Here is a 62268-nt window from a genome sequence, read left to right on the forward strand (position 1 = left end):
ACCGCTAGCGCAATGGAATTCGGTTGCTTATTTTATACCTTATTGTCTCCCAAACAGAAACGAATTAAGATAAAATAAAACGGTTTTCACGAGCCAACTTGGTACTGCAGTCAGATAGAACTTTCAAAGTTTTAGATTGTTCTGATCAGTAAAATAGAATTAACAAGCGCACATCGTAAGCATTTTCGAGTCATGACCGCTAGCGCAATAGAATTCGGTCGCTTATTTTATACCTTATTGTCTCCCAAACACAAACGAATCAAGATAAAATGAAACGGTTTTCACGAGCCCACTTGGTACTGCAGTCAGATAGAACTTGCAAAGTTTTAGCTTGTTCTGATCAGTAAAACAGAATTAACAAGCGCACATCGTAAGTATTTTCGAGTCATGACCGCTCGCGCAATGGAATTCGGTCGCTTATTTTATACCTTATTGTCTCCCAAACACAAACGAATCAAGATAAAATGAAACGGTTTTCACGAGCCTACTTGGTACTGCAGTCAGATAGAACTTGCAAAGTTTCAGCTTGTTCTGATCAGTAAAACAGAATTAACAAGCGCACATCGTAAGTATTTTCGAGTCATGACCGCTAGCGCATTAGAATTTGGTCGCTTATTTTATACTTTACTGTCTCCCAAACACAAACGAATTAAGATAAAATGAAACGGTTTTCACGAGCCCACTTGGTACTGCAGTCAGATAGAACTTGCAAAGTTTCAGCTTGTTCTGATCAGTAAAACAGAATTAACAAGCGCACATCGTAAGTATTTTCGAGTCATGACCGCTAGCGCATTAGAATTTGGTCGCTTATTTTATACTTTACTGTCTCCCAAACACAAACGAATTAAGATAAAATGAAACGGTTTTCACGAGCCCACTTGGTACTGCAGTCAGATAGAACTTGCAAAGATTCAGCTTGTTCTGATCAGTAAAACAGAATTAACAAGCGCACATCGTAAGTATTTTCGAGTCATGACCGCTAGCGCATTAGAATTTGGTCGCTTATTTTATACCTTATTGTCTCCCAAACACAAACGAATCAAGATAAAATGAAACGGTTTTCACGAGCCCACTTGGTACTGCAGTCAGATAGAACTTGCAAAGTTTCAGCTTGTTCTGATCAGTAAAACAGAAATAACAAGCGTACATCGTAAGTGTTTTTAAAGTTTGACCGCTCGCGCAATAAAATTTGGTCGCTTATTTTATACTCTACTGTCTCCCAAACACAAATGAAATAAGATAAAGTTAAACAGATTTCACGGACCAAATTAGGACTACAGTCTTTTACGTGTTTTATTTTAAGTTTTCCAGTTTGAATGATGATTTTGCTTTGAAATAGTAAAACTGAGTTTGAACTGATTGCAGTAGTATTACAATTTGCTGTTCCATCTTTTTGCGTTGTTAATTTCATATCTGACACAAAGTGTTTTGATCGCAGCACTGCGTGATATTATTAAAATTAAAAATGGTCATTGTGTTGTTATTGATGCAACAAGGTATCGTGACGTCACAAAGCCTTTTATGTCACACAGGCGTTGGAAATTAGGCGGATTTTATATTTTTTGTTCCGATAGGGCCAGAGTCAGTTATCAAATACCAAAACTGCTACATATTGTATCAAATCATGTTTATGGCCCAAGGATCGGCACACAACTTTTAAAGCACTTCTTCTGTGTTGAATTCTGTTCTTCCTCAGACTATGCCAACTAGTGCAAACTGTCGTAACATTCCAATTTACCAATTAAAAACGCACCGTTAACACAACATGAAACTAACGAATTTGTTACAAGAAGTTATGCCTTCACTCGAGCGTTGAAAACTTGAAATATTATTGTACCTTGTGGATTATTACTGCAGCGTACAAAAACTCGAAACAAATTTGTTACTTGAAATGAACTTGTTACTTGAAACGAATTTGTTACTTGAAACGAATTTGTTACAAGTAGTTATGCCTTCACTCGGGGCTGAAATCTTGAAATATTGTTGCACCTTGTGGATTATTACTGCAGCGTACAAAAACTCGAAACAAATTTGTTACTGGAAACAAATTTGTTACTTGAAACGAATTTGTTACAAGAAGTTATGCCTTCACTCGAGCGTTGAAAACTTGAAATATTATTGCACCTTGTGGATTATTACTGCAGCGTACAAAAACTGGAAACAAATTTGTTACTGGAAACGAAAGTGTTACAAGAAGTTATGCCTTCACTCGGGCGTTGAAAACTTGAAATATTGTTGCACCTTGTGGATTATTACTGCAGCGTACAAAAACTTGAAACGAATTTGTTACTTGAAACGAATTTGTTACTGGAAACGAATTTGTTACAAGTAGTTATGCCTTCACTCGGGCGTTGAAAGCTTGAAATATTGTTGCACCTTGTGGATTATTACTGCAGCATACAAAAACTGGAAACAAATTTGGTACTTGAAACGAATTTGTTACTTGAAACGAATTTGTTACTTGAAACGAATTTGTTACAAGAAGTTATGCCTTCACTCGGGCGTTGAAAACTTGAAATATTGTTGCACCTTGTGGTTTGTTACTGCACCGTACAAAAACTGGAAACAAATTTGGTACTTGAAACGAATTTGTTACCGGAAACGAATTTGTTACTGGAAACGAATTTGTTACAAGAAGTTATGCCTTCACTCGGGCGTTGAAAACTTGAAATATTGTTGCACCTTGTGGATTATTACTGCAGCATACAAAAACTGAAAACAAATTTGTTACTTGAAACGAATTTGTTACCGGAAACAAATTTGTTACTGGAAACGAATTTGTTACATGAAACGAATTTGTTACTGGAAACGAATTTGTTACAAGAAGTTATGCCTTCACCCAAACGTTAAAAACTTGAAATATTGTTGCACCTTGTGGATTTTTACTGCAGCGTACAAAAACTGGAAACAAATTTGTTACTTGAAACGAATTTGTTACTGGAAACGAATTTGTTACAAGAAGTTATGCCTTCACTCGGGCGTTGAAAACTTGAAATATTGTTGCACCTTGTGGATTATTACTGCAGCGTACAAAAACTGGAAACGAATTTGTTACTTGAAACGAATTTGTTACTGGAAACGAATTTGTTACAAGTAGTTATGCCTTCACTCGGGCGTTGAAAGCTTGAAATATTGTTGCACCTTGTGGATTATTACTGCAGCATACAAAAACTGGAAACAAATTTGGTACTTGAAACGAATTTGTTACTTGAAACGAATTTGTTACTTGAAACGAATTTGTTACAAGAAGTTATGCCTTCACTCGGGCGTTGAAAACTTGAAATATTGTTGCACCTTGTGGTTTGTTACTGCACCGTACAAAAACTGGAAACAAATTTGGTACTTGAAACGAATTTGTTACCGGAAACGAATTTGTTACTGGAAACGAATTTGTTACAAGAAGTTATGCCTTCACTCGGGCGTTGAAAACTTGAAATATTGTTGCACCTTGTGGATTATTACTGCAGCATACAAAAACTGAAAACAAATTTGTTACTTGAAACGAATTTGTTACCGGAAACAAATTTGTTACTGGAAACGAATTTGTTACATGAAACGAATTTGTTACTGGAAACGAATTTGTTACAAGAAGTTATGCCTTCACCCAAACGTTAAAAACTTGAAATATTGTTGCACCTTGTGGATTTTTACTGCAGCGTACAAAAACTGGAAACAAATTTGTTACTTGAAACGAATTTGTTACTGGAAACGAATTTGTTACAAGAAGTAATGCCTTCACTCGGGCGTTGAAAACTTGAAATATTGTTGCACCTTGTGGATTATTACTGCAGCATACAAAAACTCGAAACAAATTTGGTACTTGAAACGAATTTGTTACTTGAAACGAATTTGTTACTTGAAACGAATTTGTTACTTGAAACGAATTTGTTACAAGAAGTTATGCCTTCACTCGGGCGTTGAAAACTTGAAATATTGTTGCACCTTGTGGTTTGTTACTGCACCGTACAAAAACTCGAAACAAATTTGGTACTTGAAACGAATTTGTTACCGGAAACGAATTTGTTACTGGAAACGAATTTGTTACAAGAAGTTATGCCTTCACTCGGGCGTTGAAAACTTGAAATATTGTTGCACCTTGTGGATTATTACTGCAGCATACAAAAACTGGAAACAAGTTTGTTACTTGAAACGAATTTGTTACCGGAAACAAATTTGTTAGTTGAAACGAATTTGTTACCGGAAACGAATTTGTTACTGGAAACGAATTTGTTACAAGAAGTTATGCCTTCACTCGGGCGTTGAAAACTTGAAATATTGTTGCACCTTGTGGATTATTACTGCAGCATACAAAAACTGGAAACAAATTTGTTACTTGAAACGAATTTGTTACCGGAAACAAATTTGTTACTGGAAACGAATTTGTTACTTGAAACGAATTTGTTACAAGAAGTTATGCCTTCACTCGGGCGTTGAAAACTTGAAATATTGTTGCACCTTGTGGATTATTACTGCAGCATACAAAAACTGGAAACAAATTTGTTACTTGAAACGAATTTGTTACCGGAAACAAATTTGTTACTTGAAACGAATTTGTTACTTGAAACGAATTTGTTATTGGAAACGAATTTGTTACAAGAAGTTATGCCTTCACCCAAACGTTAAAAACTTGAAATATTGTTGCACCTTGTGGATTTTTACTGCAGCATACAAAAACTGGAAACAAATTTGTTACTTGAAACGAATTTGTTACCGGAAACAAATTTGTTAGTTGAAACGAATTTGTTACCGGAAACGAATTTGTTACTGGAAACGAATTTGTTACAAGAAGTTATGCCTTCACTCGGGCGTTGAAAACTTGAAATATTGTTGCACCTTGTGGATTATTACTGCAGCATACAAAAACTGGAAACAAATTTGTTACTTGAAACGAATTTGTTACCGGAAACGAATTTGTTACTGGAAACGAATTTGTTACTTGAAACGAATTTGTTACTGGAAACGAATTTGTTACAAGAAGTTATGTCTTCACCCAAACGTTAAAAACTTGAAATATTGTTGCACCTTGTGGATTTTTACTGCAGCGTACAAAAACTGGAAACAAATTTGTTACTTGAAACGAATTTGTTACTGGAAACGAATTTGTTACAAGAAGTTATGCCTTCACTCGGGCGTTGAAAACTTGAAATATTGTTGCACCTTGTGGATTATTACTGCAGCATACAAAAACTGGAAACAAATTTGTTACTTGAAACGAATTTGTTACCGGAAACAAATTTGTTACTGGAAACGAATTTGTTACTTGAAACGAATTTGTTACTGGAAACGAATTTGTTACAAGAAGTTATGCCTTCACCCAAACGTTAAAAACTTGAAATATTGTTGCACCTTGTGGATTTTTACTGCAGCGTACAAAAACTGGAAACAAATTTGTTACTTGAAACGAATTTGTTACTGGAAACGAATTTGTTACAAGAAGTTATGCCTTCACTCGGGCGTTGAAAACTTGAAATATTGTTGCACCTTGTGGATTATTACTGCAGCATACAAAAACTGGAAACAAATTTGTTACTTGAAACGAATTTGTTACCGGAAACAAATTTGTTACTGGAAACGAATTTGTTACTTGAAACGAATTTGTTACAAGAAGTTATGCCTTCACTCGGGCGTTGAAAACTTGAAATATTGTTGCACCTTGTGGATTTTTACTGCAGCATACAAAAACTGGAAACAAATTTGTTACTTGAAACGAATTTGTTACCGGAAACAAATTTGTTACTTGAAACGAATTTGTTACTTGAAACGAATTTGTTATTGGAAACGAATTTGTTACAAGAAGTTATGCCTTCACCCAAACGTTAAAAACTTGAAATATTGTTGCACCTTGTGGATTTTTACTGCAGCATACAAAAACTGGAAACAAATTTGTTACTTGAAACGAATTTGTTAACGGAAACGAATTTGTTACTGGAAACGAATTTGTTACTTGAAACGAATTTGTTACTGGAAACGAATCTGTTACAAGAAGTTATGTCTTCACCCAAACGTTAAAAACTTGAAATATTGTTGCACCTTGTGGATTTTTACTGCAGCGTACAAAAACTGGAAACAAATTTGTTACTTGAAACGAATTTGTTACTGGAAACGAATTTGTTACAAGAAGTTATGCCTTCACTCGGGCGTTGAAAACTTGAAATATTGTTGCACCTTGTGGATTATTACTGCAGCATACAAAAACTGGAAACAAATTTGTTACTTGAAACGAATTTGTTACCGGAAACAAATTTGTTACTGGAAACGAATTTGTTACTTGAAACGAATTTGTTACAAGAAGTTATGCCTTCACTCGGGCGTTGAAAACTTGAAATATTGTTGCACCTTGTGGATTATTACTGCAGCATACAAAAACTGGAAACAAATTTGTTACTTGAAACGAATTTGTTACCGGAAACAAATTTGTTACTTGAAACGAATTTGTTACTGGAAACGAATTTGTTACAAGAAGTTATGCCTTCATCCCAACGTTGAAAACTTGAAATATTGTTGCACCTTGTGGATTATTACTGCAGCATACAAAAACTCGAAACAAATTTGTTACTTGAAACGAATTTGTTACCGGAAACAAATTTGTTACTTGAAACGAATTTGTTACAAGAAGTTATGCCTTCACCCAAACGTTATAAACTTGAAATATTGTTGCACCTTGTGGATTTTTACTGCAGCGTACAAAAACTCGAAACAAATTTGTTACTTGAAACGAATTTGTTACCGGAAACAAATTTGTTACTTGAAACGAATTTGTTACAAGAAGTTATGCCTTCACTCGGGCGTTGAAAACTTGAAATATTGTTGCACCTTGTGGCATATTACTGCAGCGTTCAAAAACTTGAAACAAATTTGTTACTTGAAACACATTTGTTACTGGAAACAAATTTGTTACTGGAAATTGGTTGGTGAAACTACGCTTAACATTGTGGGAATTTCGCTATGCATTTATTCACATAAAATTGATGCAGTGTGAATTTGTACTTAGAAACCCCAAGTGTATAATTTACGACATTTAAAATTTCGAAACAAATTTCGAAACATTTTTTATTTGCAATCCTCTACTGACATCTAGTAGTCAAAAGATATGTCCAAAATTTGTTTCGAAATTCGTAACGAGGTTATGGTCAAGAATATAAAAATTCGTTTCCGACCATATATAAGGTTACAGTACACTTAGTTACTATTGGCCACGCAAACAGTCGATTAACCACAAACACTGAAGGAACATAAAAACAAAGGCCTAATAGTTCGATCGCAATGCTTAAATGCAAAGAACTGATTGGTTTTTAACTAATAAGTGGTTGTAACATGTAAGAAAGAACGGTGGGCAGTTACTTCAGTGCAATAGTGGAAAAAAAGACGTCAACGTTTTTACACAAACAGCGCACAAAAGTGTATCTCAAATGTCCTTTCGTGTTAAAATTTGTATGTAACAAAACACAAGGGAATTTCATTGGTGAAAGTTATCGAAACTCTTTGCTAACAAAGAGAACATCAATTTGTTTGTTCTTTATTGTGTGTCAACATCTCTCTATTTGTGTAAAATTCAAACTTGTCTATTCAAACTTCCTTTTTCGGTGAAGCTTTTTTCACAAACATCACATCGATATGCTTTTCATTAGTGTGTGTCAACATGTGTCTATTTAAACTTCCTTTTCAGTGAAGATTTTTCACAAACATTACATCGACATGATTTTGGGTTGGTGTGTAGTAAGCCTCGATGTGTGTTTTTAAACTTACATATCTCTTAAATCTTTTTCACATCAATGACATCCATGGAGTTTCTCTTCACTGTGTTTTACCATGTTACGAAATCTTTTTTCACAAATATCACACCGACAAGGTTTTTCGTTGGTGTGTATCATAATGTGTCTTTTCAAACTTTCTCTTTCGGTGAAGCTGTGTTCACAAACATCACATCGATAAGGTTTTTCATCCGTGTGTGCCAACATGTGTGTTTTTAGATATCCACTTTGACAAAATATTTTTTTGCAGACAGGACAGCAATAAGGTTTTTCATTGGTGTGTGTCATCAAGTGTGTTTTTAAGTGTCCTCCTTGACAAAATCTTTTCCCACAAACATTACACCGATGGGGTTTTTCTTTAGTGTGTGTCATTATGTGTGATTTCAATTGTCCTTTGAATGCAAATATATTTCCACAAACATTACAGCAATGAGGTTTCTCATTGGTGTGTGTCATCATGTGTGCATTTAAACCTCCTTTTAATGCAAATCTTTTTCCACAATTAGGGCAGGAATGTGCTTTTGCTTTAGTGTGTGTTAACATGTGGTTTTTCAAGCCTCCACTTCGGCTAAATCTTGTTTACAAACATCACATTGGTGAGGCTTCTCATTGGTGTGTTTTTCAACTGGTTTTGCAATATGGCAGTCATCAGTGCAACTATTCCCTTTTGCAGCGTGTCCGTATAGGGGTTATTATTGGACAGAAACTGGGCTGAACAACTGAACGGACATTTTCCAGCGTTTGCAAGGTTAATTATTGAACATTTTCCACCGGCATTGGGAAAATAGATGAATCGTTTCTCATTTATGAATCATTTTAACACTAAAGGTAATGGAGCACAAGCAAATTAATTTTCGCGTAGATATGATCAGTTTCGTTTTCTTACAAGTCGAAAGCCTTATTTGAGCCGGAAGCGGTTAACGTTATACCACTGGAATATACTTCATACTTTCGATAAAACATTGCGTTGTATGATGAGGCTTAAACTTAACATACATATCTGGCGATTGGTTCTTGAACTTTTACAAAACCACAAGATTTTAACAGATGTGTAATAAGTTAAAACTTATTTAAGCTAAGGTGAACTAAATCTAATCAAATCTAACTAACATACTAACTACATCTCGCTACTGTAACTTAACTGGATAACTAAGACCATAAGTTGCGCGTACATCAAGCAATTTACACAGTAATCGGTTGTGCAGATGCGGCATCAGCCTTTATTGCTCTTTCGTATTATGTGTGGTTTTGCAAGTGCAGGAAATTTCCACTCATTAAGTTCACATGGGAAACACTGTCTTGCACAGTGGAACAAAGTGACACATATGCACATGCAAATTAATGATTTCACAATGCCTCTTGAAGACGTTTATATCTACTACTTTGCATTTTTACTCTCTTTCAAATTAGCAGCTTTACGTACCACACATGGTCAGTCTCATGCTTAAAACTAAGAGACCACACAACAGGTGTTTTTTTTTTCACCAACATTTAACGATCAAACAGAAACTACAGTAATAAAAAAACATGGAACCCGTAAAACAACGTTTGTTCGCAACACGCCAAATGACGATTTACATTATATTCTTTAGTTTCGTGATGAGCTTTAGCTAATATCCTGTTGCAACAAATTGAACTTATCACTTTGCAAGTAACATCTTGGTGTTGTTCGGGACGTGGTAAACTGCAAACTAATTTAGCAAAACCACATGAAACTTACCCTACATGTCGCTTTGGCAAACTCACATACGCTCGAAAACCAAAACTACTATATGTCAAGCAAAATGAAATGGAATTCCCATTTTCGATTTAGCGATGTGTTGCGTTGTATTATTGACTGGTTTAGAACAACTAAAATGAATTAAATTGTGACATGGTTCAACATTTGTTATTCTTTTTTGGACATTTTTCAACTTTTTAACAATTTGAATGATATATTTCAAATGCCCCAAATGTGGAGAAAAAAATATTTCTAAAATTCTAAATGCATTAAACATTTCTACAAACAGACACAAGCATGTTTTAAAATGTCTATTTGTGCCAACAATTTTTTTTAACAAAACACACAAAGGGAATTTAATATTGGTGCAAGTCAACATACAGAGTTCAAAATCCTAAATCAGGGTGCTTGTTCTGGGGGATGCATCATAAAGTGTCTGTTTCAAATTTATACAGTTTTGTTAAACCTGTAGTGTATTACATCAATGGGGTTTGTCTTTATTTTTTTTTTTATTTTTTTTTTTTTACGGGGTTCGAACCCAGGACTCTCCCGGGGACGAATCCCGATCAGGTTTTTTTATGTCTGTATATGGGTCAGGGGCGCCAGACCGTTCGGCCAAGTTCCTGCCCAGGGGTTTGTCTTTATTGTGTTGTGTCGTGATGTGACTTTTTAAACTCCCCCTTGCGGTGAAGCGTTTTTCACAAATATCACATCGATAAGGTTTTTGATTGGTGTGTGTCAACATGTGTGTTTTCAAATTTCCATTTCTGCTAAATCTTTTTTCACAAACATCACATCGATGAGGTTTTTCTTTGGTGTGTGTCAACATGTGTCTTTTCAAATGAGCACCTTGGGTAAAACATTTTTCACAAACAGCACAACGATAAGGTTTCTGGTTGGTGTGTGTCAACATGTGCGTTTTTAAGTTTCCACGTTGGCCAAATCTTTTTTCGCAAACATTACACTGATAAGGTTTTTCTTTGGTGTGTGTCAACATGTGTGTTTTTAAAGTCCCAACTTGGCGAAATCTTTTTTCACAAAAATCACATCCATGTGGTTTCTCTTTTGTGTGTGTCAATGTGTGCAGTTTTAAATCTCCTCTTTGACTAAATCTTTTTTCACAAACATCACATCGATGTCGTTTCTCTTTGGTGTGAGTTACCATGTGTCTTTTTAAAGTCCCAAATTGACGAAATCTTTTTTCACAAACATCACATCGATGTGGTTTTTCTTTGGTGTGTGTTACCATGTGTCTTTTTAAAGTCGCAACTAGACGAAATCTTTTTTCACAAACATTACATCGATGAGCTTTATCATTGGTGTGTATCAACATGTGTGTTCTCAAACTTCTACTTTCGCTGAAGCGTTTTGCGCAAACAGTGCAGCGATGAGGTTTCTCCTTGGTGTGTGTCATCTTATGGCGTTTTACACTTCCACGCCGACTAAACCTCTTTTCACAAACATCACATCGATGTGGTTTCTCTTTGGTGTGTGTCAACATGTGTGTTTTCAAATTTCCACTTTCACCGAATCTTTTTTCACAAACTTCACATCGATAAGGTTTCTCATTGGTTTGTTTCAGCATGTGGGTTTTTAAATGTTCACTTATTGCAAATATTTTTGCACAAACATCACATCACAAGTTTATGTTTAGTGTGAGTAGCCTGGCAAAATAAAACAACAAGAATACTACCTGAAAAAAAAAGGGTTACAACCTTCAGTTCTGCAATACTTTGTATTCAACTCATGGGCTTTACTATCAAATACTCGAGTACGGTTTAAGCTAATCGGCATGAACTGAATAGACAGCTGTGCAACAATTTCCTTTACCAGCCTATCCGATTACAAGCGTCATTTATATTGGTTACAAACTGGGTCAAACAACTGATCGGACATATTCCAGTGGTACTGGTAAAATCGCCAAATCGTTATCCAGTGTTAAATCAATTTAACCTACAGAGGTTACCGAGCAAAAGTAACTATTTTCGCTTAAATATGTCAGAATATATGTTTTCGGTTCAAAAGTTCTTATCTGTGCGTGAAGCGGTCGATGTCACGTCTGCAATACATTTGTTCTATTTAGGACAAGTCATAGCACTTATGGAAATAGTTCTTACACTTTTTCAAAGCCTTACGCAACAGTTAAACTGATTTAACATTTGGCTTGGTAGTAAAACTAGTCTAAAGTAATCCTGCTAGTCCAAACAAACGTATGGAAGCATTAGACCAATAATTATAATATGTGAGTGTTTCCAAGTATCAACACTTAAGTCCAAACCTTTGTGGAAATTTAAACTAGGTTTAAACTGAGATTACGTAATGCTCTTAAAGACATTTTTACTTTTCCAATTATAACTCAACATAACAAACCACTGGTAAAATGATTGAAACGGTGTGTTCTAAAAATAACAGACAAATTCGTTCGTTGAAATCTAACTAACATAACACACTAGCTTTCCTCGCTACTGTTAACCTTAACTGGACTACTAAGACTACTTGGTGCGGGTAAACGAAGTGATTTAGACATTAACGGGTTGTGCAGCTGCGACTTACGGCTTTACACCGTTCTCGTATTACAGGAAGCAATTCGACGCATGACCAGATTAGGTAGTTCTTAACATGTGTGTCTTGAAATATTCTTTGATACAGAATTCTATATTAAAACATCACATCCAAAGTCTGTATAAGTTGTCCAGCGCATTGTTACGCGACAAACTCTCGTGGGGCAATTTTGTATCCACAATAATAGGCCGTTGCAGGTACTAGTTTTTCATCCGTAAGTGCAACGACATAAGGTGATTTTGACTGAACGTTTGACTTGCAATTTAAAAGTACCAACTTTTATGCCCAAATTATTGTGGAAAATCTATCTTTGAGCAATGTTGATTTTGCGTCAGTTGCTTCATTAGACAGTTGTTTGAAAAGGTTTTTGTTTCTCCACTCTAATGCAAGATTACAGGCCACAGGAAAAGTATCTAAGCAGCATAGCAGACCAACGAAACTACTTAACCAATACACTAGCTTTACCTCGTCACTGTAACTTAACTGGGCTGGGCTGCTAGTACCATTTATTATGCGTACATAAAACAACTCGGATAGTAATCGGTTGTGCAGCTGCGACCTCCGCCTTTAGTACGTTTTGGTATTATGTGTGGTTTAGGAAATTGCCACTCAATAAGTTCACATAGAAAACTCTGTCGTGCAGAATGGAACAAAGTGGCGTGTGTACGTTATTAATAATGTCTCAATGCCTCTTTACGACGTATATCTGCTACTTTTCAGTTGTGCTAATACTTGCGTGTTTTTTCAAAAATACTGTTTATTTTTTACTTTGTTACTAGCAGTACGACAATTGGTCAGCTTTCGTCTTAGAAATTAAAAGTTCACACAACAGGTGGAATATCTATTTTTCACTATAACGATCTAACAGAAGCCACAGCGATAAAAAAGGAACATGAACCCGTAAAATAACGTTTGTTTACACAACACGCCAAATAACGATTTACATTGTTTTATTTCGTGAAGAGCATTATTTCACTCCAAGTAATAAGTCAAAGTCTTGTCAGTGCACGGTTTCATATATCCTTTTGGTTGTCCGGGACGTGAAAAACTTCAACGTTTTTTAGCGAAGCCACATGAAATTATCCCTGCATGTCGCTTTGGCAAGGTTTCGAAAGAAGTAATCTCGAAAACCCCCACTATATTTCAAGCAGTAAGAAATGCAATTCTTTCCATTTTCGATGTAGCAATGTGTTGCGTTGTATTATTGACTGAGTTTAACTAGTAAAACAAACTCACTGGTTGAGTATGATCTGGTTTAACATTTGCTATTCTTTTAGGGCATTGTTATAGGGGCATTTCACTGGTGTTTTCAAATGTCTATTGGTGCTATTTGTTAACACACGAGGGGAAATTCACTTTGGTGCAAGTCAACATACATAATTCAAAATCTTACACCAGTTTGTTTTTTCTCGAGTGTGCATCATAACGAGTTTATTTCAAATTTTAACTTCTGTTAAACCTGTAGATGTATTACATCGATGGAGTTTGTCTTTATTGTGTGTCGTGATGTGACTTTTTAAACTACTACTTGCGGTGTAGCATTTTTCACAAACATCACATCGATAAAGTTTCTGATTGATGTGATGTCCACTTTCTTGAAATAATCTTTCACAAACATCACATCGATAGAGTTTTTCTTTGGTGTGTGTCAACATGTGCTTTTTCAAAGTTCCACTTTCCCCGAAGCGTTTTTCGCAAGCAATACAGCAAAGGGGTTTTCATTGGTTTGTTTCAACATGTGTGTTTTTAAATGTCCACTTTCTCGAAATATTTTTTCACAAACATCACATCGATGAAGTTTTTCTTTGGTGTGTGTCAACATGTGCTTTTTCAAAGTTCCACTTTCCCCGAAGCGTTTTTCGCAAGCAATACAGCAAAGGGGTTTCTCATTGGTTTGTTTCAACATGTGTGTTTTTAAATGTCCACTTATTGCAAATATTTTTACACAAACATCACATTCATAAGGTTTATGTTTAGCCTGAGTCTTCTGGCACAATGAAACAACACGAATACTACGTGACAAAAATGTTTACAACCTTCAGTTCTGCAATACTTCGCATATTTAAGGTTGGTTTACACGGACAATGTTCGCGCGTGCGAAAAGAGACGCGTACGAAGCGAAGTGCGTATACACTATGTTAAGTCAAGCGTGACTGTAGTAACTTTGGCGTGTCACATTATATTTTCACATATGATCTTGTATGGTATTTTTGGGGTGTTAACGTGTATGAATGAATGAAAACAAAAACATGAATGCACAAGTTTCAATAAACAGATGGTATGTGCGACGTAAAAAAGTTTTGAGTTGTTGCTACTTGTTGGCCAAGCGACGGCAGAGGCGGTTTTGGGTGCATCCCATTTTGCAACGCCGCCACCAGAAAGGTAACTTACCACAATAAAAAGGTGCATAGCAAATGTGTGTTTATAACTGTTTTTACTGTTTAAAAGGGGAGTTTCATACACTGGTACAGGAACTTCGGAATGAGAGACCGGAAGAATTTCAGAAATATTTTAGAATGTCTCCGTCTTTATTTGATAAACTTTTGGCAATGATTGAAACAAGTATAACCAAGCAAACCACTAATATGAGGAGGCCTATTTCAGCAGCAGAACGACTGGGTATTACGTTAAGGTAATTTGGCACCTATACTAGTAGGCCTATACTTCTCCAATTGGCATTGATTTTAATATTAAAATTTTTTTTTAGATTTTTGGCTACAGGGATTCTTACCAGAGCATTGGCTATTCATTTCGTGTTCATAAATCGACCATCTCTCAAATCGTGCCGCATACCTGCCAAATGTTGTGGAATACGTTGCAGCCAATCTATATGCCGACTCCCGACATGAAAATGTGGAAAAAAGTGGCAAACAGTTTTGAACGAATCTGGCAGTTTCCACATTGTGTTGGAAGTATAGACGGAAAACACGTCCATTTACAAGCCCCAGCTAACAGTGGATCGTTGTACTTTAATTATAAAAAATGTCATAGTATTGTTTTGCTGGCTGTGGCAGATGCCGATTACAACTTTATTGTCGTTGATGTTGGTGCGTACGGCCGTCAGAGCGACGGCAGTGTTTTGCGCTATTCTACTTTTGGACGTAAGCTGATCGACGAGGAATTGGATCTTCCCCGTGAAGAATTGTTGCCTGGACTAAAAAATGCAATGCCTTTTGTATTTGTCGCCGATGAGGCGTTTCCTTTGCGGTACAACGTTATGCGTCCTTTTCCTGGCCCCGGCCTCAGTTGTGATAAGAGAGTTTTTAACTACAGACTTTCGCGGGCAAGGCGAATCGTTGAAAATGCGTTCGGTATTCTAGCGTCGCGTTTTCGTGTTTTTCGTCGGCCATTATCGATCATTCCCCGTCGGACAGACAGCGTTGTCAAGGCCTGCACTGTTTTACACAATTTTTTGAGGCAGGAAACCTCTAATGATTCCACAGTACTCGAGAACAGTGACCATGATACCCAACCACAGTCAGCATGGCGACCATTGAATCGTACTGGACGTAGACATTCAAACAGAGCTGAAGAAGTTAGGCATAACCTAATGCAATATTTTAATAGTGATTTTGGTTCACTGCCATGGCAAAACGAAATGATTTAAAGACAAATATTTGCTTTTGATGCTGCTTAATTTTCCCCAAGCTCTAAACTTGTGTATTGTGTATTATTAACATATAAACATACACCATTTGTTTGAACATAAGTTGAGTTTATGAGTTTTTTATTCACTTAGAGCAGACAGCAGTTTTAAGACTTCAATTTTAAAGTTATTTTTTTGATTTTTGGGAAGTAACTTTAGTTGTGGCACACAGCTCAACATAAAAAGTTGATCTTCATCATTGTTGACATCTACAAAAGTATAAGACCATATTTTACAATTGCACAACATTTAAAAATGCAAAAATATGTATTTGATGGTTCTGACTGCATATTCATATAGTGCCACAAAAAAAACCGAATAGTTAGAGATTTAAAACATGATCAATTATAACAGTATGTTGAAAGAGTACATTTAAGGTGAAAACCAAAACACTTTACTTACTTGGAGGCGGTTCTTTCAGACATTCAAGCAGCTTTGCTTCAAACTCATTGGGTGGTTTGTTTTTCTTTTTTGGTGCAGGTGCATACTCAACAAAATCTGCAACATATGTTTGTTAACACAAATTCAATAATCATCTGGTATATGCTTTTTACAGTGCTTTCATTTCAAACCTGTTTCACTAGTTGTTGACATTGTTGTCTTCAATTATAAAATTTTCTGCCTCAACCTCTATGGTGTTTGTCAGATCAACTATGTTTGATGAAGTGCTGAAAATTGCAACAAAATATTTGTTACAAGTTACTTACTATTAAAACCAGGTCCTTAATCTTTTCCAAGCTGCAGGCCAAATCCAAGAACAGCAAAGCCTCAGTGGGTTATACTAATTTTTCAGTTAAAATTTAGGTATAACTTTCCAACTTCATTTATTTAGCTATAGATCAATCTTATCAAAAGTTATAACAATTTACAATGAAAACATAGATTGATTGACAGCACAACAATACAAGACTGTAAACAGTTTCTTGAGACAAATACTAAAATTTTTGGCCCAACTAAATACCTTCTTGGCTGAACATATGGAGATATAAAACTTAACACAGAATAAAGTGGCCAAGTTGAACCAGATGAAGCTGCCGAACCACTTTTATAAGCCTCTTCTACTTTCTTTTTTTCTCGTAAATATTTATCCCTGATTGATTTCCACCGTAAAATGCATTTCTTTACCCTGTCTGAACCTAAAACACATTTTTACTCAACTTGTTGCTACACTGCTGGATTTCTGTAAAGGTAGCTGATTCACTATTCATCCAGCTGTATGTGTCTCTTATTTTAAACAACCATGCAAAAATAAACTGCCATCAGAAAGTTTAGTTATTTCAAACTGGTTAAACTTGGTTGTATAATTACCAACCTTCCAGGTGAAAAAATTGTGCTATCCTGTTCCACGATGCTTCACGTTTTTTTCTGTCTTTATATGAGTGGATTGCCACGTTGTATGAATTTTCGTGCTTTTCAACTTGCAGGATGAAATTCTCATCCGAAATCTGGTCCATCTTGCCTGTTTTAGTTTCCCGACAACACAACGACAGTCTGGCGCAACAAGCGTGACTCGAGAATTTATCGCTTCTTGAGCGTTGCAAGCGAACGGCGCGACAAGCGCAGCAAGCGTGACGCGCGTTACGCAAGTTACAATAAAACAAACAAAACGTTCGCGCTCGAAGAAGCTCGTGTAAACCAGGCTTTATTCCAGTGGCACTGGTAAAATAGCCTAATCCTTTATCCAGCATTCAATCAAATTAAGGTACAAAGTAAACGTTACGGAGCAAAAGTAATTATTTTTGCTTAAATATGTTAGAAAATAGTTTAATAGTTTTTCAGTTCAGGAGTTCTTATCTGTGCGTGAAGCGGTCGATGTCAGATCTGCAATACATTTGTTCTATTTAAGACAAGACATTGGAATTAAGAGAAATTGGTCTTATACTTTTTCAGAGCATTATGGTTACATCAGACGTACGATAAATCAACTAATAAAACTAATAAACACGGAACAAAACAGTGAAATGAATTTTTCATTAAGCTTGGAGCAAAAGTAGACTGAAGTCATCCTTCTCTTTAAAACCAACGTATCGATTCATCAAGTCAATGAACATTATATATCACTGTTTGCAAGTATTAACACTTAAATGTAAACCATTGTGGAAACGAACCAGATTTGATAATAATTCCACGTCGCTTGTTTGTGTCAAACTGCAATAACCTAACGCCCTGAAAGACACTTTTACTTTTGAGAATCTAATTTAGCATAACAGACCACTGGTAAAATGATTAAAGAGGTGTGTTCTTAACGCGAAAGACAAACGAATTCGTCGTTTCGAATTTAACCCTTTAACTGCGGCGGGCCCATAAATGGGCCCGAAGACATGATCAGTTGTAAATCGCGATAGAAATCTCACTGGCTTTTCCCTTCTTCTGCAAACCTTAACTAGACTACTAAGACTACTTGGTGCGCGTAAACAAAGTAATGTGGTCATTCACGGGCCGTTCAGATGCTACTTGCGGCTTTTCCACGTTCTCGTATTACAGGAAGCAATTCGACGCATGACAAGATTATCTAGGTTCCATGCAGTTAGAAACTAAGAGAACTCGCAACTGGTGGGATTTTAGTTTGTAAACAATTATTTAACAAATCATCTCAAGAAAAATGGAAACATTCCACATAGCTTAATCCCATTACAGTACAACAAATGAAGATTTACTTGCGTTATTTCGTTTAGTGCCATCGTAATAAACAATCGATTCAAGTTGCTGTTAAACAAAGTATAATTTTAGAGTTAAAAAATATTTCAACACTCTATTGTTTACTACAGAAGCAACATAAAGCGATTCATTAAGTGTGTTTTGTAAGCTTTGATTACGACTCATGTTAACCAAGTCTATAACCTCGTTCAAAACGTCAGAATAGCGTCAGTTTATGCATAAATACAATACAAAAAAATTTACTGTTACGCTCATATTTTTGTTTTACCTTACAAGATTTGATAAAAGCATAAAACCCTTTCCTGATTGTAAACATAACTTGGACTATCGCACGCTGCAAACGTTGATTTTGATTGTTTTAGCCTTTGATCATTGATCTCCACTAACAAGAATGGAGTAAAATCACTGAACAATGGTGCATTGCAGCAAGAGTCGCCAAACTCACGTAGAATCAACCGGTCATTCGGCTATTGTCTAAACCAGTGTGGTCCAACTTTATTTTGTTGCGGGCTATTTAAAATCGTTAACTTACTACGCGGGCCAAGGTTTAAGTTTTTGCAGAGAAAAACTTTTTCTGGATTAAACTCTAGGGTAACTATACACCTTTTTATCTATAGATAAGTTTATTTTATACTTTATAGTTATTTACTTAGTAGAGGCAGTCAAAAACATGCAGTTTCCACTCTAGCGCAAAAATGCCCCTGAACGGTTTGGGGAAGCAGAACTCTTTATTACATAACAATGCCTTGTCATGCGTCACAATAGGAGATTTTACAGTACTTAGTGTGTGTTAATCCTCGCATATTTAAAACGTTGAATTATTGAAGACAAAACTTTTAGTTGTCATTAAAATGCTGGGACTTTCGTGGGCCAACAAAATTATCTCGCGGGCCACAATCGGCCCGCGGGCCTGCAGTTGGACCACGCTGGTCTAAACCAGGGGTGAGCAACCTCATATTTTCAGCTTTTACTAGAAAAAGTACAAGCGGATATAAAATATGTCAGTAGCCTATCGGGGTTAAGGCAAATTCATACAGACTGGAGAAGCTGCAGTGCTGTCAGGTTTTTTCACAAAAAAACAAGTCTAAAGCAATTAGCACAAATCGAAATACGAAAATGAGGACAAAAAAACTAGCCTAAAAACAAACAATGTTACATTGTACTGACTAATGAGCTACTAGGTTGCAACGCTTCATAACTATACGACAGTTTTGTAAGTGTGTTTCACCTCCCTAGGCGCTCGCGTGAGTACCTCCCTAGGGTTTTCGTCTTCGACATGGTTGATTAGTAAAGCTGGTCAAAAAGCTTGGGGTGGCACTAAATACCGCATGTGACCGCATGTGACCGCATGTGATTCCTCTTAAAATACACCATGTTATGTGAAATATAAGAATTCCAGCCCTATCGAGGGTAAAACAGACCAGATTCTAGATTGATTTTAATTTCAAACCTTCACCCAACCCTAATAGCTCTAACCGTCAGCGCTTTCAAAAGTCCGCAAAATTATTTTTTGGTAAAAGCGTATATAAGTCCTTCACAGATTCCTGCCGTGTGATAACATGCGGTCACATGCGGTATACCATGCGGTCACATGCGGTCACATGCGGTCACATGCGGTCACATGCGGTATTTAGTACCACCGAAAAGCTTGTGCACCGATATTGCCAGATACTAAATGCGTTTAAAGTGCGATGTAACTACCACAACTCAGTTGATCAAAACTGCGTGATTATAATTACCAACTTAACGCCCTAATCGTTGTCGGAAACCACTGCATGTTTTTATTTATTTTATGCGTCGCTTACTTAAGCAGTAACATTGTGCACATAAGGTTTTGCTTTTTACTTTTCGTATCACACCTAACATAACAGACCACTGCTGTAAAGTCAAAACACAGTAGACAGTTCGTCTCTTTACCTTGCTGGTCGACGAAGACCATTTAGTCGGTAATTGGTTGTGCAGCTGCGACCTTTGCCTTTAGTACGTTTTCGTATGACGTGTGGTTTTCCAAGCGCAGGAAATTGCCACTCTCAAGTTCACAGAGGAAACCTTGCAGTGCACAGTGGAACAAATTGATGCGTGCACGCCGGGTTTTTTTAAGGTTTGGTTTGGGTGACGTGATGATCTGTCCTGTAAGGTAATTTAGCAAAACTACATAAACTTTACCCTATATGTTGCTTTGGCAAACGTTCGAATGAAGCAATCTCAAAAACCACCGAAACGATTTAACGATGCATTATATTACTGACAAAGTAAATATTTTTTTCTTGGCGGGGGGCAAATCAACTTTAAAATGCCCTAACAATGAAAAAAAATGCTTTCAAGAATCTAAAAGCATTGAACATTTTTACCAACAGCACACATTTTATCAAACAAAACACTTGAACGGAATTCTACATGCCAACACCTGTATTACATCAAAGGAATTTGTCGTTGCTGTGTTGTGTCGTGATGTGTCTTTGTAAATTCCTATTTGCGGTGTAGCTTTTTTCACAAATATTACATCGATAAGGTTTCTGATTGGTGTGTGTCAACATGTGTGTTTTTAAGTGATCATTTTGATTGAATCGTTTTTCACAAACGTCACATCGATAAGGTTTTTCTTTGGTGTGTGTCAACATGTGTCTTTTCAAATGACCACCTTGGTTAAAGCATTTTTCACAAATATCACATCGACATGGTTTCCGATTGGTGTGTGTCAACATGTGGCTTTTCAAATACCCACGCAGACTAAATGTTTTTTCACAAACATCACATCCATAAGGTTTTTCTTTGGTGTGTGTCAACATGTGTGTTTTCAAATTTCCACTTGTGCTAAATCTTTTTTCACAAACATTACATCGATGTGGTTTCTCTTTGGTGTGTGTCACCATGTGTGTTTTTAAAGCCCCAACATGGCGAAACATTTTTTCACAAACACTACATCGATAAGGTTTTTCATTGGAGTGTATCAACATGTGTGTTTTTAAACTTCCACTTATGCTAAATCCTTTTTCACAAACATCACATCGAAAAGGTTGTTCTTTGGTGTGCGTTAGCATGTGTCTTTTCAAATTTGCACTTTGGTTAAAGCGTTGTTCGCAAACAATGCAGCGATGAGGTTTCTCTTTGGTGTGCGTCAACATGTGTCTTTTTAAATTTCCACGCCGACTAAATCTCTTTTCACAAACAACACATTGATGTGGTTTCTCTTTGGTGTGAGTCATCATGTGTCTTTTCAAAGCCACAACTTGGCGAAATCGTTTCTCACAAACATCACATCGATGAGGTTTCTCATTGGTGTGTGCCAACATGTATGTTCTTAAATGTTGACTTATTGCACGTATTTGCACACAAACATCGCATTTACAAGGTTTAAGTTAACCGTAAGTCGCATGACACAACAAGAATACTACCTGAAAAAAATATGAAAGTTACAACCTTCAGTTCTGTAATACTTTGCAATTAACTTATGTGAACAACTATATGCAATCCTAATTCAAAGCTAACCGAAATCATATGGAATCAGTAGACAGCTGTGCAACAATTTCCTTCACCAGCGTATCCGATTACAAACATCATTTATATTGGTTGCAAACTCAAACAACTGACCGGATATATTCCACTGGCACTGGGTAAATAGACAAATTGTTTATCCAGTATTGAATTATTTTAACCCACAAAGGTTACTGAGCAAAAGTTATTATTTTCGCAAAAATATATCAAAAAGTATTATTTCTGTTCATAACAAACGTATAGATGCATTAAGCCGATAAATAATATGTAACAGTGTTTCCAATTATCAACACTTAAGTGAACCAGATATTAAAACATTTCCCTGTAGCTTTGTTTGTTTCAAACTGTAGTTACGTAACTCTCTTAAAAATATTTTTACTTTTCCGATTATTTACACTCTAGCTTTTCCTCTCTACTGCAAGCCTTAACTGGGGTTGCGCGAACACGAAGTCGTTTTAGACATTAACGGGCCAAACACTTGTATTCCGGAATAACTTTAGGATATTCGGAAGTCACACGAACGGCGACACGAGAAAAGCGTTACATACGAAACTCTGATCCTTGTCAATTAACTTTCTGCGTAGGCTTCTGTGGGGTTAAGTTTATTTGACTAAGCTCACTACTCTTACTATCCTTGAACAATAAGCACATATATCAGGGGTTGCCAACATTTACCACTCTTTTGTTTGTGTATTTAACGCGTATTGTCAGACAACTAGTAACAATCAGGGTATTGTTACGTGCGCACACACACTGCAAAACCAAACAGTAACATGTACGTTAACCTGCGCACCGCCACCGTTTACCTCTTTACGGACGTACGGCAACCCTACATAAGTGGCCTAATTTTATTACAGCTACAGAAGTTGGATGGCCATGTCCCCTCATTACAAAAGCTTTTTCTCCCATTAAAACTTATGAATTGCAAATTTATATTCATTTTGGGGTTGAAAATGATTGCAGCTTATTATATATATTTTTTGCACTATGCTAAAGAACTCTTTTGAAATACAACAACTACCACATTTGTTTACCCTGCGGTTTTAGATGCGTACCTGACTTTACCTAATGAAAAGCTCGATGTCATATTTAGCTCAACACAACGGTCTATGACGATAAATTTAATGCTACATATTCAAAAAAGGTTATATAAATGTGAATTAAATGATATTTTATAACAACATGCAATATTTACAATGTGATAAAATATTTGCCTAAATTTGAGAGTCAAAGGCCCACCATCATTTGTTTTCACAAGTGACCTTTAGGCAATTTTACATCCCTCACAATAAACGCACATACAGACTACGCGACTCCAAGCTACTAAAATTCCTCTTGTCACCATGACTAATCAGAGAAGCAATTTAACCCTATTTTGTAATTTAAGCTGGATCAAATGCAAGGATATGCGTAAAACCTTAAAACAAGCGACTACAAATGCGACAAAAACTTTCACGCCGAATATTCGTAAAACAAAAACCCATATGTTAGTATTCACTTACGTTTAGCTTGCTTCATTTACATTTTTTTTAGAATTTATTTAGGTTATGCAAACAACCACAACAGACCATAAGTATACTATTTAATCTGTGCATTATAAACATACTAAAATCGTTCAGAACAGAAATTATTCAACCTGCCCACTAGCTTTACTCGCTACTGAAAACTACTTAACTGGGAAATCAGTTGTGCAGCTACGACCTAGTTCTTTTGCACGTTCCCGTATTCCAGGAAGCAATTCGTCTCACTCGACTGAAATCAAAGCAAGCGATCAGCGACGAGTTGATTCCTGCATGTAGTAGTTATGGTGAAAAATGCCTTTTCTGCTGAAGCTATTTCTACCGCATGCTTTGAAATGCAATTTAAATATCATGTATGCGTCTTAACGTTGCGCAGCTATTTCCGGCTTGGTGATTGTTTTAGTGCTATTGTGTCGCTATGTTCACCAAGCGAAATAAACTCATCTCATCTCATGCGTTCAGTCACTGTGGTGCAAGCGACCCTTCTTGTGTGGCGAACGTTTTATTGTAAAAATAGTAGAACGAAGCGGTTACGAACAGGCAAACGAAAATGCACAAAGTGTCTGCTACCAACTATTCTGCAGCACAAGCCAACAAATAAGTTACATGTTATTACAGTTTTAGCAAAATGACCACAAAACACTTTAATATATGAACTGGTGTGTAAAGTTATTTGAATTAGTAACCATTGTTTTCACATTGTAGCCAATGAATCAACTATTGTGAAACAATAATTTTTAACATAACAGCATGCAGTTTATAATCGAAGACGGGTTACATGCGTCTTTACAATCAAGCAAGACGATTACCATGTTTTAAGAAACCTGGCCTGGTCAGCAATTCTAAAAATTTTCATCACAGGAAATAAAATCGAGCATGCTGTTATAAAACACTTTAGCCTCAAGCAGTAAATTTTGTTTGAAAAGCATCAACAATTTACTTAACATGTAGGGGATTCTAGTTATCGTACATTTTTGCGTTTAAATTATAGTAACCACTCAACAGGCGATTGAGAACTGCTATTTGAATGTTAATACGTTTCAATACATTCATTTGAATTTTGAGCAATTTTCCATGAAAACAATATCACTTAACGGACATCACATCGTTGTGTGTTATTATGTGCGTTTTCAAATAACTACCCCGGGCAAATCCTCTTTCGCAAATATGACATTGATGGGGTTTTTCATTCATTTGTGTCACCCATGTGTCTTTTCGATTGGCCATCTTATATAAATATTTTTTCAGAAACATCACATCGATAAGGCTTTTCATTTGTATGTGTCAACATGTGTGTTTTCAAATTTCCACATTGGGTGAATCTTTTTTCACAAACATCACATCGATAGGGTGGCAAAACGTTGGGTGAACATCAAATTTTAATCGGGCCAACTAGTCGGGTTACCGTTGGGTAAACGTCTAAATGCTCGTTGGTTTCTCGTTGACTTCTGGACGGCGAAACTGTCAGGCCAACCAATGCCCTACGTAATCCCCAACCGTATTACTTATCGGGACAATTTTTACCCATTGTTGGCCCAATGCTTTCACCAACGTCCTATCTACAATGGTTCAACGTTTGTTCTGCACGCGCTTTTCTGCTTACAAACAGCACCACACACTTCGCACAATAACAGTTTCTGTATTAAAACGAAGTAACGAATGTAGGAAGATGGAAATTGTTATTTTGAGAGTAACTGGGCTTCCCATTTCTTTCTTTCCCTCTCTTTGCGGCCTCCATCCAGTCTGCAGTGACTGCGTTGATATCGGCATCCGTTGCACTGGCGGTGATGTGATTTCGACGCACCGCTCCTGAAAAGATATTTACGTTAGTATGCAACCTCCAGGTGGTTTACCTCCCGAAAAAATAGAATTTTTCACTGAATTTTGTTCTATAAATGTATTATTGTGACAATAGAATATGTGGCATTAAAGTTTAAAGATATTCGAAATGGTTTACTACACTCTTCTAGCAGCAGGCCTTGCAAAGTATGAGCCAGGGCATTTTGTAGTCACTACAAATATTACCAGCTAAAGCATATTTACCCTTTCTGTAATGTAATAATTTTTGTGGACCCCTTGTACAATCACCCTGTGCTCGAAACTAAATCCTAACTTTTGGAAGTTTTCCAATTTTAGGTTGGGAACCATTGATATGTGAGGTAAGTGTCAAACTTACTTTGAATTATTTCATTGAGTCCAAGAAGGGTAAATGCATGTTTTTTTTTCCTTTGCCTTTCATGTTTGTTTCCTGTGCCTTTCACGTCCTATCCTTTTTAAAACAATTTGTCCGGTATACAACAGAAATTGGCGAAACTCAGCAGCTTTCCATCTGTCACATTCATTTAAACCCCTAGGTTTTCGAGCAAACTCAGATGGTATAAAACTTCACAAACCAAGCAATGAAGCTGAGATGGCCATTACCTGTGAACAACTAATGCGAGTTGTTAAAGGTCCATGACACCAAAGGCCAATTAGGCGTCTTGTCACACCCTAGCATATCAAATGTTTAACTTGGAATGTTTAACCCGCCATTAAGCTTATATAGGAAGCCTTGTCACGCATGATGAAATACAGTGGTGACACGTTGCTATGAACGATAGTGATGTCACAACACCTGTTGACGTAGATGTGTCATCTATAATTTTTGCAACTATCTTTACATCTCATGTTAATACTTGGTCGTACCTGTATCTATTAACACTTTGTATGATGTTTCACTACTTTGATTGCTATATTTACGTGAAAGGGGAAAATATCCAAAGTTTACCAACACTTTAAACTGCTCGGTTCAATAACTTGATAACACAGTACTCCATTTAGCAGCAACCAATCTCCAACTCTCCCATTCATAAAATCAAGTTGTGGTTTGGAATTAAAGCTTTCTTTGGCAGCGCCACACGGCTGTTATGTACCTCAGTTCAGCCAATCAGGTTCTCGGGTTTGATCACGTGACTTGGTTAACACATTCTATCTTATTTCAGAGTTAGAGAATGGTCGAAAATATAATACACTAAAGTTCCAGTTGATGAGATTGTTTGATCTGTGCACAAAACTTCAAGCGAGGATCTGGTGCAATTATTTAATACAAAGAGCATCGTAGGATTTTACCACTAACATCTTAGGACTCGATAGTCTAATAAAATTTCGCTTAGTCGTTTCAAACCTTTGATTGCACTTTGATGTGTCATAGCACACAAGCAAACGACAACAATGATATTTTGTGCGATGCGTCGTTTCAATTGCAAGCGATTTATTCTAGTTGATGTTTTCATTACATTTTCGGCGTATGACGTACAGCATGCGTGCTTGCTGCGTAAACTTTAATACCAGCGGAAGAATGCTTTGCGCTCATGAAAAGTTGTACTTTCCAATGCGCGCTATCCAACGCGTTGTTATTTTGCCTCTGGAAGGATGGTGCTTAAACAAGGGGCCTTGCGCTAATAATAAACTTGTTGCTTGTGGTGTATTAACTGATGCTTACCTAACCACGGATGTTGAAACCTTTAAACTGCACAAAGTGGAGATCCGAAGTAAAATAAAGTGTTACTAACTTTCTCGCTTTTTTTTCGCTACCTATTTTTTTCTCGGAAAAATAGGTTTATTAGGTTGTAACCATTAATTAACAAACCGTTCAGGTGAACAGCTCGACCAATTAGGTTTCTATATTTAAATACTTGACTTGGTTAACACACTCGGTGTATCTCATTGCTAGAGTTTGGTTTAAAAAATATGTACGACAAAATTCAAATTTACACGATTGTACAGTAGTTATGTTCAGAATCAGCCAAACCTCAATTTTAATGGGATTTGAAAGTATAATTCTGATTCACTCTTATTGTTTGAAGATTAAATTTGTTTTAGTCGAACCAGGCGATTAATGTATACCACACCTCGACCAATGAAATCGCCACGTTTGACCACGTGACTTTATTTATTAAACGCGCTATGTATGATTGAATACAAAATGTAAAGTTTCATCAAATGTTCAGCTTGCAATGTTTTGTGCAAGAAATGACTTTGAGCGCCGTGATGCTTATAATGTGGCTGGTTTTTGCCTTGCTTGCATCTCTAACGTGTCACTGGTGTCGTTTTGCAAGCGCGGGAAATAGCTGGTCATTGAGCTTATATGGGAAGCCACGTCACGCATGATGGAAAGTCATGACTCGTTGCTAGAAATGATAGTGATGTCACAATGCCTGTTGACGTAAATCTGCCATCTATAATGTTTGCAACTAGCTATACAACTAATGTTGATACATAACCGTCACTGTATCTTTTAACACTTTGTATGATGTTTCACTACTTTCATTACCATTACCAACGAAAGAATGCCTTGAGCTCATGACAAATTGTATTTTCCAATCCTTGCTTAAAGGTGTTATTTTGCCTGCCGAAAAATGATGCTTAAATAAAGATCGTGCGCTCATAACAAACTACCCAGCGGAACCCTTGCGTATTTTTCCATGCTCACTTGAAAAAGTTTTCTAATGCCTGCGGGAGGACGAGTCTTGCGCTTTTACCAAATTTCCCAGAGAGTGGTATTCTGTGCATTTTCCATGCTTACGTAAGTCCGGTGTTCTAATACCAGGACATTTTGCAATCATCGTGTTTAACAAAACGTTGCCTGGCGTGTTCCTTTTTTCAAAACTTTAAAGGAAACGGTGCCCAAAAAACTTCTCAACGTATGCATGCTTTTTGTTTGATCAAAACAATTCATAGCGCTTGTTACATACACGGCTTTGCACAGATAGAGCGGGGTTATATACAGCATCGTTTAACAGTGCTGAATTAACCATTAGGCAAAGTAGGCACGTGCCTACAGGCCGGTCAAAAATCCAGGCCACACGATCTTTGTGACAATGATTTGGCAACATTGATAATTCTAATTTTTTAGTTGGCGACCCTGATTTTCGGGCCACATATAAAATGTGCCTACAGGCCAGTAGACCCTTAATTCGGCACTGTCGTTCAACCACAGCGCTTTCTACACAGAATTGTAAGTCGGGCCGGGTTCGGGCTTAGGTTTCTTTAAAACAGCGGGTTGGCTTCGGGCCGGACTTTACACCCCGTGTCAGTATTTTTTTGAAATAAATTTAACTACCTAAGAAGCCAGTTGCTGGACCTGACATAATGTCATACAGCCCTAAAACGCCTTGTTGCAGACCAAATGTCTATTATTGTCTAGTTTTTTTTGTGTGTATGTCGTTCCTAAGGCTTGAATACATAGGTATGTCAATCAAACTTTCGGGCCTAAATGGGCTTTTAAAAATGGTTCGGGTTCAAACCGGATTTCGGGCTTCAATTTCAGGCTCGTTTAAAACTCTGTTTCTACATGCACGACATTGTCAAGCTTGAAGCAGGTTTTCTAACAAGATTCGTGCAATTAGCAATATTGATTGTTACATTTATGACTTTGCAAGGCTGAAGCGGATTTCCTAACGCGCTTCGTGCAGTTATTCACAGCAATTGTTACATGCACGACTTTGCGAGCTTAACGTAAGTTTATACACAAGCTTTTTATATATCCGAAACTGACAGTAATACATGTTAGTGGAAACAACCATTTAGTTGGGTTTATTTAAGTTTGCAGTGTAAAGTAGCTCGGGAGATTTTTAATCTAAGTTGATTTGTATCAGATTTTTAAATAGATTTTATTTTGTGTTGTTTCGCTTTAATTCATCGCAACATCAAGTGGATAAACTCAGCCATAATCTAACGTTTTAGCCTAGAGCAGTGGTTCTCAAACTTTTTCATTTTTTTTTTTAAAACGGTCCCATTATTTCGAGGGCTCGCGGTCTGTAAGCCAGAATGTGTATTTTAGAAAAACAAAAATTAATTGCAGGATTTTAGCTAGTTATGCAAAGTTGCACATAACTATAATCAAAAGACAGCATGTGACATCACACACAAGACGAAAAAAATTGCAATTGTGCGCAAACAATTGCATTTTTGTTAGTTGTCATGCAATAAAGGCTATTGTTTATCCGTGGAGACAGTCGATTCTGAATTCTACTTTGATTTAAACTCATTCAGTGGCACAAACTGACGCCAAAAAAGATTATAAGAAGTACTTAGACCTTTCCGCGGTCCCTCAAAATTGCCTCGCGGACTCCAAAAGACCACGGACCCCAGTTTGAGAACCGCTGGTCTAGAGGTTGGCAATTAGTTTTAGTAAGGGGCCACATAAGAAAACAGACTTGTGTTGGATGGAAGAAGCAGAGTTGTAAGTCGGGCCGAAATTTTCGGGTTTGGGCCTGGTCCGGGCTAAGTTTTTTCAACAAACGGGCTTGATTCGAGCCTGACTTTGTTTGTTAAAGATAGGCGATTCAAATAAGTTTACCATACAAAACAAAAAGTTACGCCACGGTTGTTGTGTTCTGACCACGTGGTGCGTGCCACGGTTTTCGTATTTTGACTTGGGGGTGTACTACGGCTGATGTGTTCTGACTTTTGGGCGTACCCCAGGTAATGTGTTCTGAGATAGTTAGAATTACAGACTTTTGCCAAGTGTTTGGTCAAAATCAGGGGTCGACAATCCCTGGCACCCGTGCCAAGGTTGGCACGCTAAGTCGTTTTTCATGGCACGCCGAACAATTTGCGTGTTTATATTGAAGTACCAATTTAACCTGTTGCACTGCTTGTTTATAGTTTGTATTATGCCATTGTATTAAAATTCAGTCTTACATGAACAAAACACTCTGCTTTCTCTTTATTATTGATATCTGCTGGCACGAACCACTATCATTTAGAACAGTCGTTCCCAAACTTTTTCATATTTTTTTCAAAACGGTCCTTTTGCCATTATTTCGAGGGCTCGCGGTCCTTAAGTCTAAATGTATATTTCATAAAAATGGAAGTTGATTGCAGGATTTTAACTAGTTATGCAAAATTGCGCATAACAATCCTCCAAAGACACAATGTGACATCACAAACAGGACAAAAACATTACGATTGTGCGCGAACAATTGCATTATTGATAGTTGTCATTCAATAAAGGCCATTGTTTAGCAATGGAGACAGTCGATTCTCAATTTTACTATGATTTAAACTTATTTAGTGGCACAAACTGACGCCAAATAAGATTATAGAATTACTTCAACCTTTTTGCGGTCCCCCCAAAATTACCTCACGGACCCCAGTTTGGGAACCGCTAATTTAGAAAAACGTTGGCACGCGAGGGCATTGACGCATGGAAACAACAAGTAAATTGGCACGCGTCGCCTAAAAGGTTGCCGACCCCTGGTCTAAACGGTGAAGGATTTGGTTGGAAATGAACAGACAGGGTTGCACAATATTTGCGCTACGACGGTCACATCGCAGATCCCTATTTCACCAACGGCCGCCAATTACCTGCTTGTTTTTGTTTTAAAATCACTGATGTAAAAAAATTGGTTTGTATTATATATATACCATTTAATGTAGGCCAAAATGCCCCTAACTTAATGCATACATAACAAATTAACAAAGTTTTTCACTTAACTTGGTTTCACAAAACGAGTATCATTGACCTGTAGTACCCTTTCACGGTGCAGACGTTGAACGACTGTTTAATGACCTTTTGACATTGTTTTCAATAACACGCAGTCCTTGATTAACAATAACGTTTCTCCCAATCTATATTTAACTTGCGTAATGTGGCGACTATAACAATTGGTTGTTGTACAAGTTAAAGATTTTCTGTATCAATTCTTGTCTGAGCGATCCACGAACGAAATAAAATCCACTGAACACTGGTCCAGACCACCGAAAGAAAGCGAGTATCACAAAGGCTCACAACTTCAACCATGTATATTGCTGGGGAACGCATAACGCATCGGACGTTCGGCTATTGTTCAGACAATTGAGAGTACACTGGGCAACTGCAGAACAATAGAGATTTGTTCCGGCACGCAACTTCAAGATGCGATGAACCGTTGCTATGTAAACTTTAAATGGGTCGCTTGGTTCGAACTATTTAAAATCAAAAGATAGCTACAACTTTGCACAACTGTTTTTCAAACAGTATTACTTCGTTACAATAAAAACAAATCATTGAAAGCAGCAATAACCCTACTTTGCCGCGATATATACCTAGAAAAAAAAACATCAGCTTCTACGACACAGAGAATGTAAAATACAAGTATAAAGCGTCCACCTACATGTTCTTAGCTTACACACTGAACGATGCATCGATTTGTATTGAATTTCACGAACTGCAACACATTGATTCTAAAGCTTCAAGCTAAACTTCAATAACACAAAAATACGCTTGACACTACCAACCACATTAAGCACTAACATGCTGGCGTCCAAAGAAACTGCCAGTAACTGAACAACCTCGATTCAAGTAGCAACGGACACAATAGATGTCTGTTTGGCCACGTTACTTGAATACAAAAGACACGAGATTGGACAAAGAAGCCAGAGATAACGAATGGTAGTAGTTACGCGACCACTTTAAAGTAGGTCGTTTCAAGCAAACATATGCCTCCTAGGTAGTAAAAAATGTCGCATAAAACTATGTGTTTTAATTTAATGGGTCTGTTGATACGAGCGGGTAAATTTTAAAATTGATTCACAATTATTATTCCAAGCTGATAACAAGCGTGACATATTTGAAGGCCATCACTGAGGTTTTTTAGGTCAGAATGGAAATTCGAGAATAGTTGTACTTCGTAAGGCCACTGTAGCAAGATTTATTGTGTAGGTAACGAGAATCGCAATGCCTGGTAGTAACGTGCTCAGAAGGTATTGTCCAACTTAGCAACTTTCCAGCGACTGCGCTTATGCAGAACCAACGCGTTCAGAGTAAACACAAACAACTTTGTACACAATGAGTTACCAAGAGAACAAATGTCCGCTACTGCAATTAGTAAAGAAGCGTTAGTGCACAATCGTTATTTAGGGCGTTGGACGAGACACGAAAAGGGTCATTCGAAGTCAAACGGTTTGTTGCTGGTAAACAACGGCCAAACAATTTACCAATGGAAATTCCATTAAATTAGCAGAAATCATTAAAACACAATATTAATACAGTACAATACAAACTAACTTACGAAAATCGTTTTACACATACAATGCATTAGTTTGTTGTCTATTCTTTAGCCTGTGTCATCATGTGTGGTTTTTTCACTATCCACTTTGGTTTAAAAAATGTGCCGCGTGTTGCGTTTTTTGTTGTAAAAAGGTTTATTGCGTATGCATAGTTTAAGTTTCAAAAGTGCGCGATTTTGGCATAATAAATTAGCTCCAGTGACGTGTTGTTCTATACAATAGTGCAGGGGTGCACAATCTGCGGCCGTACGGCCACACAGACGAGTTTTTGCGGCCGTTAACATGTTTGTTAGATATAAATGTCCTGGCGGCCGTGACGTGAATAAAACTCTCCTGCTCAGGGCGTCAAACCGTTTGTCATATGGGTTCAGGTTCGGTTCGGGTTCACTTTGTTTTGTATTTAAGGGGTTGGGTTCGGTTCAGGTAAATTATCCGGTCCGAACCGGTTTGTGGGTTTTAAACCGGTTCAAATTTTCATTTGTTTCATTTAATTCTTCTACCTTGCCTTCAAACTTCAAACGAATTTTGAACATGCTCTGTTTACGTTCTTTAAGTGTTATCTCGCGTATTCATCAGTGCGCTGTTGTTGTTGTTTTAAATCATAAAATTTAAAACAGACTGCGATTTTTGCTGGTTCGGGTCCACCGGTAAACAAAATACGAGGTTCAATTTCGGTTCGGATTTTTAGAAAATCGTAATTACCTGTTTGGTTTCGGTTCGGGTTTAATGAAATTAACCGCTTAAACCGGTTCGCGGGTTTAGTTTCGGTTCGACGCCCCATTCTGATTTTCAAACTGTTCTAAACAGTTTTTATGGCACTAAAAAGAGTATTATCAGCCTAGTACTCATATGCGGCAGACTTTCTGTACGCCCCTTGTGTGCGAACAACACGAACAAAACAGGAACCAAAAGCATCACAATATACATTATGACATGATAAACACTTAAGACTGATCTTTATACTGTGCAATCAATAAGCTAAAAATTAATCTGGGCTTTTGGGGAGCCATCAAATGGTATAACATAACGTGCTCAAGTTTGTAATTTTTTAGTGGATATGTAACAAGTAATTTTGAAACCCTGTATTAAACTAAATAAACTTAATCTTCACTCACTGTTCCTCTGTGTGAAAGTGATTTATCTGCCTTCAGAAAACTGCTGATTTTCATTCGAATCGGACTCTCGTAACTTACAAAAATATTCTTCACTAGCTGTTTCTCATAAATCTTCTCGCTTTAGAATTTTCATGTCACCAAATTAAGGAACAGAATAAAAATACTTTTTAGTAAAAAATCCTTTTTGGATGGAAAATGTATACCTAGAATTTAAAATAAGACCAAAGCTGAATTTTTGTCATTTGTACAAGCTGTTTGGCCATAGAGGGGGGATATTTAAATATTCACAGAATTTGTGCATTGAAGGTTCACTTGCTTATGATACAAGTATTATTTACAATTTATAAGTAAGACAGTTTCGCAAATGCGTATTTCGAGTTATGAGTTAATGAAAGAACAGGATTATTTGATTTTATTTGATAACTTTCAGATTTGTTTTAGTTGAACAATCAAAAGTTTTTTTTGAGTTACACAACACACTAGTGTTGGTAATAATGTAGATTCGCCTATTGAATGTGTCACCCTTAAAACTTTTCAGTGACAAAAATAATGAAATAAAGTTCTTTCTTATATGAAGACTAAAAGATTCCACACAGAGCGATTCACTGACATCAGTTTAATGCAGTACAACAAAAATGTCGAACAGAACGTAGAACGCAGAATAATCGAATGGATGCTCGACCTATCTTAATACATAGATCGACATAGATCCAAACATAATGTCAATCATCTCGAATATTGTTAGCATACATTTAATGATAGGGCAATAACGTATTAAGAAGCTATTTTCAATTGGGCTTCCAGCATAATTACTGTCCAACTTTTTAACCAAACATTTTAAATTCCAAAAATTTAGCATAAAAATAATAAAACTCATTATTAACACGTTGCAACAAAAACTGACAATATTCAAAAAACAAACAATGGAACAAAAAAGCTGTTACAAAATAGTTGACATAGTTGCTGGATTCTAATTACCCGTTGTTGTCCTATTAGTGGCTGCTTTACATATCCGTTTGTGAAAGCAACGGTCAAATACAGTCCTTCCCTGAATTGTGGTTTGAAATTTGCAAATCACTGTTTTCAAAACATGCAAAAGTCTATTTAAGCAAACAGTTTTTCATACACCTTACACATGTGTGACTTTCCGTATTCGGACATCTGTTTATTTCGGACATCTCCGTATTCGGACATAATGTATTAGGACATCTGTTTTACTCCTGCAGTTTTAGACTTAAATGCATCTAAGATTTAAGTTCTTTAAACATTAGGCATGTGTTGAATCAAATTACAATTTCTTTTCAACTAAATTTAACTTTAGTCTGAGTCAACTTGTGTTTTTCAAACTTGCACAAAACAAAATCTTTTTACAAACATTACATCAAGGTTTTTTATTGGTTGAATCAACATGTTTTTTTCTAAACAATCTTGTCAGCTATATCTTCAAACATTGAAGGGGTTTCTCTAAGTGTGTGTCAACTTGTGTCTATTCAAAGTTCCAACTATGCGAAATCTTTTCTCACAAACATCACATTGGTGAGGTTTTTCGTTTGTGTGAATCAGCATATGCCTTTTCAAATCTCCACTTTGGGCAATTTTTTTTCACAAACATCACATCGATAGGATTTTTCTTTTGTGTGAATGAACATATGTCTTCGCAAATGTCCACTTGTGCGAAATCTGTTTTCAAAAACATCACATTGATGAGGTTTTTCTCTGGGGTGAGTCAACATGTGTGATTTTATTGCTCCGCCTGAGGCAAAACTTTTTTCACAAATATTACATCGATGGTTTTTTCATTTGTGTGTGTCAAGTTGTGTTGTTTTAAATTGCCACCTAAGCTAAATCTTTTTTCACAAACATCACATTGGTAAGGTTTTTCGTTGGTGTGTGTCAACATGTGCCTTTTCAAATCTCCACTTCCGGTAAAACTTTTTTCACAAACATTACATCGATATGTGTAAGAATTTCTCTGCGCTCTTGTAAGTTATGTATGGAACCTCATGTTATACGCTTCATTGCGCATTGCACAACAAACGTTTGATTGTTGCGTCACTCCTGCGCATGCGCGAACTGTAGCGTGGTTGATAGCATTTCCAAGTTTGTGTGTCAGGGTTTGTCTGTTTCTGCCCGTGTCGAAGGTTAGCGATTCGAATTCATGCTGTAATGCTGTCGTAGTTGTGTAAGCTAACTTGTCTATATATTATTGCAGCTGTGAAATATAGTGGCGAACTGTAAAGATTAATTGGATTATATTTAACTGAAATTCGATTGGCGATCTTGTGATTCTGTGCATTGCTGTCGTGGTAAGCTTTCTTGCATATGTTTCTAACTTAAAGTGTTCGAATTTAATCTAACTTTGAATGTAAATATTACAGTTGTGACATCCGATCGCCTGTAAACTGCACAGTCGTGTTGACTGCAAGTACATATTGCTGGTGAGTGAATCGTATGTGCTGTGACGTCATAATGCCTTATTCATGTGTGATATGTTATTTCAGCTTTGCCACTCACTGAGTTACCTCTGTGGGCCATTTCTCACAGTTAAAAAACTGCATTGCTACGTGACTGAGATTGATTGTATTTGCCGATTAAAGCATTTCATTTGATGGTGTCTGTCGGTGTTCTGGTTACGTACGTTGCAGTAATTACGGAGATTGCAGAGGTGACCTGTTACGCTGTCCGAAGAAGCTGGCCACTTTTCTAAGGGGACTGCGTTACAATATGGTTTTTCTTTTGTGTAAATCATCAAGTGCTTTTTTAAATCTCCACTTCGGGCAAACAATTTTTCGCAAACATCACATCGATAAGGTTTGACATTGGTGTGTCAACACGTGGATTTTTAAGTGTCCAGCCCGTCTGAACCTTTTCTCACAAACATCACATTGGTAAGGTTTTTCGTTGGTGTGTATTAACATGTGCCTTTTCAAATCTCCACTTCCGGTAAAACTTTTTTCACAAACATCACATCGATGAGGTTTCTCCTTGGTGTGTGTCAACATGTGTCTTTTCAAATTTCCACTCTCGGCAAAACTTTTTTCACAAACATTACATCGATGAGGTTTCTCCTTGGTGTGTGTCAACATGTGGCATTTCAAATGTCCATGTCGGCGAAACCGTTTCTCACAAACAACACATTGATGGGGTTTCTCATTTGTGCGAATCAACATGTGTTTTTTGAAATCTCCACCTTGGGCAAAACGTTTTTCACAAACACCACATTGAAGGGGTTTCTCCTTACTGTGTATCAACATGTGTGTTATTAACCCTCCACTTACGCGAAATCTTTTTTCACAAACAACACATTGATGAGGTTTCTCATTGGTATGAATCAACTTGTGTTTTTTTAAATCTCCCTTTTGAGCAAAACTTTTTTCGCAAACATCACATCGATGAGGTTTCTCATTGGTGTGTATCAACATGTGTCTTTTCAAATTTCCATTTTGAGCAAATATTTTTTTGCAAACATCACATCGATGAGGTTTCTTTTTAATTTCAGTCAACATGTTACTATCCTATGTTCTGCAAACAAGAATACTATAGTGTAATGATTTAATGTTTAGCCTGCATTGCTCTCCAAACAAGGTGCATTCGTTACAACTGAGTGCACTGATGCGTGTAACTTGACCATTGGTGAAGTGACGACAGTGCATTGTTTTTGTCAATACAGCGCTGACTGGCTGTTTAAGTCTTGTCAAATTGTTTGCAAATGCGACTGGTCAAATACTTAAGTTGCGTTAGTTAAGTCTTTAGCTTTAACCAGAACTCAAGTTGCCGATTCAAAGCATCAGTTTCCACATAAATGCAATACAGACAAATGTACCGCTTATCGCAATGAAGTATCTAACCTGCTACACTGTACAGCAATTAAATCAATAATTATTACATGCAAACAATGTTCTTTCCAAATATATTTTTGTTGTCACATTAGTTTTTTTTCAATTAGCAGATATGCTTTCGCCTTTTTGTTTACAACTTAAACTATAGGACGCTGCAGAAGTTTTTTGAGCAAGCTACGAAGCTGCTTCACTGACACCGGTGCATATAACACACAACCACATTTAAATCTGAATTTATCTAAACAGATAGATTTACAGAGATAACCAGATTTTTTCCCTGTATAACGGTTGTTGAAACTTGCACAAGATGTTGTAAGCAGCGAAAACAGTTATTTCATGTGTTTCCAATATCTGCAAAGCCAAATTCTGGACTTAATTTAAGCCAACTAGCCTCAACTGGCTTCACAATGATGCAGTCTGCTGCACAACAAGCGTCATTTATCTTGGTGCAGTTAAAACAAAATCAATAACTTACCAACTTTACTGCGCTACTAAAAATCTATCAACTACACTACCATAAACAGTTGTTGCGCTTATATGATATATTTTAGACAAAATTATTAGCCTAAATTAAATTTTGTGTGTTTTGATAAGACTCTTTCAAAATAAAAACACATTAAATGATGCATGGTGTTTCTGCTTAAATCGCAAAATATCCTGTTTGTCGTTGTTAAAAGTATCATCAAATACTGTACTGCGCAGATAAAACTTTGTATCTCGCCTAAACCTAAGTCAATCGGTCTCTAGCACACTGCTTTAAATGGCTTCGGCCCAGACTGATTGCACTGATGCCTGTAAGTTGACTATTGGTAAAGTGACGACAGTGCGTAGTAGTCGTCATGGTTAGTTAGACACGAGCCATTTGAGAAAAAATGCTTACATACAGCGCTGGCTGACAGAGCAAACGTTTCTGCTTGTGTTTAGCATTACCCCCGAGGCCTTTTATAATAGCCCGCCCATACATAAGCTTTTACTTGAACTGATGTTAACGCAATTATTAAGCTAATATAGAGGTGAGAGGAGCGTAGGTTTCTACATCAATGTATTACAAACTAATTTACATTGTTCTACCAATTACACAGTGCGCTCGTAATATTGTTTTTCCCTACTAAAAATGTGATAATGCTGTAGGGATAAAACCTTCGCCTTCGTGTTCTTCATAACCTCTACTCTCGGATGCAGCAGACATTTAGTATTGATTTGTTTTGTTCATTGATTCTAAGCTGGGCGATCAACTAACAACAACGGAATAAAATTGACTGACCACTGGTGCATAGCAGCAAGAGAAAGGGCGAAATCGACGAAGGCTCGCTACTTTCAAACGCATGACAAACCAACCGTTCATTCGGCTGTTGTCCAAACAATCGGGCGTTAACTAGGTACGCGACTTTAAGATGCGATATGCCGTTGCAAAATTTAAATGTTCTAAAATCTAAGTTTTCCATCTGATATGTTGCTAATTAAAATCTATTAGCTGCAATTAAACACCTCTTCATGCCACATTGTAGAGCAAATAAACCATTTCAATATCACAGTCAGGCTTCCAATAACACTGTTTACGCGTAAATTAGTTGTTGTTACGTCACATAATCTGTTAAAATAGACTCGCCTGCTGTGTTTCCGACTTGCACGAATAGATGATGTAGCTGCTGCATTGTAGCAGATGATTGTTTGATTCTCAGCAATAGATCAAAATGCATGATTTATAAAACTTGCTAGTCATCGCGTCCACTAAAAAATACATTACCTTTAAAAATCGCTTGCAAACTCTAAACGCATAAATTACAGAATATTGAAATGCTATTGTCCGTGCGAACATCCAGTGTATGGAAAGTCGTGCTTTTAGAAGCGAAAGATACAAAAAATAGATATATGACCCAGTTACTTGAATGCAAAGTACCATAGGCGGATTAAAAGTTCGGGTGTTACTACCAAATAAAAAAGGTGGTCGATTCTCTCGCACATGCTGTATACTCAGCAGGGAAAAATAACACACATAAATATTTAGGTTTGAATTTGTCAGCCAGATTTACAGGAATAACCAACAGCCAGATTTACAGGAATAACCAGATTTCTTCGCAAGTTATAATCGTTATTAAAACTTGCACAAGATGCTGTAACCAGCGAAAACAATTAGTAAATGCGTTTCAAATAAAACCAAGTTCTCGAATGAAGTTATGAGCTAACTAGCGTCAACTTGTTGACTGATTACAAGCGTCACTTGTTGCAGTTCAGTTGCCCGCCCAGTTGTCAAGTTTCTTGAACAAACGAAACCAATAACTCACAAACTTTACTGCTCTACAGAAAACCCCTCAACTTCGCTACCATGATCAGTTGTTGCGCATACATGAACTATTTTAGAAAATAATTAGTTGTACAGCTGTGCCCTCTAATTTTGACTCTTACAAAATCAGAAAACCAGTTAAATGCTGCATACTGTTTCCGCATGCTTCTGCATTAAACGTAAACTATCCTGAACAAATTGTTGCTGCCAGGCATATTGTATCAACAAAATTATAGCTCTTCCAGCAGTCTTTGTTAAAGTATGCCAACGTTTCGATGTCCCATACGAGACACCTTCGTCGGGGTAATGACATAAATTGCAAACACAAGTTATTATGAAGCGAAAAGGGCAGCGAAACACACACAAAAAAGGACGGTGATAAAAAACGCAGTGCGCATGAATGGTCGAGTGATAACACTTAGCCCAATGGTGCCAAAGCGACAGATAAGTAATCGGTATTAGAACGTCCGTTTTAACGTTTATCGTGTTGGTGTAAGTATGTATGTTCCACGACCCCATGAAACCTCGCTTGTCAACGTCGGTATATTCGCTAACACCTTGGCAAAACTTAACAATTTTTCTTCCTTCAAAAACCAATGTGATTCAAATTCATGCTCTTTTTTAAGAATATGCAGTATATTTTGGATGTTATGTTTTCAAGTTCTTAGGTATCTTTAATACCCACCACATATTGGTATTTTACTTGCGACTCATAGGTTGAAAATAATGGAAGCTTTATATTTATGATTGTATAATTTTAAAATCACGGAGACAATCATAATATTAAAATGAATGCCAGATGGGAAATTATTAGGCAGCCATGTTGCAAAAACGATAGCACAGTTATTGCATTTTAACAACTTGCTGATCAATTACTTGTGATGCAATACACAAATTCGTGTGAGTGTATTTTGTTTTTGTTTGTTTTTTATTTAAAAATTGTTAATAAAGTATGCACGGCTTTTTAATTTTTTACATTTTTTGGTTCATGTTCACTATGGACAAGTAACGTTTTGTCAGATGCTTTTCACTTTTGTTCCACACTATGTAACTATGTAACTGATAGAATCTTTTTCGAAAAAAGGAAACTAAATACTTATATTTTATACTATTAATCAAAGCATTTCTGGTTTTTGCACAGCTTACACTTGTGTAGTGATACTTTGTGTGGGTTTGTCTGATTAAGTCTTTGGAAACTTAAACATAAGGACAACTTGTTTGTATCATTGTTTTAACTTTCCAATTTTCCTATACCCTTTTTTAAATCACATAGATTGGCTTTTTTTGTACCATGTATTAAAATGCTCTTCACTCATTCGTACATGAAGTAATGTTACAAATCTGATAAAATTTTGCCTGTTTTTGTAAACGTAATTTTGCATGTACTAAATTATCTTTTTACAAAATCAAGCTAGGGCAAATTAGAAAAGAATATACTGCAATATAAAAATTTGCTAGGAAACCTTTTTTACAAAAAATCATACTGATTAAGTTAGTCTTTCATCACATGTCTGTTGAAATCCCCTAAGTACGACTGATTTCTTGACAACACATTAATGGTATATTTTTCATCTGTTTTAGCAAGTGAACTTCTACCGTTGGCAAGGTTCTTTTCACAAACACCACACGGGTGGGTCTTTTGTCCTAGAGGTACAAAAGCGTTACTACCTTTTGTTCAACAGTTGCAATAACTCGATACCACTTTTTCAGCCCCTGGTTTTTCATGTAATTTCGGTTAAAATTCGTTTGCGTGTTTTTCCTACTCGAGGTAAGAAAATCAGATAAAATCATTTGTACATTTTGTGGTAAAAATATTATGGCAAAAAGTACTTTTAATTGTTAGTTCAACTTTCCTTAGCTGAGATATACATTATATACAATCCACACACAATATGTACAGCTTGGAACAAATATTATGACAAAGTTTCGGAACAACTAGGCTAGTCCAAGGTATATTTTATTTGGAAATAATTTGTTCAGCTTTGTAAATTGCCGTTTGTTTAAATTAAGTTATAACAACAATCCTCCATTTAATTTCCAGAATAAGTGTTAGGATTTATCACATGTATACCGATACAAACATTTTCTTTGTGGTACACAAAATAGTGAAACGAATATACTCCTAATTTCGCCTCTAAAAGAAAGAATACAGTTACAGCAAAAATCTGCCTTAAATTAGCGAACAAAAATTGTTTCTAAAGTTATGATATGTTTTAGCTTTTTGATTTTGAGCAATGTCCTAAAAAAGCAAACAAAATTCTTATGACTTCGCTTTCTGATTGGCATGTGTCAACATGTGTGCTTTCAATTGGTCACCTCGGACAAAACTTTTTCCACAAACATCACATCGATTGGGCTTTTCTTTAGTGTGAGTGAACATGTGTCTTTGAAAATCAGCACTTTTGGCAAATCTTTTTTCACAAACATCACATCGATATGGTTTCTTATCGGTGTGTGTCATCACGTGCGATTTCAAATTTTCACCACGGAGAAACTTTTTGTCACAAATGTAACACTGATGTTTCTTTTCATCGGTGTGAATCAGCATGTGTGCTTTCAAGTCTCCACTTTGAGCAAAACATTTTTCACAAACATCACACCGATGAGGTTTTTGTTTTGTATGAGATAACATGTGTCTTTTCAAACTTCCACTGTGGCCAAATCTCTTTTCACAAATATCACAATGATAAGGTTTTTCATTGGTGTGTGTCAACAAGTGTTTTTTCAAGTTTCCACCAAGGGAAAAACGTTTTTCACAAATTTGACATTGATGTTGTTTTTCGTTGGTGTGCTTCAACATGTGTCTTTTTAAATTGCTACCAAGGATGAATCTTTTTTCACAAACATCACATCGATGAGGTTTTTCTTTGGTGTGTTAAAATGTGCGTTTTTAAACTACCACTTCGGTGAAATCTTTTTTCACAAACATCACATCGATGTGGTTTTTCATCAGTGTGTGTCGTCATTATGTGTGTTTTCAAATGTCCACCACGGGCAAATCTTTTTTCACAAAGATGACATTGATGGGGTTTCTCATTGATGTGCGCCAACATATGTTGTTTCAAATCTGCTCCAGACCAAAACTTTTTTTCACAAACATCACATCGATGGGACTTTTCACCAGAGTGGGTCAAAATGGGTTTTTTAAACAATCCACGTCGGGTAAATCGTTTTGCACAAACATCACATTGATGCAACTTTTCTTTAGTATGGGTCAACATGTGTGACTTCAAATCTCCACTGCGACGAAATCTTTTTTCACAGATATCACATTGATGGGGTTTCTCTTTGGTGTGTGTCAACATATGTATTTTTAAATGTTCACCGCGACGAAACCTTTTTTTACAAACAACACATTGGTGTGGTTTCTCATTGGTATGTGTCAACATGTGTGCTTTTAAACCACCGCTTAAGGCAAATCGTTTTTCACAAACAGGACATCGATGGGGTTTTTCATTTGTGTGAATCAACATGTGAGTTTTCAAGTGATGACTCACTCGAAATTGTTTTTCACAAATATGACATCGATGGGGTTTCTCATTGGTGTGTATCAACATGTGTTGTTTCAAATAATCGTTTCGGCCAAATCTTTTTTTACAAACATCACACGAATAAGGTTTCTCTTTGGTGTGAGTCAACATGTGTTGTTTCAAAGTTCCAACTTCCCGAAATGTTTTCTCGCAAACGTCACATCCATGAGGCTTTTGATTTGTGTGAATCAGCATGTGTTTTTTTTATTTGCACAGATACTAAACCTCAAATACGTTTTAATTTGTAAGCGAGTACTAAGAGCTGAAACCGAATGGAATATCAGTTTTGTTGATCTGTTTAAAAAAAAATATATACTTTAAAAGTTGTGGTAAATTACACAAACGAATTGTAAGTTTATAACTGCAACAACGTATACATTTAGAATAAATTCCAAACTAGTAAAGTGGATTTTCTACATATTGCCAACTGACTCATTTCCATGTCCTATTTTACTATTTGCTCTATAGCAGGGCTTCCCAAACTTTTTTGATCGCGACCCCTTTTAATCTCTTTAAATTTTTCGCGACCCTTCAAGGATAATATGATAAACAGTGCGAAAAAACGTTTGTTGTATTTATTGAAACGCCTAATTGGAGCGAAAACTAAAAACAACCTACCGGTACTCGGAGTCGACTACTTTACACGTTTACGTGCTTTAGCCTTAGTTTCTGAAAGATTGTTTTGCAAATGGGCACTTGTCACATATTCTTCGTGTGGTTTGAACGTTTGCTGTGCGTCGAGAACATACGCACGTTCGCAAAGGACGATTTACCGGGTCGGCAAGTTTCACAACGATTTAGGTTTTAAGTAATTTGTTCGGGCGGAAAATAAAGTAATAGCAATTCAAGTTTCAAATCGTGTATTGTTGACGCATAAAATGAGCTCACCTTGGACCAAGTTTAGGCCGTTGCAGTGCTTTGCAAACGGATATTAAACACTGCTTAGAACTCGTAAATTTATTGCCTATTTTTTAGTAGAGAAAGTTATTGCGCCAAAGAATGCTTAAACGTTTGTAACTCTATATATCATGTTTATGCTGCATTAAAATGTCTGTGTATTTCAAAACAATTGCAATTGTTGCGTTTCAACCGACGTCCGTTCGATCAATGGCGTCACTACAAGCGCGTTTGCGCTTGGCTGAAAACGTTTTAAATCCGACGTAACTTGAACAAAGATGCGATTTTGACGTTATACAAAGATAAAGGCCGGGGGTGTGCGGCACCATCACACCCCGTACTCTGCGCCAGTGTATTGAGTACTTTTTGCACAAATTGGTACAGCTCTATGCGACCCCTCAAGTTTGTGCGAACCCCAGTTTGGGAAGCCCTGCTCTATAGTATAGAATACAGTCTATACAACATCTCATCTACTAGCATGGATGGTTTTACGGCCACAGAGGTGTTTATGTAATTAATTCATAGTATTAATATGATGGGAATATATCCAAAATTGACAAAAAAGGGGTAGTAGTTCCGTCAAAACTCTTTATCGTACTGTCTCAACATGTACATGTAGTCTTGTAGAGAAACCTTTTGAAGTGCGGAGGTATTGCAGATAATAGCCCATTGATTTGACGCGGTTAAGGTCGTTTATCGTTTCGTTTACTACATATAATGTCTACGTTTATTTTTTAATGTTTGATCAGAAAGTGGACCATCACGAAAAACCCTCTCGCCCAGTGCAGTTTTACGATAGAGAAAAAAACGCCAACAAAACAACCTTTTTTCAGAGAAAAAACGTCAACAAAACAACTCCTGTAAACAAACATTGTAGGTAACGTCCGCCGCCCAATATGTGTAACGTCTGTCGTTATGATACAGACAACAAAAAAACGTCAAATCTCTGTTTCAGCGAGAACAAAGTCTGGTGGCAAACGGCTTGATGCACGAAGCAGCGTCAATTTGTGGCCTATTTTAGCGGCATACATCTTAACCTTAAGCAGTGGGGTAAACTGAAGGGTTCTCGCTACCACACGAAAATGAGATTGCTTGTTTCAGTTTCAGAAGTTTTTTTAAACTTTTTAAATAAGCTTTCACATATTCAAGTATGCGTTTAACCCAACACGCCGTTCGCGACTGTATCATTGAACTAAAACAACAGCTGAATAGGGTTTAGCCGGGACGATACCGATCTTTAGTCCCGAAGTCCTAGCCATAGGCGCCAAGTTTTGCAAAAACAAAAGGTGACGGACGTAAAATATGACGTCCTTTCATGTGACGTCATTTATGGTTGCAACCACAAGAACTGAAAGCCCAACATTCCCAGAGAATGAAACGTTTGTCAAAATCAGTAATTGGGTTGGCAATTGCAACACGATGCTGTAGCATTCATCGTTGGTTTAGCAATGTTAAAAAAATGGTCCGCCAAATTGTTGCTGCTTCGTATTACCTTAGATATCCATTTATTACAACAAACTTACATTGCACACAACAAGTGCCAAACACGTTCCCCCCAGTCGTGTTATACTCACAGTGCGCCAAACTCACTTTCTGGTGAGCTCCTGCCACATAACGTTTTACAATACGGTGTAGCTGCAGCGCGTTTAATCATGATCCACCAATTGTGCTCTCCAATTTTTTGTGCCCCATAACGTATCAACGTTGCGCAGCTAAAACGGTTTTATATTCAAAATATTTCAACCTTAATTGAGCTAAACAGAAAGATTTACACAGATAACACATTATTCTTTGCAAATTATGACTGTTATTAAACGTAGCACAAGATGTTATGCGGCAAACACAGCAAAGCGAAATTTTCGACTGAAGTTCTAAGCTAACCGGCATCAACTGGCCTCGCAATGTGCAACAATTTCCTTTTCGGGCGTGTCTGATTACAAGCGTCATTTATCTTGGTGCAGTTAAGTTGCTCGCTCAAGTTTCTGAGTAACGCACCAACTTTACCACGCTACTGAAAATTCATCATATGTTATCGCGCATACATAAAAAACTTTGGAAACTAATTAGTTGTACACCTGCGCCCTCTGAATTTTGTACGTTATGACTCGTTTCAAATCACCGAGAACCAAGTCAGGATACTGCTCTCCGCACAAAACGTACAAAGCCTGTTTGTTGTTGCTGAGATAATATTATTAAATACTGTTCTGTAGAGACAAAACTTGCTGCTTCTTGCCTGAAAATATGCCAATAGTTTTCAGCTAAGACTCACTCGTAATAGCACAAAGCCTGTATTGCCCGGGGCACTGACTGTGTGCATCGATGCGTGTAACTTGACCATATGAGAAGTGACGTCAGTGCGTGTTTTTTGTCACGGTTACACAGACACAAACCATATAAGAAAAAATGCTTATACAGCGCTGTCTGACAGAGTAAATGTTTCCTGCGTTAGTTAAGTCTTACCTCTGAGGTTTTTAATTAGATCTCGCATTTATGTCAGCTTTGACTTGGAACTGATGTTAACACAATTATTGACCTGATTCTGCGCCTTGAAACAGCGTCAGTTTCTACATGAATGCAATGTTTAAAGTCAGCAACAAAAAACTCCTCACCTGCCACGCTACACAGAAAACAAACCAACTATTGTTGCTTTGTAAACAATGAAGTTACACGCAAATTATTTTGTTACTTTTACGTATGTCATAACGCTGTTGTAGTGCACTACTAGAAATAACAGTAATTTCAAAAAAACGCTTTTGTTAATTGCTGCATAGCATTTCAGGATTAAACGCAAAACAAGCTTTGTAGCAAGTGGTCACAACCTGTGTCTTTTACGGTTTTTATTTTTCTCTAAACAAGCAACACATTTTTTGAGGGTACAACAATTTGTGTTACTGCGCGAAATATATCAATTAGTACCTCACTGCACAGATTAACATTGTTCCCGCCTAAAAATAAAAGTCAATATGTTTCAGCTAAGACTCACGAGTTGCGCCAGCACGAGATAACCTGCAATGCCTGGGGGCTCTGACGGTGTGCATCGATGCGTGTTACTTGACCACTGGAAAAGTGACGTCAGTGCGTGGTTGTTATCACGATTAGTTAGACATGAACAATTCTTACATACAGCGCAGGCTGACAGGACAAATGTTTCCTGTGTTGGTTAAGTCTTATTTACGCACTAAGCTTTAATTTTACTGCACAAAATGTATCACTCAATAACATACTGCACAGATAAAACTTTATTTTTCGCCGAAATCAAACGGTCTAGCTCAGAGGTGCTTTATTGAGACTCGTTTTATCTCCAGATGCTTAAGGATTCGCTGTCGTTAAAGCTGTAATCCCTGGGGCTCTGACTGTTCGCACCGAAGCGTGCATCTTGACCAATTGACCCATTACGTGAGCAATATGTGAGCAAAACTTTTTCTTACGTACAGCGCTGACTGACAGATCAATTGTTTCGTGCGGTAAGCGTATGCCCCCGAAGCACTTCGTTATATTATGCTTTCATGTAAGTTTCGACCCAGCCAAATTATACTTCGTTATATCTACAAAGCCAAATTATCGACCAAAGTTATAAGCTAACTAGCATCAACTGACTAATGTGGCAGTCAGCTATACAACATTTTTTTTAACCCAACAACTTTATGACCAGTTGTTGCGCATACATGAAATATTTTAGAAAATATAGTTGTACAGCTGCGCCTTGTAAATTGTGCAAGTTTTGACGCGACTCTTTCAAAATCAGCTTAATAGCTTAATGGTGCAAGGCGACCGATAAGTAATCGGCATTAGATCGTCCGTTTTAACGTTCATGTTGGTGTGAGTATGTGTGTTCCACGACTCCAGGAAACCTCGCTTGTGAAAGTTGGTTTCTCTCGCTAACACCTTGGCAAAACCTAATAATACTGTGCAGTATATTTTGAATGTTATGCTTTTAAGTTCTTTGGTATCTTCAATACCCACCACATAATGGCATTTTACTTGCGATTGATGGGTTGAACAAAATGAAAGCTCTGTATTAATCTTTAGCATAATTTCAAAGTGACGGAGATAGTCATAATATTAAAATGAATGCCAAATGAGAAATTATTAGGCAGCCAAACTTGTAGGTTGTAAAAACGAAGCACAGTTATTGTATTTTAACAACTTGTTGATCAATTAATTGTGATGCTTTACAAAATTCTTGTGAGTGTACTTTATATTTTGATGTTTGAAAACTGTTGATCAAGTATGCACCGTTTTTTGGTTTTAGGTCCACTAATATTTTTACATTTTTTGGTTTATGTTCACTACGGACAAGTAACTTTTTTGCCAGATGCATTTCACTGTTGTTTCACACTATGGAACTGATAGAACCTTTTCTGATAAAAGGGCAATTAAATTAACAACACATCAATGGCTTTTTTTTTCATGTGTTTTAGCAAGTGAATCTTTACACTTCTACCGTGGGAAAGGTTCTTTTCACAAACACCACAAGGGTGGGTTCTCTCTTTAGTGTGAGTAAACATGCGTTTTTTTTAATGTTCAAATCTGGGGTAAAACTTTTTCCATACACATCACATCTATGGGTTCTCTTTGCTGTGTGGATATGAGTCTTCAAAAACAATATTGATGGGATTTCCTATTGGTTTCAATTAACATGTTTATATTTTCTCTTAGGGCATTTTTTCCCAGAAACACCATAATGATAAGACTACTCTTTGGTGTGATTGAACATATGGTCTTTTTATATTCCAATCTCGACAACCCTTATTTCACAAACATGACATCGATAGAGTTTCTCTGTTGTGGTGTTAACATGTGTGCTTTTAAATTTCCATTTTGACTAAATCTCTTTTCACAGACTCTTTTCAAATTTCCACTTAGTACAAACCTTTTTTCACAAACATCATATTGATGAGGTTTTTCATTGGTGTGTGTCACCATGTGTTTTTTTTCAAATCTCCAACTCAAATAAATCTTTTTACACAAACATTACATCGATGAGACTTTTTATTAGTGTGCACCAGCATGTGTCTCTTTAAACTTCCTGTTTGGGGGAAACGTTTTTCACAAACATTAAATCGATGGAGTCTCTTATTTGCCATGTCGTGTTCATCATTGAGTCGTAGATCAGTTTGAAAATAAGTCGCGGATTTTAGCCACAATTTTTGGAATCTTTTATAAAGATCTTATTACTTGATACAACCTGTGTAATTGCATTCAACAGCAATTTTCTCACGAAGCAAAATGTTTACAAATTCACATATGAAGCACATACTGATCTAAGCATGAATTCATGATTTAAAAGTATATTTGTGACATCAAATACTTTGAAACCTGCCATTTTGTGTTGGGCCATGGTTCGCTGCGAAGTATGATCTTACCAACAATTAAAACACGACACTAAAAACATCGACATCCAGCGCATATTTTTTTAGAGCTAACCGACTTCGAGAATAGGTTAATCTTTTTAATGTTTTTTTCTAACTTTTACGCCCAAATCGTTGTGGAAAATCTATCCATGTGCAATATTAATTTTCGTGTCGCTTGCTTTTGATTTGACAACTGCAGTCACGTTTTTTGCCTAAAAATGTTTTAACTTTCTCATATCTAATGCAGCATAACAAACCATAGGACAATTTTAGCACTGGTTATTAAACTATTTTCTTTTGTAGACAAACAAAATCTTACTAACACACTGCACACTAGCTTGGTCTTGTAAACTCCCAACTGGGCAAAAATGACCAGTTTATGCGTAAGCACGATGGAGTTTCGACCGGAATCCGTTATGCAGCTCACATGGTTGCACATTTCTGTGTTACAGGAAGCAATTTACAAGTTAGACATTAGAGCACACAGCAAGAGATGAGTTAAACGCTGCATAACGTTTCTGGATAATTTGGAAATTTGCACGACTCTTTTTTTCATTGCAACTGTTATTGGTCAGATTGTTTACAAAGTTTGTGAAGTCTGTTGCGTGAATTTGCACTGACGAATCACGAAACGATTTTTTAAACAATTTTGCGACGCAGGAGATACACTTTGCCACAATCGGAAACGGATAATCAAACATTCAATGTAAGCAGAGACAGAAATAACAAGTATGTTTTTCTTGAAATGTAAAAAACATCATTACTAGTATAAACCAGTGGTGGGATCCAGCCGGTTCGCACCGGTTCTGCAGAACTGTCTCGCGAAATTTTATGAGATCAGCGAACCGTTTACCATTACTGGTTACTGTCACCGGACTTTTTGTCACCGAACGAGCTGAAAACTTTGACTTTTGTGATAGAACCGGTTGTCAAAACATTTAAAACGTACTATACATAACAATAATTACAGCAAAAAGTAAGTTGCACATGTCTTGTTGTCAGCCTTATTTATTACCGAAGATATGTTAAAATAAATTTACTCAAGGAGGTAACTATAGTACCCGCTGAATAAAAGAGTGGACACAAGCGTTTCCTTGGACCACTTATGTGTTCTTTTCCAGAAACCTGTTCAGGACCATGCGACTGCGTATGAACATTGCGTGTCTTAATCCTAAGCAGATTGTTACATCCAATGTTACTGGTCTCGTTTTGCGGGCGCAGGAAACAACCAATCATTAAGCTCGCATTGAAAACCATGTCATCCACAACGGCATGCAGTGACGTATTCACGTTAATAATGTGACAACGCCTGTTGTCGAAGTAGGTCTACCAACTTGCATTTTTTTTAAATAAAATTTCTTAGAAGTTTATAATTTTAGTTTCATTGCTTTAAGTGGAGTGGGATACTGGCCATGAGTTTGCCAAGAGTGGCTGCAAAATATCATGCTAAAAAATAAGTTTTCACAGGTATTCTTGTGAAACGATTGCCAGCATATGATTCGTCTCATGTAAAATTCAATTACGGACAGGCGTCAAAATAAAGTTTCAACATTTTGCCTCCAATTTTACATTAAATCCATTCTGCTTCTTTCCATAGGACGTAGGTAATCGAACGCTCTTATAGGAAACATGCCTTTTTATAATTTTTGGCATAAAGTTCGAAAGCCAAATGTTTATTTAAAAAAAAAAAACAACTATAGGCACCGATACGTATAGAGGGTACTGGCTATGTAGGCACTTTTACACCGTGAGCGCAATTCTATCCCATATGTTCTTTGCCTATGTACTACTTGACAGCCATGTAAGTAAAGAATTGTCAATATTTTCCTCTTCTTGCAAAGTTGTCTGCTTGTACCAATGAAATCAATGTGTTGCATGGTACAGGAAAACTACAGCACGCCAGACCCACTGAAGGCGTTGCACCGAATCAGCTGGTTTCCAAGCATTGCCATACATGGGGTAGAAAAATCTAGCCTGTGGTGGGATTCGAACCGACGACAACAGCCTACCTTGGTCTGGCACACAGCAACTAAGCAACACAGGCTCGGTGGCGAGTCCCAAACATGCTTATGTTTAATTTTCTGTGTAAACTTCATTTGCATGTAAACATTACAGGTTAATATACGAACTGCTGGCGAAGCTAATTTCCTCAGCAACAATTGTTCATAGTTAGTTTCACATTGTAGCCAATCTATCAACTATTGTGAAAGAATAGTGTCTAACATCCCAAAGTACAGCTTATAATCAAGGCTTACAATATTATTAACCACTTTACATGCATCTATGCAATCAAGTATTCTAAGAACCTTGGCTGGTCAGCAGTTCTAACAATTTTAATCACGGGAAACAAAAACTCGCATGTTGTTATAAAACACTTTGGCAAGGAGTAAATGTTGTTTGAAAAATATATTCAGCATCAACAATATATGTGACATAAACTGCGAGTACTCATACAAAATTGAGAAGGGACAGATATGATAAATAAAACAGTTTCTTAGCTTCTGATAGTGACAAATGTATATGTTTTTATATTTTATTTAACATGTACGGATTCTCGTTAGCGTGCATTATTGCGTTTGAATTATAGTAATCGTTCTCCATCGAAAACGCGATTGGAGTACTGTTAATTTTAATACTTTTCAAAACATTCATTTAGATTTTAAGAAGTTTTATACAAACGCAAAATTAATTAACGAACTTCACATTGGTGTGTGTCAGAATGTGCGTTTTTAAATAATCACCCCGGGCAAACCTTTTTTCACAAATACGACATTGATGGTTTTTTTCATTTGTATGAGTCAGCATGTGTCTTTTCAAAACTTCACCTCGTGCAAATCGTTTTTCACAAAGATCACATCGATGAGGTTTTTCATTTGTATGTGTTAACATGTGTTTTTTCAAATGTACACCCAGGTTAAACCGTTTTTCACAAATATCACATCGATGAGGTTTCTCATTAGTATGGATCAGCATATGACTTTTCAAATTTCCACCATGGGCAAATCTTTTTTCACAAATTTGACATTGATGGGGTTTCTCTTTTGTATGAATCAAGATGTGCCGTTTTAAACCTTCTTGTAGACTAAATCTTTTTTCACAAACATCGCATCGATGGGGTTTCTCATTGGTGTGTGTAAACATGTGTGTTTTTAAACCTCCTTTTTGACCAAAACGTTTGTCACAAACATCACATCGATGAAGTTTCTCATTGGTGTGTGTCAGCATGTGTGATTTCAAAGTTTCACTACGTGCAAATCTTTTTTCACAAATACAACATTGATGTGCCTTTTCCTTGGTGTGTGTCAACATGTGTAGTTTTAACTTTCCACAGATGCTAAATGTTTTTTCACAAACTATACATCGATGGGGTTTCTCATGGTTGTGTGTCAACATGTGCTTTTTTAAACTTCCAACTTGGCAATAGCTTTTCTCACAAAAATCACAATGATGCCGTATCTCATTGTGGATCATCATGTGACTTTGCAAAAGATGACTGGTACGGAACATTTTTTCACAAACATCACATCGATGAGGTTTTTCTGTGGTGTGAATCAACACGTGTGTTTTCAACTGTCCAGGTTGACAAAAGCGTTTTTTACAAATTTCACATTCATGTGCTTTCTCATCAGTGTGTAACAACAAGTGTTGTTTCAATATTCCACCCCGTTTAAACCTTTTTTCACACACATCACATCGATGAGGTTTCTCCTTGGTGTGTGTCAACATGTGTCTTTTCAAATCTCCACCCCGTTTAAATCTTTTTTCGCACACATCACATCGATGTGCTTTCTCATCGGTGTGAGTCAACATGTGTGTCTTCACATTTCCACTTCGTTTAAATCTTTTTTTACACACATAACATTGATGAGGTTTCTCGTTGGTGTGAATCAACATATGTCTTCTTAAACCAACTGTGTGGCTAAACTCTTTTTCACAAACATCACATCTGTGAGGTTTTTCTTTGGTGTGAATCAACATGAGTGTTGCCAAGTGTCCGCGGTGAGGAAATCGTTTCTCACAAATTTCACATACATGTGCTTTCGCATCAGTGGGCGTCAACATATGCCCCCTGAAACATGAATCCTACAATAAATGTTCTACTGCCAAGAATGCTACGTTGAACAAATAAGAACGTCCCCTAATTCGTAATGCTGAAACAATCAAATCTGGTCTTTAGGTAAAGCAGTCGTTACAACAACGCTTACCTAAAACTGCATTAAAACGGAAAAACACAGTAAACGGAAAACTATTTTATATGTTTAACTCTCGAAATTATATGCTAATTAACTGGCTTCACAATGTGGCAGTCAGCTGTGCAACAACTTCCTTTCCCAGCGTGTCCGGTTACAAGCGTCATTTATATTGGTCACAAACTGGGAAAAACAACTGATCGGACATATTTCGCTGGCGAAATAACTAAATGGTTTTGCAGCATTAAATTCACTAGTAGGATTCAGCCGGTTTGCACCGATTCTATAGAACCGTCTCACAAAATTGTATCAGAACAGCGAACCGGTTAGCATTACTGGTTACTGTCAATTATTTTTTTTTTGTAACAGAACCGGCTCACAAAAAATTGAATCCCACCGCTGATCAAATTCATTTGACACATCGGTAATGCAGTGTCAATATAAATTTTCGCGTCGCTTGCATCAATTGACAGTCATGTCAAAAGGTTTTTACTTTCTCATACCTAATGTAGCATAACATACATTATCTTAGCAATGAAATACATTAAACTGTTTTCTTTAGCATTGCAAACAAACAAAATCGTACTAACAAATTGACCACTAGCTTGACCCTGTAAACTCCGAACTAGACTAAAATTTTCGCGTTGCTTGCATCATTTAATACTGCAGACACATTTTTTACTTAAAATAGTTTTAACTTCCTCATATCTAATGCTGTTTTTCTTTAGCATAGTAGACAAACAAAATCGTATTGACATACTACACACTAGCTTGGCCTTGGAAACTAGCAACTGGGCTAAAATGACAAGCTGTTGCGCATAGGTCTGCACAATGCAATTTAGACAGGAATCGGTTGTGCAGCTGCGACATACGATGTTTGGATGTTCTCGTGTTGCAGGAAGCAATTTACCAGTTTGACATCACAGTACACAGCAAGAGATGAGTTAAATGTTGCATAGGGTTACTGGATAGTTCGAAAATGTTATTCGTCAGTGTATGCTTTACGTCCGTTTGAAAACTAATTTTCAGTTTCGAACATGGAACTTTTACAAAGTATGTAAAGCCCTTTGCGTTAATTTGTACGACGAAATGCAAAACGATTTATAAAGAAGCAAAATTTTAGCCATTGTACAAAGACACAAGTTACCATAATAGAAAATAGCACAAATATTCAAACAGTCAATGAAAACACAGATAGAAACAAAAGACGTTGTGGTATTTTTAGTAATTTTCATTAGTATTTGTTTATTTAAACGTAAAAAAATCATTTCTTATTTATATATTGGTATAGAACCTACTAATACACCTGACAACAATCACAGGAAAAGAAGGTGGTAAATAGTAAAAATTGAATAACCTTCTTAAAATAAACACTGTTTAAAGCGTTTTATAAGGCCACTGATGCACTATTTCCCCAAAAACAGTTCATGGCTATGTAACTGCTTTAAAGCATTGTGTGTTTTTAATTGTTAGGGTGGAAGATTAATCTTGGTTTAACCAATGTTGCTCGTGTCATTTTGCAAGCGCAGGAAATAACCAATCATTTAGCTCGCATAGAAAATCCTGTCATGCACAATGAAATGCAGTGACGCATTCACGTTAATGATGTCACAATACATGTCGACGACGTAGGACTGCCAATTTGCATTTTTGTACCTATGCTGTATGCTTATACTAAAATTTGGATGTTTTTAGCGTTGTCGTTTTTCCTATAGTATATTTGTGATGTTGTAATACATTATTTTTTTCTTCGTCACTGACGCAATACAGCCACACCTAAAAATTTGTACTTTGATTTGCAGCCAGTTTTCATGTCAGTTTAAATCATTTTAAACTCTGCTTTATGAGGAACTAAGTAAGGTTCTGAACTTTTTGTTTGCAGATGTCTCTTTCGCTATACAAGGCAGTGTTCCTACATGCTGTTTTACAATTTGTATTAGAAACGATCAGGAACAAACGAAAAAGGAACAACTTGTGTACGATAAAATCTAACTTAACAAAATTTAAACACAACGGGCATCTGACGGACTAAGAGCAAAATCTAACTGCTATCAAAAAGTTTGTATAGTGTCTTCGGCGCTGGACATTTATAGAAGGGTTTTCCAATCGAATGAGGTTCTTGATTGTGCGGGGATTAAATCTTTGATTGGAATGGGAAAAACTTCCAATTTTCAAGCCAAACTTTTACACAATATTGTTTGTCTTGTTTTCAACAGTTGCATTGAGGATTAAAAAAGTCATAGATTATGCTTATACCAAACTGTTTTGACATAAATCATTTGGGTTGATACCTACTTACTACGTTGGTAATAAGAAAACAAAAATCATTAAAAGGTCCTTGATTTTAATTGAAAATGTGTCGTCAGAAGCTAACAGGTAAAAAAGATGCAATACCTTTTCTAAGGAGTTTTGTGTAACATTGTTCTGCTTTTCAAGTAATGATGTTAGATTATTACATGTTAAGGTATTTTGGGGGTCAGCCGTTAATGTGTTGACATCATGGCCCGTCGCGACAGTGGACTGAAGGCCAGCATGTTCCCAGTCTAGTGTGTTTCCAGTTCTGTCTCCAGAGCGTAGAGTGCGGAGTGTAGACTACAAAGTACAAAGTGTGTAGAGTGTTTTGACTCCGGAGTTTAGAGTGTTTTATTGAACGAAACGCAAAACCTTATATAGCTCAAAACACGTGGTACGAAATTCAGCAGGAAACACTAAATCACTTTTGCAGGCGCACGGCTGGAAACACAAGCTTCCTGACTCCGTAACAAAGGGAAATTGCGACGGCCTAATCCCCAACGCACAAACACGAACAGCTATCAAATTTGGGACACAAAAATACGCTAAACGTTTAAATGACTTGGGTTATTTTAGAAGTTTATGATTTTAAATCTAATGCTTTCGCATGACAACCGCTACAGTATTACATTTCAATATTTCGGAATTAGTTTTGCTGCATTACTGATTTAACCATAATTACATTTAAATAGTATTTTGAAAGTATTTTACATGAAAGTGTTATGATTTAATGACAATTTTTTCTTATCACAAAGCCTATTGTTCTGCTTTACTGATTTGTACAAAATTTGGGAAGTTAATTAACAAATATTTCTATTTCATATTTCATAAATTTAGTGACCCAGATAGTCAACTGCTGTATTCAAACAATTTTACTGCTTTTCAAGTAATGATGTGTCACATTATTACATATTTAAGTGTTAAATTTCAACATTTCTAAATTAGTTTTGCTGCAAATTACTGATTTAACCATACTGACTAGGACAAGTTTTTGCAACTTTTTTTTACAGCTTCCGACAGCTTGCTAAATACTCAGAATTTGAGTAGTATGATGTTTTAAGCTGTTTGTAGGAATTTTATGTTGCAACTTTTTTCTATTTTTCGTGCAACTTTTATCAAGTATTGCGCAAACTGCAAAGGAGTGATTTAAAAAGCATCCTATAAACTATTTCTAGTATGGTTCTATTCTCTTTGATTTGCATGACAAAGAGCTATGCGATGAATTAGCTGCATCTCAATGTTATCAATGACGCAACAGTCAGTTTGCAAGCTAGAAGTTCAACAACCTCAGCCAAGCACGACAGTGCCGGAACGAAGTTAGAAGTGGAAGTATGACTTGGCTTTTGGCCAAGCCCGTACAAACGGAAACAGGTTGTGTCTTGCCTTTCAAGGTAAACCTTTGTTGAGATACGTTAGTTTGATAAACTGTGTGTTTATAAAAGTGGATTCGTTATTTTGCAAGTAAGAAGCGATAATCCTTGATATCTGTTAAGGTGACAAGTCTAAGGCAGGGATATCCAACCTGCGACCCGCTAGTCATCTTCACGTCAAGTAGTATTTTGAACTCTGAATCTTAGCCTAATTAAAATGTACCATTCAGCTTTTAGGGGCGCAGTGATAGTATACTATGGGACCTGTTACTCTCCCCGTTCACCTTTTTATTTCTCGTGCGTGAGTGAAGACTGAAGAGAGATTGTTGCCCAATAATGCTCCCGAGACTGATTGAATGAGGCTAGAGTGCTAGTTGCCAGTTAGGACACTTGTTTTTATAGCGCAGTGTTGATTGACTGTTGGTATTTTTTTAAAAACTTGTGCATACATGCAACTTTTGTTAAAATTAAGTGCAACTTTCTCACGATTTTAGTGCAACAAAAACTTGCCCTATTAATGATGTAATACACACAACATTACCTCATTAATTTGTAACGCCAATACATAACAACTTGTGTTTTACCAAAGTATATCGGATGTCTTCATTTGGATTACAGACCCCCCAAAAACTTAGGTTTTTGCACGTTTGTTTGTTTTTCGAATTTTATTTACAAACATTACATCAATAGGATGGCTCTTTAGCATAAATCAACATGTGTTGTTTAAACTGTCGACATCGACTGAATAATCGATATAATTTTTCTTTGCTGTGAGGCAATATGTAGTTATCAAATGTCAGTTTTGGCAAGGCATTTATTACACACATAACACACATGAGTTTTTTCCTTAATGTGAGCCAACATGTGTATTTTGAAATGCTCGCCGATGTTTTGAAGTTCCGTCTTGGTCAAAGCTACTTCCACAAACAGTACATCGTTAATGATTCTTATTGGTGTGAATCAACATGTGCGTTTTCAAATGACTACCTTGTCTAAAGCGTTTTTCACAAACATCACATCGATGGGGTTTCTGATCGGTGTGTATCATCATGTGTCTTTTCAAATAACATTGTAGGGCAAAACTTGTTTTACAAACGTCACATCGATGGATTTTCTAATCGGTGTGTATTTTCATGTGTTTTTTCAAATAACTTTGTAGGGCAAAACTTGTTTCACAAATGTCACATTGATGGATTTTCTGATCGGTGTGTATTTTCATATGTGTTTTCAAATAACGCTGTAGGGAAAAACTTTTCTCACAAATATCGCATGGATGTGGTTTCTCATCGATGTGTGACATTAGGTGTGTTTTCAAATGACTCCGAATAGCAAAACATTTCTCACAAACATCACATCGATGTGGTTTCTCCTTAGTGTGAGTCAACATGTGTCTTTTTAAACTTCCACTTCGGGCAAAGCTTTTTTCACAAACATCACAACAGTGTGGTTTCTCTTTATTGTGCGTTAACATGTGTACTTTCAGTGTTCCAGCGGCGTAAAACCTTTTTTCACAAACGTTACAATGGTGAAGTTTCTCATTGGTGTGTGTCATCATATGCATTTTTAAATATCCACCTTGACGATATCTTTTTCCACAAACGTCACATCGATGGGGTTTCTCTTTGGTGTGTGTCAACATGTGTGTTTTTAAAACATGCCGCAGGGCAAATCTTTTCTCACAGATATCACATGAATATGGTTTGTCATTGGTGTGCGTCAACATGTGTGTTTTCCTATCCCCATTTCGACTGAATCTCTTTTCACAAACTTCACATCGATGAGGTTTCTCTTTTGTGTGCGTCAACATGTGCTTGTTTAAATCTCCACTTTCGGTGAAGCGTTTATCACAAACACGACATCGATAAAGTCTTTCGATAGTGTGAGTTAACATGTGTCTTTTCAATGTGCTATTGAGGGCAAAAGATTTTTCACAAACATGACATCGATGGGGTTTCCGATTGGTGTGAGTCATCATATGTCTTTTCAAACTTCCACATTGACTGAATCTCTTTTCGCAAACGTCACATCGATGAGGTTTCTCTTTAGTGTGTGTCAACATATGTGTTTTCAAATTCGCACTTCGGCTGAATCTCTTTTCACAAACATTACATCGATGAGGTTTTTCTTTGGTGTGTGTCAACATGTGCTTTTTTAAAGTTCCGCTTTCGGTGAAGCGTTTTTCACAAACATGACATAGATGAGGTTTTTCTTTAGTGTGTGTCAGCATATGTCTTTTTAAATCACCTCCTTTGCGAAATGTTTTTTCACAAACATGACATCGATGAGGTTTCTTATCCACACGAGTTGACTTGTATAATGATATTGTGAATCCATTTTGATTCGCAAACATCACCTTTGGATGTTTTAAACAAAACATCTCGTTAATGTCACATTGAAAAAGACAATGTATTCCTGCGAGTTTGTTGGAAGTTTGCAGGTAAACCAAACCATTTTAAGTTATGCGTTGAGACTTCAGGGTCCAACTTCTGTGTTGTAAAGTTTTTTTTTGTGAATCAATGTGTCTAACTTATATTGTTAGAAGAAAATTTTGGCATTAACTCAACGTTCAGAGACCTGTTTGAAACAAAGGAATGATACTAATTATGTTCGTCATATATTTATTCTTTATCCTTAATTACTTTATGTTCAAGTTAGCATGTTTTGAAACAGGGTTAAATTGTACAAGTACTACGGCTTCATTTGTCATGTTGAAAGCTGTAATATCTATGTTTTCTGAGTTTAACAGTAAGCTGTCTTGTAAATCTCTCACAGCCTCTTGTCCCTAAAATAACTGTGGATGTTAGTATTCTGGAAAGAACTGGAAAAATGTTTCTGGTTACAATAGTGTTAACTACACACTATACTGTCTCAAACTATTTGTTTGAAGGTCACCAAGATTTTATGTCAAGTGTAATAATCCAGGCAAGCTTTGCATATTTTCTGCTATCTTTCGTTTCAAAATCTGTTTACTCTATGCGTAGCCATAACGTTATCTTCAAATCGTCTATGGTTGCGCATACTTAAATATTTGAGACAAATATCAATCGTGTAACTGCAACCTTATACTTTTGTACACTCTGATACAATCAGGCAACTTACTCGTTTGAACACAGCCATGGACAAAATAATCAGCATTACCAAACAAAAAATAATAATTTACTTGAAACAACCAGTCGGTACACCAAACTATTTCGCTAGTGTTTATCTGAATAAGCAACAAGATACTGTTCTTCAATGCAGCATTTTTTGTGGCAAATATCATTCATCACCCCTAGAAGTAAGTTAATAGATTCAGCTTACAGCTACGTAAGACTCGTATTAGCTTTAGATGACCTAAAATGCGCGGGGCTCAGACTGTGTGCATCGATGCGTGTTACTTGACCATAAGTGAAGTGACGTCAGTGCGTAATTATCGTCACGGTTAAGCAGACACAAGCCATGTGAAAAAAATGCTTACATACAGCGCTGGCTGACAGGTCATATGTTCCCTGCGTTGGTTAAGCATTTCGCCTGAAACCTTTCATTATATCCCGCCTTTACGTAGGCATTGATTTGGACTAATGTTAACACAATTATTGACCTCATTCAGAGCGTTAGAACAGAGTCAGTTTCTTCACAACAGCAACATTGTACAAACATAGTTAACGTCAGCAGCAAAATACCCGTCACGCTGTTCATGAAATAATCCAACTATTGTTGCTTGTAAACAATAACAGTGTTACGCGCAAAATATTTTTGTTACCTTTGCAGATGTCATAATGCTGCAAACAATACCTTTCAGGGCACTACTAAAAATTGCAGTAATTTCAAAATCCGCTTGAGGTAAATGCTGCATAGCATTTTGCGATTAAACGAAAAATATTTTTTGCACCAGCCATTCGTCACAACCAGTGTCTCTTAAGGTCTCAATTTATCTCTAAACAAGCCACACATTTTTTGTGGAACAATGATTTGTTTTACTACAGACAATGTATCAATACCTTACTGCACAGATTAACATTGTTTCATGCCTAAAAATAAAAGTCAATGCGTTTCAGCTAAAACTCACAAGTTGCGCCAGCACGAGATAATCTACAATGCCTGGGCTCTGACTGTGTGCATCAATGCGTGTAACTGGACCTTTGGTGAACTGACTTCAGTGTGTAGTTGTCGTCACGGTTAAGTAGACATGAGGAAATCTGACAAAAAGTAACTTGCGCAAGTCAAATGTTTTGTGTTATATAAACATTATGGATGCTCGAGGCTTTCGTTGCATTCTACATCCACGCTTTAATTCAAACTGATGTTAACTCAATCATTGATCTGCTTTAGTGCGTTAGAACAGCTTCAGTTTCTATATAAACGCAAAACAAGCAAATTACACTAAGCAGCAATAAAGCATCTTGTCTGCCAGGCTGCTTAGCAAATAGACCAACTATTGTTGCTTGGAAACAATTACACGGTTACGCGTATTTGTTACGGTTATTGGTGTTATAATGTTGTGAAAGTATAATGTTTCTAATAATGTTGTAGTAATGTTATAAAGTGTCCATGCAGGCCAGCGATTGGCGACATTTTCCGTATTTATGAATGCGTTCGTTTATGTGCTCGGCATACAAATTGAACTCTGCAGCAGTGATTGATTACAAAACTTGCTTGTTAGCGCATTAATATTTATTCCAGTATTTTCAAAAGTCGCTTGCAAACGCTAAACACATGGACGATAGAATACTGAAATGCTATTGTCCCTTGTCGTTGCGACCGGTCGGTGTTTGAGACAACCGCGCCACAACAAGCAATATACACAAACAACATCAGTTCAACCCAGTTACTTGAATGCAAAGTACCAAAGGGGTGCTGAATAAATTGGGCGTTAACAGCAAACCAAAAAGTTAGTTGTTTCTCTCGAAAATAACACACATCAATATTTAGATCTGAATTTATCTTAACAGACGGATTTACAGAGATAACCAGATTTCTCGCGAATTATAACGGTTATTGAAAGTAGTACATCATGTTATAAGTAGCGAAAA

The 62268-nt window shown here is 36.7% G+C and overlaps 5 protein-coding genes and 1 long non-coding RNA gene across 6 annotated transcripts; all 6 read right to left on the reverse strand.

Annotated features, from left to right (window-relative positions):
- Positions 1 to 9740: 9740 nt before the first annotated feature.
- Positions 9741 to 11064, reverse strand: LOC145218166 (uncharacterized). Its single transcript, XM_080085562.1, has 2 exons — positions 10080 to 11064; positions 9741 to 9750 (listed from the first exon to the last, which is right to left on the reverse strand). The coding sequence occupies exons 1-2, from the start codon at positions 11054 to 11056 to the stop codon at positions 9741 to 9743; spliced, it is 987 nt and encodes a 328-aa protein (XP_079941688.1). The 5' UTR covers positions 11057 to 11064.
- Positions 11065 to 15743: 4679 nt separating this feature from the next.
- LOC145217921 (uncharacterized) lies at positions 15744 to 16878 on the reverse strand. The gene is made up of 3 exons (XR_013857521.1): positions 16387 to 16878; positions 16082 to 16177; positions 15744 to 15888 (listed from the first exon to the last, which is right to left on the reverse strand). It is a non-coding gene; the product is annotated as an uncharacterized LOC145217921 (long non-coding RNA).
- Positions 16879 to 20699: 3821 nt separating this feature from the next.
- LOC145217904 (uncharacterized) lies at positions 20700 to 21677 on the reverse strand. The gene has a single exon (XM_080085286.1). The coding sequence runs from the start codon at positions 21628 to 21630 to the stop codon at positions 20755 to 20757; it is 876 nt and encodes a 291-aa protein (XP_079941412.1). The 5' UTR covers positions 21631 to 21677; the 3' UTR covers positions 20700 to 20754.
- Positions 21678 to 34794: 13117 nt separating this feature from the next.
- Positions 34795 to 37443, reverse strand: LOC145217909 (uncharacterized). The gene has a single exon (XM_080085292.1). The coding sequence runs from the start codon at positions 37004 to 37006 to the stop codon at positions 36299 to 36301; it is 708 nt and encodes a 235-aa protein (XP_079941418.1). The 5' UTR covers positions 37007 to 37443; the 3' UTR covers positions 34795 to 36298.
- Positions 37444 to 52089: 14646 nt separating this feature from the next.
- Positions 52090 to 52911, reverse strand: LOC145218167 (uncharacterized). The gene has a single exon (XM_080085564.1). It carries the CDS (start codon positions 52909 to 52911, stop codon positions 52090 to 52092), a length of 822 nt encoding a protein of 273 aa, XP_079941690.1.
- A 4198-nt stretch (positions 52912 to 57109) lies between these two features.
- Positions 57110 to 59483, reverse strand: LOC145218168 (uncharacterized). The gene is made up of 2 exons (XM_080085565.1): positions 58734 to 59483; positions 57110 to 57283 (listed from the first exon to the last, which is right to left on the reverse strand). The coding sequence occupies exons 1-2, from the start codon at positions 59481 to 59483 to the stop codon at positions 57110 to 57112; spliced, it is 924 nt and encodes a 307-aa protein (XP_079941691.1).
- Between the last annotated feature and the right edge of the window lie 2785 nt (positions 59484 to 62268).

The sequence above is a fragment of the Phallusia mammillata genome, chromosome 3 (assembly GCF_965637545.1).
Source record: "Phallusia mammillata chromosome 3, kaPhaMamm4.hap1.1, whole genome shotgun sequence".
NCBI lineage: Eukaryota > Metazoa > Chordata > Ascidiacea > Phlebobranchia > Ascidiidae > Phallusia > Phallusia mammillata.

Excerpts from the sequence above, each read along its gene's own strand:
- LOC145218166 (XM_080085562.1), bottom strand. The coding sequence starts at position 11,056 with ATGCTGAAACAAACCAATGAGAAACCTTATCGATGTGAAGTTTGTGAA.
- LOC145218167 (XM_080085564.1), bottom strand. The coding sequence starts at position 52,911 with ATGTTCCGTACCAGTCATCTTTTGCAAAGTCACATGATGATCCACAAT.
- LOC145217909 (XM_080085292.1), bottom strand. The coding sequence starts at position 37,006 with ATGTTGACTGAAATTAAAAAGAAACCTCATCGATGTGATGTTTGCAAA.
- LOC145217904 (XM_080085286.1), bottom strand. The coding sequence starts at position 21,630 with ATGTTGGCACACACCAATGAGAAACCTCATCGATGTGATGTTTGTGAG.
- LOC145218168 (XM_080085565.1), bottom strand. The coding sequence starts at position 59,483 with ATGCTGACACACACTAAAGAAAAACCTCATCTATGTCATGTTTGTGAA. Across the intron at positions 57,284-58,733 it reads ACGCCGCTGGAACACTGAAA|GTTTACCTTGAAAGGCAAGA; the intron begins GTACACATGTTA and ends ATCTCAACAAAG.